Here is a 72,089-nt window from a genome sequence, read left to right on the forward strand (position 1 = left end):
ATCAGCTCTGCACCGTTATGGTGTAAATATACCAATATACTGATTGGATCAAATATAAAAGTCAGCCGAATTAGTATTGATACTGCGAGGACACTTATATTGTGAAGAGAAATGGAAGATTTTGTTTAATTGCTGATATATTTATGATCCACGTCACATATTCAGTTTCGGCGGCAGTTGTTCATGTCTGTCTAGAAGTCTTCTCATCAGGGCTCTATAAATAGCGAACTGCGGCAGATATGTAATATTTAATGCAGCCGAATCGTGTATTACATACCGTTATGTGATGACCTCCAAAGAGAAAATCAAGCAAACTTGGAATAAAGTATCATTTTATTTAAAAAAAATGTTTTCGTATTTCACATAAACAGGAAGTCCGGTTAACTAAAATGTCCGTGCGGAACAATACCCCAACCCATAGATCTGTGGGTGAATAATGTAATCACCACATTACATGCATCCCTTCACATTTAAATTTTAATTTACATTAAAGTATTTCGTGAGGCCTTCTAAAATGTTTTTAAATATAATTAGGGTTGTAGTTGAAGAGTTTGTAAATGATTGCGTTGTCCCTACTCTCCCCATAACTGACGGCAACAAAAGTCCTACATTATTCAATTAAAAATAAAGAAGTAAAAACAATAAGTGTAGCTTGATATTGAGTAAGAAAAAGGTTGATAAACGCTGTTAGAATGGATCTGCGGGTAGCATTCGCTCGCGATCTCAAGTCGTCTACAACATACGTTTAGGGAGCCATATAGAAGCCTATGGACATCCCGGAAATTTTTAAATGTACGCTAAGGGCCGTCCCCTTGCGTTGGAAAAAGCCGACACTTGACATAACGTCAACATAGGCCGACCTGGGAGTGAGGATGTGTTGCCGGAACCCCTTCTCGGATCGATTAGAGCATCCAAATGCTGCACATCCAACCATGATAACTGATCTATTAAAATGCAATATAAACGAAAGTGCCCTAATATTTGTTGTGCAAACATTTTAACATGAATATTGCTATGTCCCCTGTTCAGTCTGCTCCCAACTGTATTCTCCTCCCTTATTCACCACTGTTCCTATTCTTGCTCTGCTTTTTAGGGCCCAGGAAACAGATGAAGAGGATGTCCCTTTCACAAAGGAACCTTTTTTTTTCTTTTTCAAAATGGTTAGGCTCCTGGATGCCCTAGAGTTCTGTATTGCTTTTTTGTAAATAGTGTTGCTTTTTTATAAATAGTTGCTTTTTTGTAAATAGTTGTTTGTAAATATTTGTAAAATGCACCCCCCCCCCGTGCATTTTCTTAGGCAGAGGTCATGGCTTGGAAGGTTTTATATCCTGTAGTGCCACAACAGAACCTGATATGAATTGCTTTTTTCAGTTTCTCTTTTTTTTTATTGTCTCGTCGCTGGATCACCTCCCCCTGGCAAAGTGGCCTCGTCATTTTTATTTGTATTGTTGACAAACCTGTTTTTGTTGCTACCCATGCTAACATGAACACAAGCGTTTCCCTCCAAAAAAGTTAAACGTATCTAAGTAATAGGCTACCAAGCTTTCCGTTGTCACCCTGCCTCTCCAAATGCAAAACTGTCAATAAAAAGTATGCAATAATGCAATTACAGCTGAAAAAGTACTTGGATGTGTGTGTTTTTTTATATATATATTTACCATTCAATAACGCAATCGCTGCTGTCTGTCTGTCCCATAGAAGAACATGACAGCGCATCGCAACTATGCTACGGACGTGACTGCCCTGGCAGTGACATCAACATAGCCTGCTTGTGCTACCACACTTTCCCCTCGAAATATCGTTAAATAACGAAACTTGGAAATAGTGCCAATCCATACAAAGTGTAACCACATCATGTAAATATGAAAGCAATCTTTAAAAAATAACAGCGTTGGTTTAATCTATGACTATTTTGACCATGTTCGTGCTGTTTTTGAGAAGCATTGCCATGGAAGTGCGTTTGGAACTACCATACATAAACCACCTGACCGGCTGGCGGCGACATCAAAGAGTGTCGTAACTCTTATCTCTCTAGAGCTCTGCTGACAGGCAGGTAGGCCATCCAGTTATTTTAGCCGGGCCGGCTAAAATGATTGGTCGTGCTTTTGCCGCAGATGACATTTTTTAATGGATTTTTTGTCAAAGCACTTAAGATATTCATTGCTATCGGGATGTTAAGAGCATTCCATGGAACATAACAAAAAGTGTATCTCGAGCCGGTTTCTCAAACTTACCTACCCCACCTTTAACACTGACAGTGTATTAATGTGAGCCAGTGGCGTAGCCAGGAATTATTGTGTGGGTGGGCCTGGAGAAATATAGGTGGGCCAGGGGGATATTTATTAAGCGTGGGGTATGAGCTGAAACTTCATTAATGACTTTATTTATTTTTTAATGCACTAATTAAACATAAGCATAAGCCTAAACTAACAGTGAAAACAAAAACATAGGCACGGCGGCCTCAGAATGTGTGTAAAACTGACATCCACACGACTGGCTTGGCGGCCACAGGTTGTTTATCCTTCACAGTCGCACAGTGGGCACACACCGAGAGTGTTTTCATATTCAGCAAATGTGCACGCTTCACTGCAGACATCAAGAAGAAATAAGACTTTCATTCACTCACGGCAAAACTTACTTTACTTACTAATTTACTCACGGTAAAAAAATGCACTCCCTATTCCATTGTCATGAAGGTGGAATCTGACTATATCCAGAATACGTTTTATTGGATCCAGGCTAGAAACATGTTTACAGTATTTCTGCTGTAAAGTTGGGCATTTTAACATGGGAGTCTATGGAAATTGCTCCTTTCTGCATCCATCTCCTGTTGGCCACGAGATGAACTGCAGTTTGTGGCACTTCCTTCTGGGCTTGTCAGGAAAGTTAAAATCGCTATGACACGCTTATTGGCTGTGGGTGGGCCAGACGTGCATGTGGGTGGGCCCAAAAAATTCCTCTTTTCATACTCTGTCTGAGGGAAAACCCCAAAAAGCATGATAGGGCGAGCCAGGCCCCTTTAAGTTATTTTATTTATTTTTGTCTGATTCTTAGAAGCTAATGTATAAGTTATACAGTTATTTCTGCAAAGAAAATTACAATAAAATGACTGTTTAATCTTTACATCTTGTCTTCATGTCTATAATTTTGAGCACCAAATTATTGAAAAGTATCGATAAGAGTATCGAAAAATACCGATACCGATAAGCAGTATCCGGTATCGGTATCGATAAAATCCTAACGATACCCATCCCTAGTGACGACTGTTTTAGCCAAGATTCAGATATTCCCAAACAGTCAATATTGCACTCAAGGAGGAGATGTTCTAGCGATTCATGTTTATTGCAAATGCTGCGGAAATGTAAATGTCCACTGAATAGTCCCTTCGGCTTGCACCAAGGATCCCACACTATCTTTGCTTGATTCACTGTTTTAAACATTTTTGTGTAACAGTGTTTTTTAAATACCGGATTCCTAGGCTTTACCTCGGTGCAGTTGTTGACAGTGGAGCAGACAGAGCTACCATTTCGCTAAAAGGAAACTCAAAATCCATCATTATTATGAAGCTGACACAAGTCTTTACAATATTTTATTAAACAATTGTCACCAATTGTCCTTACTGAGTAAAGCCCTTAACCCACCCTAATTCTTACAGGAGTCATTAATTATGAAGCATTGTCTAATGGTATAACATATTCTTATCCTCACTGTGTGAACCTTTGCACTTTCGCCTTACCTCCAACGTTCATAACGATCCACATATTAATTCCAATGAGGGAGTACCTTTTACACAGCTGTCAAAATATGTATCCGAAAAATCACCAGAGACTGAAATGCGAGTTTGTTGCTGAGAGTTTTGTTTTTCATAGCCGGCATCTTATCCATAATTTGGGTTGAATTCTCCATCGCACAGCAGAGCACAAGGTGAATGGAAAACAAAGCAGCATCTTGGGAAACACAGTAAACATTAATGCGATATGCCACACTATGAAAATGTTTTACTTTGCCACAGTTGAATAATGGGGCTTATTTTATGCACTGGGATGTTTGTGTAATTCATTTAATCAGTGCATGCCTGCTCTTTTCTTCAGGCCATTACAGGGAATTATAGATTATCTTTACCAGCTGTAAACTGTGATGTCATTCAGCATTCAATGCATTTAAATCAAGCCATTTTACCATGGCCAGCCGGTTCAAAATATTTTATAATGGAGGAGATATTCTCTATTCATGAAGTTGCTCTTTATTGATTGTAGCAGCCTGCAGTGTTCCAGCAGTAGAGCTGGGGCAGGAGACCAATTCAAGCTGCGAAAGGACCCGAGGAGGCTCTATTAAGTCCCCAAAGTCATGCTCGCTGTTCGGAAGGGGAGAGCTCAGTTTAATTAGGGAAGCTTAATGCTGCTTTTTATGAGGCCTGCAGCGGCTGCTTCCCTCCTTCCACTCCTCGTGCTGCATATTCATGACTCCTGTTTTGTTCGAAGGACCAACAAAATGAACATCCGGATCGCAGCTCTGGGAGTTCGCTCTGACAAACTACTCCCCTGCATTGACACTTTAAATGCTATTTAGCTTCAGCAACTGACCAACACACAAAAAGTACAATTCTAAGACACCAAAACCTATGAAGTGCCTAGAAATCTATTCATTCAGTAATTACTTACCCAGTGTTATGTTACCAAGATACTGTGTTACGGCTGCTGTTTCTGCCTGCTCGTTAACCTGTCTGGGATTGTTTGCAGCTGTGTGTGTTATTATGTAAATGAGCTGTGTGGTTGCCCCAACGTCATTGGCTTTCATCTCCTGGTCCACTTCCGAGGACACTGATTGGAGCACGCCGGGCCCGACGTTCTCCAATCCCTGTGCAAGCGCAGCGCACACCTGCTGGAGAGGACTACAAAGCCTGGGGACAATTATCACTCAGGAGGCTCTGCTGCGATCAGAGCCTTACACCTTTTGCTCTTGTGTCATGGACACTACAGACTGTGTTTGGTGTGACATATGTGTTTAGTGACGAGTGCCAACATATGTGCTTAGTGTCGAGTGACGATGTATGTGCTTAGTGTCGAGCAGTGTTGGGTGTAACGCGTTACAAAAGTAACGGAGTTACAGTAATATATTACTTTTTGCTGTAACGAAGTAATGTAACGCATTACTAATGAAATGTGGGTAATATATTACCCGTTACAATGCTCAGTAACGCAGTTACAACACATTTTAACCCGAAATTAAATGGTGTTTTTTTTTTTAAGAATGTACTAACATAGCGAGACATTCCGACACCGGACAAATTGTGCGGGTAGATTAGTAAACCTGGTGTTTACCCTTCAGGCTTCGCGTCGAGATCTTCGGGGAAGTTGAACGTTATGCAACCATTCAAAAAAGAGAACGTAGCGAAAAATACTAACAACAAATTGTGTCAGGTGCGCGTGACCTGCTCCGCTGCGCGTGCATCATTTCCAAAGTGCTTCCACAGCAGTGACACACATCTGATCTGTGGATAATCATTTATACGAAAATGGTTTAAGCAACCATCACTAAACGCCAGCAACACTGCATCTACTGCAGACAGTAGCAACAGGTCAGATGCGGACATCACGTTACCCTCCGTTGTGGACACTAGCTTACTCCCGCCTGACTCGCCGGCTCCGGAGCAGCAGTCTTCGTCGCCCGAAACTACGCCGCCCCTCTGCGGCCCGCAGGTGCCAGGTATATCTAAACAACTACCCGCCTGTACAGTGGGGTAAGGTGGTCATTTTGCAGCTTGTGGTATAAAAATAGACAATAGAATATTCATGTGAAAATAGTACCATATTCTGACATGCCTGGAGAAATGTTGGGTCAAAAATAATGCATACAATAGCACAGATGCCTTCACCACGAATGGCTACAAACATATCTCATATCCCAAGCTTATTATCAACGAGCTGATGTTGCAGCTGAAATGTTCTCCAGGTCACAAAGTCAACCTCACATGATGATGTGATACCAGTTTCCAAGCACAGTAAATATTCTCTTCCCAGCGTATATGATGGGACCAAGGTGATGATGTAGTAGGCTACATGGTTTTAATAATACTTTTGCCTTTCAATGTTTGCCATTTCAAACCATGAGCATGGTTTAAATAATATTTGCCTTGATTTACAATATGTTAACCTTCATTATAGTCCTTGACAGCGTGTCACATGTTAAGAATTTACAATCAGAATCGAGTATTCAACTAAGCCCTGTAATACAAGTTGTTAGTAGCCTTAAGGGCCTACACAGTTGTTATGCTATACCACATTGCCCTTCACTGGAAGCATAATGAGCTGCACTAAACTACATTTTAGCATTTAAAATACCTAGCTATTCTTTTGCGGTTATTTTGGTGAAAGTAACTAAAAAGTAACTAAAGTAGCGTAACTCATTACATTTCAGAGACAGTAATATTGTAATGTAACTTATTACTTTCAAAAGAGAGTAATAAGTAATATGTAATATATTACATTTTGGAAGTAACTTGCCCAACACTGGTGTCGAGTGACGATATATGTGTTTAGTGTCGAGTGACAACTTATGTGCTTAGTGACGAGTGTTGAGAGATGTGCTTAGTGTTGAGTGTGGATATATGTGTTTAGCGTGGTGTGCTTAGTTTCCCTCCTTCAGTTGTGTTTTCTTACAGCCTTCCTTTGTTAGTTGTACCACTTTTTAAAGTGAGGTTTTGTTCAGTTCTTTATTTAGTGTGAGTATTTTTTCTCCTGTATGCGATTAGACTCCTTTTTTAGAGTCCTCCTTTTGCTGTTCATTAGTTAAGTCGGCGCCCTTTTGGCCCTTTTGTTTTTTCAGGCTGCGTGCCTTCCATTTTGTTACTTGCTATTTTGAAAATAAACCCATGATAATTATACCAATTCCAACTGGTGTGTGTTGCATTTTCTCATCCCTAGTGGGGACGTAACATACATGGGGGCTCGTCCGGGATATGAACTACTTTCCTGGGGTTATAAGTGGTTTGTATAGCTAAAAAAAATTTGGTAAGGTTTGTGAGTAGTTCACCTGAGTATGGCACCTTTCGATGTTGAGTCCTTTTTGGTCTGTCCTTCTCGTAAGCAGCTAGATCAGTGTCGTAAAGACGACTTATTTGAGATAGCACAACATTTCAGTCTCACAGTAGGCCTAAGTAAACAATCGTTGAAGAAAGAGTTGAAGGCCTTGGTGGTGGATGAGATGGTAAAAAGGGGGTTACTGATACTGGCTGCACAAGCTGAGCTCACTGTGCCTAATGTCCTGGCTAAAGGAGAAGGTGGTGACGGCGAGGGCGGCGGGCAGTTTGAAGCACCGTCCACGCCGCCTCATTACAATCCACCGTCTACTGGCAGCTCAGATTCTCTGGAAGGGAGTAAACTGAAGGTCCGTCTCGCCCGTCTTCAGTTGGAGGCTAAAGACAGGGAGCAAGACGGGCAGTTTCAGTTGGAGGTAAAGAAAAACGTGGCAGATAAGGAAGTCCGGATCCGGATATGTCACCTGGCGCTAGACTCCCAACTGCGCGCATCCGGTGTTGTTGGCAATCGTGTAGAAAGCTTTCCACTTCCTTCTCATCCCCAGGCTTTCAATGTAGGGAAAAGTATTGCATTAGTGCCGGTTTTCCGTGAGACTGAAGTGGATGCGTATTTTGGTGCGTTTGAACGTATTGCAGAGGCACTACGGTGGCTGGCTGAGGCCTGGGCTCTGATGGTAACGTGTAAATTACATGGGAGAGCTCAGGAGGCGGTTGCTGCTCTTTCGCTGGAGGACAGTCTAGATTACGACTTGGTGAAGGGGGCCATACTTGGAGTTTATGAGTTAGTCCCTGAAGCTTACCGGCAAAAGTTTAGACACCATAGGAAGGGTCCTAATCAAACTCATGCCGATTTTGCCAGGGAAAAGGGAATGTTTTTTGCTAAATGGGTTAAGTCATGTAAAGTGGAGGATTATTCTGCTCTGAGGGAATTGATTATGTTGGACGAATTCAAGAAATGTTTGCCTGAGCACATTGTTATGTACGTGAATGAGCAAAAAGTAAATTCCCTCTCTGCAGCTGCTGTGTTAGCCGATGAGTATGTGTTAACGCATACATCTGTGTTTTCCCCTGTCTTTACTGACAGATCCCGCCGTCTGTTAGCCGCACCATCTACTGAACCGTTGAATGTGTATAATGTAACCAGAGAGGAGAGAGAGTGCTTTTACTGTCACAAACCTGGACATGTCATCGCCAACTGCGCAGCTCTGAAGCGTAAAGAACAGCGGCAGAATATGTCCCCGCCAAACGGTATTGGCCTGATCATCCATACACGTGCACAGGCGAGTAAAAGTGTTTCTGATGTCCCATTGTCTGATCCTGTGATTGTGCCGGTGCTTCTAGATAAAGCTGTGTCCGAGGAGAAGCCAGAAATTGTGGCTCCGTTCACACCGTCTACAGTTTGATTTCCGTTCACACCGTCTACAGTTTGATTTGTATAGAGGGAGCTCTGTGGCTGAATGGCCAACGATTAGGTGTGGCGCATTTTATTATAGGTGATCAGAGCTAACTGCCTGCCGTCAGATTTCATTTAAAAAACAGATCTGATTTTAAGACTATTTCTGCGCTCATAAAGAATGATAAGAATAAGAATAACGCGTATTGAACTGGTTTCATTCATTAGTGAGTTTATTTAAGACTAGAACTGCCAAAAGGGTCAATTTGTGTGATGTGTGTTGTGTGTGTGCAATGTAACTTTTTTTCAATAAAATATTAAAGTCTCCCAGTCCGTGACTTTTCCTGAAAGTGTGTTATGTAGCACCCTATGTTGTTAAAAATTGCATTCTAATAGCGGGATTTGACAGGTTTAGGTAGGCCTATACAAAAACCTCTGGCGGTTCTAGTGTTAAGGTAATTAGGTACAGTAGAAGCCCTTTTTTATCAGTAACAAATTTAGCAGTTGAACATACAAGTCAACTAACTGAGGGTCACTTGCAATGACAGTGTTGTGTCTAACTGTAAGAATTGTCACTCAGAGTAACCTACAGTTAATGTAGCTGCTGGAGAAGAAAGATCAGGGGGAGAGAGCTGTGGTTGATGGGCCATTAGTTGTTTAAATACACAGCTGAGAGCTGCCGTTTCATTCAGACTGTTTAAAAAACGGTAACAACGGACTATTTTTCTTAGCGGATGCATGTCAATTTAAATCAATACAACTATTTTTTAAATCAATACAACTATTTTTTAAATCAATAAAAACATTTTCTAAATCCATAAAAGCATTTAAATTATTATTGGGAGTCATGTCGTTACTTTGTTGAGAATGTGGCCATGTAATAAGCGGGATAATTTGCAGCGACTTGTTCCTTATGGGGAAAATAACACCCGTCATGTGTGTGTAGAGGTGTGTGTGGTTAAAACACTTTCATGAAGTGAAGGAATTTCCTTCTATAAAACAGCTGTGGGCAGCAGTGAGTGTCACGGACATGAATTCATAGATCAAGGAAGACTGGTGCACACACTCTCTTGTCCTGCCAGGCGACACGCCCGTTCTAAGCCGTGTCCCTCACTCCTCACATCCCAAGCTGCATCCTCACAAGTGTATTATGTTGTTACATCGTTGCAGATGTTATGTTTCAGTTGTGCTCTGTCTATGTTCAGTGATGCAAACTTGTCACCTTTCGAAGCCGTTTTGAATCCAAAATAGGTCGTTTGTGTGATTCATGTAGATCTGCAATAAAAATATTTTTGGGGTATGGGGGGGTCTGGGACCCGGAGTAATCTGCGGCCATGAGCTGTTACAGAGCTCTCAAGTGTCATGCATTTGGCGTGAGACACACGCATTACACTCCATTCACACGCCACACCTTGTATGCGAAGTGCGAGCTGTGTGCTCGAGTCTTCCTGCCTGTCGGCTCTGCTCATGGTGGATGTATAATAAGGCTCTGCTGCTCCGACATGATGGTCTAGCTTCAGCAGCTACATTACCTACGGGTGCGTTCGTTAATATTAATTGTGCGTCCGGAGTCACTGTGGCACAGACTGGACCGCTGGTGAACAGCTGTTAGAACGGGCCGTTAAGGTGTTCAGAGCAGAGCTCCCTGTCGGAGCGGCAGAGCGTGATGTGAACTGAAAAGTTTTTCTGTGGCAATATTATTTAAGGAATCGTTGAGCTAGCTAGCTAGCATACATTGTCACTATCTGCTAACGTTAGCTTTAGGCTTCTATTTCTAATAGTTTTTTTCATAGGCTATAAACAGAGGTGGTATACGTATATATATATATATATATATATATATATTGTACTTGAGTAAAAGTAGAAGTACTCAGATCTTGTACTTGAGTAAAAGTAGAAGTACATAGATCTTGTACTTGAGTAAAAGTAGAAGCACTCAGGTCTTGTACTTGAGTAAAAGTAGAAGCACACAGATCTTGTACTTGAGTAAAAGGAGAAGTACTCAGATCTTGTACTTGAGTAAAAGTAGGAGTACTCAGATCTTGTACTAGAGTAAAAGTAAAAGTACTCAGATCTTGTACTTGAGTAAAAGTAGAAGTACCAGAGTGTAGGAATACTCTGTTACAGTAAAAGTCCTGCATTCAAAATGTTCCTCAAGTAAAAGTAGAAAAGTATTCTCATCAAAATATAGTGAAAGTAGCGACAGTAAAAGTAGTCATTGTGCAGATTGGTCCATTTCAGAATAATATATATGATATGTTTTATAATGATTGATCATTAAAGTGTTCTCAAAGCTGGTAAAGGTGCAGCTAGTTTGAATGACTTTGTATACTGCAGCTTGTGGATTTACTCCAGGTGGAACTAAAGTCTGATTTAACACTTGATTATATTTCACATCATTCATCCACATCTGTAAAGTAACTAAAGGTATTAAATACATGTAGTGGAGTAGAAGTACACCACCTCTGAACTGTAGTGGGGTAGAAGAACAAAGTAGCAAAACATTGAAATACTTAAATAAAGTACAAGTATCTCAAAATTGTGCCCAAGTATAGTACTTGTTGAGTTTATGAACTTAGTTACTTTACACCATGTGGCTATAAAGATAGAAAGACTAAGCCTTGCACAGAGGCATGAAAATACATTTTCAAAATGCTCAACAGTGCTGCCAAAATTATAAACTGACTGCTACACAATTTAAAATAAATGCTTTTATATATTTCTATTAGATGTGACTCTTTGGCGTTTCTGTTATTATTAATACTGCTGCTTTAGTTGTTCTGCTAATATCCTCTGTTATTCCTCATTTTAAAGCCGATATTCTGTGGGGTGGGGGAGCCGGGGGCTCGGATCCTTGTCACCTTTTTCATACCTGATGAGTTTGCATCCCTGTCTGTTAAAAAGCCTCAGTCACCTTAATTCATGTAATAAAAACATCTCAGGTCAGTAACACTCAAAGCTAAATGTGCAATACCATGTTCAGCTATGTTACTATTTATAATGTTATTGTTGTTACATCAGAAGATTTACATATTGGAATGATTTCTTAACTTACAGTAGGCTATTTTTTACAATGTGTGTTGGAAGGATTTATTAAATTACAATTAATATTGTCATTGTTGAAGGCTTTTAGAGAAGGGTGCATTATAAGCCTGAATGATAGAAACATTTTACACCTAAAAACATAAAAGCCACAATAAATAAATCACAATTATTCTAGTTATTTTTACCTCCCGTATTGCTTTCAACCCACCAGCTTTTATGGTGTTGTCACTAACTGTAAACTTGTCACTCAGAGTAACCTACAGTTGATTTAGCTGCTGGAGAAGAAAGATCAGGGGGGGGAGGGGGGGGAGAGAGCTGTGGTTGATGGGCCATTAGTTGTGTAAATACACAGAGAGAGCTGCTGTTTCATTCAGAATGTTTAAAAAACGGTAACAATGGACTATTTTTCTTAGCGGATGCATGTCAATTTAAATCAATACAACTATTTTTTAAATCAATAAAAACATTTTCTAAATCCATAAAAGCATTTCAATTAATATTGGGAGTCATGTCGTTACTTTGTTGAGAATGTGGCTATGTAATAAGCGGGATAATTTGCAGCGACTTGTTCCTTATGGGGAAAATAACACCCTTCCTGCTACGCGTCGGGATCCTGATCTGCCGACGAGGCCCCATTAAAATATAAATATTGTTAGTGAATTGCTGAGTTTAGGCACGTTAATAACATTTTAATGAAGTTGAATACAGTATATTCATATGTGTCAGTGATTTCATGTCAATTTTGCGAACACAAACATAAATGATCGTGGTGAAGATAATGATTAAATTAGGATTAAAAATCGAGAGCCGGGCTGCATTTCCTCCCGTTGTTTTTTTCGACTAAACAACATTATTTTGTTAAATAACAACATGGTGATGTTTTGTAAATGATTACATGTCTCTTATTTAGCACAGAATATGATATCCGTGAGGATCTTAACAAAGTTCCGCTGTACATCCAGCGTACTGTATCTGACTTTATTTCACATGAGCTCCAGTGTGGAACCCCACTGCACCCCCTGGTGTATCAATGATCCATTGCAGCTGGCTTCATTATATTTGCATTTATCTATCACGGGGGGTCTCAAGTCAAGCTGGAGGTTTTACCTTGAGCCAGGGCAGATCACGTACCAATCACGGCCCTCGCGTTTCAAACTGTCTGAAATGAAGCGCTACATCTGTAATTTGTATTTCTGGTGTCTATTTTGTTTATGAATTGTTGTCCTTTTTGTATGTTGCTGTGAATTAAGTCACTTTTCAAACAATAGTTGGGTACAGTTTAAGAAGAAGAAGCTTTATTAATCCCCCTAGGGGGAAATTCAATTTTCTTGTATATTTTTTTGTTTAATACACACACACACTGTATACAGGACAGCGCACACATGCAAATACACACACAGTTATACACACTACACACATGCACATTCATCTGGAGAGGGCCAGAGCGAAAAGGCTGCCAGTCTAGCCGGGGAGCAGTTGGGGGTTCGGTGACTTGCTCAAGGGCAGGGCCCAGGAGGTGAACTGGCACCTCTCTAGCTACCAGTCCACTCCATAGTTTTCTTGGTCGATCGGGACTCGAACCGGTGACCCTTCGGTCCCAGGGGCAAGTCCCTATAGACTGAGCCACTGCCCCCGTAACCACTTTGCTTAAAGGTCCCATGCTTTGACCTATTCTACTGATCAGAATTCCGTTTTTGAGGTCTACTAGAATGCATGCTCACAATACACAACAAGGAACCAACTTTTGTTTTTATTGCATTTTTTTTGTCAAAGCTTCTTTGAGTACCTGTAAAAGCGCTAACAAAATACATCTATTATTATTATTATTATTATTATTAAGCACACATATTGTATAAATAAGCATGTTAACACTGTGGACCTAACATCCTCTCGGGGGGTCCTCACCTCCTCTAAGGGGGTCCGGGGGCATGCTCCCCCGGGAAGATTTGTTTTTAAAAATTGAAGTTAAAAGCATCAATCTGGTGCACTTTGAGAACAAATTTAAGAGATCTATGGATACATCTCTCAACACCCATATGAACTGTAAACAGATTTTTCTTTATTTACTTCTTTATTTATTTATTCATACTATGAATAAATAAATAAAGAAGTAAAAATAAAAAGTAAAATTATTATTATCATTCTTTTCTTTTTTTAATTCATTTTTTTTTTTGGTGGTCTAACGGATAGTGAGGTGGGCTGATGATCGGAAGGTTGCGAGTTCAAATCCTGCCTGGAACACCACTACTAGCGTGCCCTTGAGCAAGGTACTTAGCCCTCGGTTACTCCAGGGAGAATGTCCCTGTAATTGGTAATTGTAAGTCGCTTTGGAATAAGGCGTCTGCTCAATGCCTAAATTGTAAATTATATTTCTGGGAGAATAAACCCCACAGATCCTCAACTCCGTTGTGTTTCACTCATTAACTAGACCCTCCAGAAAAACGCGGGCAAAAATCCTTGATTATGCGGGCTAAAATCCTTAATTATGCGGGCTAAAATCCTTGATTATGCGATTAAACATGCTGGGTTTCTATGTGATTTTATGCGGTGAAATTGCGGGAAGTTGCAAAATATGCGGAAAGTTGCGAAAAAGAATAGATTTTTTTTAAAATATTGGGCTGTCTTATTTATTCACACACACACACACACACACACACACACACACACACACACACACACACACACACACACACACACACACACACACACACACACACACACACACACACACACACACACACACACACACACACACACACACACACACACACACACACACACACTTCTCCGCCTCATTCTGTTTTCATTTACTCGTTCGTTATCTGACCAGCTTCAATCTTGTAGGCTACTCACTTCGTTTCTTGTAGCCCTCGAAAGGGTTTTGGAGGTTGATGCCTCGGTTAACGTGAGTTGTTTGGCTTTCTTGTCCGCAGCAGCAGAAAGCATTTTCGAATGTTTGAATGAATCAAAGTGGGTCGTCACCATCGATTTTCTCTAAGACGTATGCTCCAACACACAGTTGCACGGGGTGCAGAATAGTTTCCCCCCACTTTTGTAAAAGACATCGGGGTACTGCTTTGCCCGGTCTTTAGCAGAAATGTTCGTCGTGTGAGTTCCACACGTTCTCTCTACGGTGTTGTTTACCTTCTGTGATGCGCGAGCTGATGATGTCACGTCATCATCATCATCACTACTTCACGTCAAGACGAGTTAATTTTTTTTTTCTCAACTTTGTGTGGAAAAATGCGGGGATTATGCGGCCTTTTGATAAATATGCGGCCTTTTAAAAATCTGAGCCATTTTGCTGATTATGCGGTAAATTCTGCGATCGCAGGATCACGTTTTTCTGGAAGGTCTAATTAACAACGCAACACAGAGCAACAAGAACGTTGGGGGGGGGGAATCTAATTCTGTGGGAAACACTGCATAGGTATTCTAGTAGAAGCTGAGTCCCTTCTCAGTGGGCTTAAAATGAAAGGAAAGGACAACAAACTTGTTCCTTTACATGCCACACAGAAGAAAAACACCCATATGTGGTTTCATTGCTTGTTGGAGAAGTGTTATTGGCATCTACGAAGACCTGGTAGAGCAGCCAGCTGCCCCCTGTCGATACCTTCTGATCATAGACTATATATATAAATGGACGTAGTGTCTGTGACGTCACCCATAGGATTCTGCAGAGTTGCCGAGATGCCCTTAGTAGGCGGAGTCGGCCACTAACGCTTGACAGCGACGTCAGAGTCTAATCTCGCCTGCTCCAAATAAGGGCAAAAAGGCGGAGCCGAGGCGGGACATGCTGCCTCCGAACTGGAAGTAAACAGAGCTAGCTCAGGCTAAGAAGCTAAGCTAACATGAAATACATGCATACCAAGTTACTGCTAACAGTGTAGTTCCCCTATATAAACGTTACATTCATAATCAAATGAGACAATCTGCAAGAGAATTAGCTATATGTTGTTATTCTTAATGCTTGTCATTCACAGGTTTAGAAAATAAGTACCGATACATAGGAGAACAATTGTGGCGATGTTCAGCTTAATAAGCCTTGTTCAACATAATTTATTTAGCTAATACTACAGCAGGCGAACCAAGTCTGCGTTTCGCTGCATTCCTTGATCTCCAGTTGTAACGACGGACTCCATCGCCCGGACCTAACGGAGCCGCAGTGGGCTAGCTCCGGGACGCCGGCTGGAGCTAGCCCCCTGCGGCTCCGTTAGCTCCGACGGCCACCACTGGAATAATTGGGTCCCCTATTAACATTTGCTCCCATTTAGCATTATGGGCGTCATAGCCATAGACTATAAAAGTCTTACCCAAGGCTGAATCATAAACTAAAATGTATATGTATGTATAAAGGGTTACGTCCTTAGCTGGCTAATAAGTAACAAGCTAAGCTACCAAGCACACTAACACCTGTGAACGGGATTAACATGTATAATATTATAATTTTAGACTTCTTGGAAGTTCTGTTAGTACATTCAAGCGTACAGCACGACATTTTAATTGTCTGGTATTTGTAACAATATTCCCTAAAAGGCACAATCACCATGAACACGGCTAAAGCTAAAGGGTCAAGTACAGTACTATGACTAACTAACGTTGTAGTCTCTATGGTTGTAGCCTAGCAGAGTGGACAAGTTGCTGTTAGCTGACAGTGAGGCATGTACATGTCCATCAAAGTGACCACGCCCTAATTTATGCAAAAATCTTTAAGACCTAATATAAATAAAAGGGTCGTGTTAGAAAACAATTCACTCACAGATTCATATTCATGAAGGTGGAATCTAACTATATTGATCATAATATTTATTGCATCCATGGGTAGAAACATGTTTTTTTCTGCTGTAAAGTTGGGCATTTTAACATGGGGTCTATGGAAATTGCTCCTTTCTGCAGTCAGTCCCTAGCGGCCGTTGTATGAACTGCAGTGTGTAGCACTTCCGTATTGGCGTCCCGGCTGTTCCCCAGAGTTTGCCGCTTGGTCGAGCCTTCCATATAGTATTTCATAACTGTTTTTCATGTATTCTCTCTGGCTGTCCATCTCATAATGCTCACTCATAATGAAACTAGCTGTCAATAGGAATATCACTCAGAAGAATTATAATTTCATGCAAAAATCTGTCAAAAAAAGAGGTTGCACATTTAAATTCAGGTGTTGTTATGGCAACGTCAGTGGCCAAACAGCCACATTTACTGCTGCAAATACGTTCAAACATGCTGTCGACACATAAAGCAGTGGCAACTATGCCACCATTTCAGCTGACTTTTTCTCAGAAATACTGTCACATAACATCCATATATTTCAGTGCTAGGTTGACGCTTAGCTAAGCTAACTATGAAACACCTTAACTGACAGGACTCAGGATTAACTGTGTACTGTAAGGTAGCTTCTAGCTTCATGTCGAACAGTAAGTCAACATTTCCCAGAGAGCTTTCTTTGAAATCACCAGGTAACGCTAAAAAACATAACATTTAGATTGTATGACGAAGTGTTTATTTAATATATCTGGCGAGCTATTGCTACTTGCTAACGGTTTAGCTTACCCCCGCGATTCAAAGTAACGTCAACGTAGCAGTAATTTATGCTTTGCTTACATGTTCGCATAACTTGGAAGTTTACTGACATTTACATACCTTGTTTACCCAACCCAGTCTCACAAAAAAACGTGTAATAACTACGTTGGTCCACAACGTAGGACGTAGTATTTCTACAAAAACGCCTCTGAAATTGTAAGATCCCTACGTTTTTTTTCACCATTCATTCCAATGGCTGGCGTCTATGTCACGTGATTTTCACATTTCTCCCTGCAGAAAAAAAAAAATTGGCCAAACTTTGTTTTATTCTTGGTGTAAAATGCCTATTTTAAAGTTAGTTTGGCCATTAAAATGCGTTTTGATGTCATTTGATGCGAGAAATATGAGTTATTATTTCAGATTATGTGTGCAGTGGATGTACATGATCTTTAGTTTGCTAGTTATTATGAAGATTACTTCAGGAAATTGTGTCTATACAACGTTTTCATTGTTACCAAGGTGGTTGCTAGGGACGCTGCTATCGATATTATTTCTGTTATGTTGTGTAAAATGGTGTTATCTTTATTGCTACCCCCTTCACCGTCAATGCATAGTGTTGGTCCACAGCGCAAACGTATTAGTTTAACAAAATCCGCATCTAAAATTGTGGCATAGTGTGGTGCCGAGAGATGGGAGTCGGAGGCGGGGTATCAAAGGTACAAGCTAGACTTTTATTTAGCATCTCAAAACACAAGCGAAGACCGGCGGAGACAGGAAGTCCGGCTCACTAAAATGTCCGTGCAGAACAATACCCTAACCCATAGATCCGTGGAATAATGTCAATCACCACAATAGATACGTTATTTTCCCCTGTGCAATTCTTCATTTACTCAACAATAACACATAATTATCCTTGTGTTTATTTATTTGTTTGATTAATAAACACAAGTTGGAGTCCGTCAGGACCGAGGGTCGGAGCAGCTCATTTGCTTTACAGAATATTACACCCGGAAGTAAGTATTCTCTCCGCTTCGCTTGACAAACCCCTTGATAGTCCGCAAGCTCTGTGATGGGAGAGTGTGCTCCGAGGGTTACGCCGAGCGTCGAACAGCAATTGAAATGGGATGGAACCACGGCAGACTGTCCAAAACTGGATTTGAACGGGTCCACCCCGTCCCCAGAACTACACATGCTGGCTATTGTGTTTCGCAACATGTTCTCTATCTATGGCACGTCTCTACTGGGAGTTGTAGTTTTAAAAGACGTTTTTGTATTTCCCATAATAAGAGGTTGCCAGTATTAAACTGTGTACATCCCTGGAGGTTTAGGGGATAGGAAACACTCAAATTTAAAACATATAATGAATTAATGGGTGAAAATTGCTTGTGCCCATAATGGGCAGCATGAATATATACCCACATGACAGCTAAGGTCAGAAGAGCTTTATTTAACAGCTGGTCTTATGTTTGTGACCCCTCCAGTTGGTAATTAATAAGCCTGAAACATGCACTTGTCAAGGTTCAGAGGCACATTTTGCAAATATGGCAGTAGCCGTCGATCATCTTAAGATAAGATATACTTTATTGATCCCAAGTTGGAAACATTTGCATTACATCAGCATGTGTAACAGTTGTAAATATGCAGTGGTGTTTATTTGTAAATCATTTAGTATAATCACACACATTCTGTGTTTTATATTTAATAATTCTGTATTCTTTATTTATTGATTGTTCAACACCTGACAAGGCCGGAGATGAAAAACTTGGGTCGCAGGTTCCTCAACAGTGCATCACAAGACATCTATCAATATTTGTGTATACCTCCACCAAGTCATATTCTGCACATTTCTTATACTATCTACATACATCTTATATAAGAGTATAATACATATATATAATATCAGTTAAAATAAGTGCTTCAACATAGTTAACATTGCTGGAGGTATACACAAAGTTTTTCATTCATTGCATAACTACACCGTTTGTGTATGTCAATAAACCTTAGGAAATCTTGAAAGGGATGTCCAAAATAGTCATTATATACAGTCTTTAATTAACTATTATAAGAGAATAACGAGTAATGAATATACTTTATAGGGATCCTATTCATATTTAATAATAAAAATATTGAAATTCAATAACATGCTTTAACCACTAGGTGTCCCTTTATATCAGGAGTGCACGTTTATGGTGTAAATACAGCCTATCTACCAATTGGATCAAATATAAAAGTCAGCCGAATTAGTGTTTATACTGCAAGGAGATGTATTGTGTGAAAATAAATGGAAGATGTTATTTAATTGCTGATATATTTATGATCCACGTCACATTTTCAGTGTTGGCGGCAGTTCCTCATGTTTGTCTAGAAGTCTTCTCATCAAGGCTCTATAAATAGAGAATTCCAGCAGATATGTAACATTAAATGCAGCCGAACCCTGTATTACAATGCCGTTATGTGATGACCTCCAAAGAGAAAAGCAAGCACACTCGGAATAAAGTGTTTTCGGTCTGTTTCCGGTATTTGTTTATGACGATGTGATGTGAGATGTGACATGTGAGACTGGAATTGCACAGGGGAAAATAACGTATCCATGGCACCATTTTAAATGCGGATTTTGTTAAACTAATACGTTTGCGCTGTGGACCAACACCATACATTGATGGGGAAGGGGGTAGCAATAAAGATAACACCATTAAACAGTTACACAACATAACAGAAATAATATCGATAGCACTCACTTCTAATCGACCATGCCAACTCCTCTGATTCTGTCTTCTCTTCAGTCCATCAATTCTTGAATCCATTCCTGTAACTGTTTTAGGCAGCCTTTGGCCCAGTCACATCTGCAGCCCACATCATGCCATTGTTCTTGCACTGCTTTGCATTTCATCTCCTCCTTTACAGTCTCTCTGCTGCTTTATGGAGGGCGGATTCTGCTCTCATGTCCCACACTCTGCTCTTGTGCCAAATCTCGTGACTCAGCTTCGAACTTCATGTCCTGTCTGAGGGAGTGATGAGAGTATCTCTGTATGTCAGCAAGCTGTTCGGTTCTGGATACCTCAGGTGGAGGCGGTTCAGCTCTGGTTCTCTGTCTGTTTGATGGAGAAGGAGGAGTCTCCTGTTGGGTTAGGCCTTTTGTCTGCTTGGAGGGTCATGGTCGTAGCCTTTCTAACTCAGAGGGGGAGTCCAGGTCCCGGGACGCATTACCTATGAGAAGTCTAGCACACTTAGGTAAAATAAAGTCTTTTCTAATCATATTCTCCGTCTTAGTTGTTAAATGCGATCTAAACAACACCATTAATGTCTACTAATGATATTACAAAAACTCCCTCTAAAAATTGTTTCATCCATTGTTACATATCTACCCAACCTGACTCTTTCAGGAAACCATTTTCTTCTATAAATTGAAATACCCACATGTTTCAAGCATCACATATTTCCAACACTACGAAAGAACATCTCCATACTTTCTCCAATATTTTCAATCCCACTGTTACTTAGAACAATAGCAAACCTGCAGAGCACACTAATCAGATCACAGTAATGTAAATTGACTCAAAGTGCCTATGTCTACTTTCCATTATACTTATGACTTTTGATGAAAAGCATGAAAAACAAAACAACTTAATACTCTCAATGTTCATGTACACCATCACTGTGTATTTAATCAGTAGTTACCGGTTGTATCCTTACTCAAACTATTTCACCATCTAGTAATGCCAACTGGCTAGCTAACTAGCTTAGCAGTACATCACTAACCTCATGTGACTGGGGGAAGGGGAGGGGAACACCCAACATGTGCAGATAAAAACCACACTGCTTGGAGACTGCGTTCAATAAAAATTAACATTCTCCTGAATAGTAGTTAACTTTATATAACATTTACTCTCTCTCTACTTCTCAAAACGTCTAATTTCTCCTGTCTTTCTGTCATTATTCTCTGTCTCTTTCTTTCCTCACTGCGCCCTGCAGCAGCCTGCTCACCAGCTTCTCATAAATCACACTTAGTCTCTTTGTGTTGTCCAACAGTATGGGATGGCATGAGCAAAACCTCGTGCAGGACCCTTGTCCTGTTTAAACATTAACAGATTCCCCTCTGAAAAACTTACAAAAACCTTCGGTTTACTTTCTACTCTTTCTTCATAAACAAAATTAAAAATGTTATTCTTTTAATTAAATTAAAAGAATAATGTTTGAAAAATACGTTTTTAGATGTAAGAAAGACACCATTGTGGTGAATTGTTGATGTTTTCAGTTTCCTATCTACTTTAAACAAGCACCAACTGAGAGTAACTTTATATGAGAACAACTCCTAAATAACATTACTATATCTATTTCTTCCAGTGAGTTTGTTATTTAATGTTTAACAAATTCTCCTCTTTCTATGTCTTTATACTAGGTGGAAAAATCCACCTATTATATTTAATTTGAATAAAGCCTTAACTTTAATGTAATTCATATACTCGGTAAACCACTTTTCACTTTCCCCTTACGTTCCTGTATTTAATATAATTTTTCGCTTGGAATATAATTAAGTAAAAGTCTTAGTTAATGACTACCATGAAATTCACAATGCAATGCAACGGTAGCAATCAGTTCTGAAAGACTATGTTTAAATAGCAACAAATCATTGTTTCTTATTTATTTCAATATATCCACCACTTCAAATCACACATTGATCTGTCAATTTTCAATGTATTTCCTTTCAACTTCAGGCATTAGAGAAAAAAGAAAGCAGACACACTCCGGGCTGCTGCTCTCGAGAGGAAAAAAGGGGGGGGGGGACTCTCACAGACAAAGACCAACACACTCTCACTCCATAATTGTCCAAGAGCGACGTTTGGTCAGGGTCCCGTGGCGTGCAGTTGTGACGCTCCTAGGCTCCTTCAGCTTCAGAAATGGACGCAAATAGCTTTCAACTGATTGCAATGTATTCCCATCTGCTGCGGGATTTGACGCTCATGGAAGCACGGCATTTGTTTGTGTCGGCTGCCCTTAAAAGCAATGTGAGCGTCCATTCCCATTGGATAACGGATAATTGTACACCCGGAAGTAAGTATTCCCCTTACTGTCGATTGATTTTACAGTGATATCTGCACTACTCATCGACTAAAAAACACCAGATTATCCTTGTTAATTACACAACATTGATTGGTTTAAATTGTGTGCAATGCTTTTGTATTTTTCCCCTTCGATTCGGAGAAACACATTTTTTTTCGGAGTAAAGGATGGTAGAAGACACTACACTACCCTGAATCCCCAGCTATAGTTTAGGACTACACCAACTGCATTCCATTCATTCCAATGGCTGGCGTCTATGTCACGTGATCTTCAAATTTCTCCCTGCAGAAAAAAAAACATGGCCGAACTTCTAGCCTGGGGTAATGCACAGTGACAGTGAACTGAGACCTGTAGAAATGCAATGCACCCTATTGGAGTCTGATTTGGACCTTGTCTCGATTAGAAACCAAATTAATCGATGAAGACTTTCATCTAAGGCGAGACACGGCAGGCAAAAACATCGTTTTTCAAGCACTGGTCAATTTTGAGATGTTGTGCTATTTTGATTCTATAACATGGTTTCTTTGAGGCTTTTGGAAGGAAAACGTACAAAATACACATTTAAGTGTTTATTTTTACTATAGTTTGTCTATTTGCGTCTGCAGATTTCTCCTAAATTCACCAAAAGTTAGCATTCTAACGTAACATAAAGTACCTCGACCGCTGTGTGCACCATGTCAACAGAGATATCGTTGGAAAGCTGTGTCTCTCCTGCACAATCTCAATTTCCTTTGTATTAGCAACCAATCGTGAAAGTACAAAGTGGTGTTAAACCAAGAAACGAAATCTCACTGGCTGGTGTCAATTTCTGACAACGTGATTCGTTCAGATGCGTCACGTGGTGACCTAAAACACTTCCTGGTTAGCTTTCCGCTAGAAATTGAAATGGCAAAAGAATGGCGAAAAAAATGTTCACAGAGAAGACAACAACAATTGTCACATGCACGAAGCAAGGTTATACAAAAAACAAATGACCCCGAACATGAAATACCTTCACGGAGTGCGTCGATGCGCAAGCTGTCATCCAAAGAACTGGAGGGTTTAGCTAGCGCCTCACTGGAATCTTTAAAGGTAGTTTTCTCAAAATGAGTTTTTTCTCCTACTCTGAGTTCGTAATTTCAACTTTAGTAGCATGTAGATACACCAAACCTTCCAGTTATATTCAATATTATGATGGCTTTTACAGAAGGGTTTGTTCATATATCATTCATAGCCTGAATTATACAACATTGTATACCTGAAAACATGGCGAAATGTTGATATTTTAGAGCTGTTGACAGTATTTTGACAGTGATAAAAAGAGATATCCAATATCCCTTCTGTAAAAGCCTTAGATACTAATATGACTACAAAATGAAACAAGAATTTTGAACCTGGCTTTATCCAAAGTTCAGATTTTGCTTCCTGAAATGTGTTAAAATATGCACATATTTAATGAGATAATGGCTAATTTGCATATTTAAACAGGCTATTTCAGAAAACTTGTAATACAAAAAACAATTGCCTTATTGTAAGTAATTAACTGGAGAGATTTCTAGTTGATACCTTTAAGTTAAAAAAATTACCCTATTCACCTGGGGTGTCTCGCTAATCATATCAATATTATTCCAATCGGTCGAAGATGTGCTTTTACATTTTCGCACAGTATCTATGATTTCTTTTTTTCGACTGGTGTGAGGAAGAAAGAGCTATTGTTTTCATTCCAGAGGTCCGTATCTTCCCCTTAAGTTGTTTCTACGGTTTTAAGTTTTTCTGCCAGATCTGGCCCCACATTGGCAAAGAATCTTCTGTATTATTAATAACATTATTTTTGTCTGCAAAAAACTCAGGCTAACCAGAGCTTTTTGCTTCATTTCTAATGACACTATTTAATACTTTCCATAAACCTTTCATATTATTCTTATTATTCTCTAATATTTTATTATAGTATTCTTTTTTACATATCCTCAGAATATGGGTTAATTTATTCTTATATCTTTTATATTTATTTTCTGCTTCTGAAGTTCTATATTTTATGAATTGTCTATAGACAATGTATAGAGTAAATTAAAACAGAACGGTAAAGGAAAATACAGTTTCAGTCTCTCGATTTGAAGCTTATGCATTGTACCATGAACCTGTATAGACCTGTAACAGTCAACTGCATAAGGAGTTGGAAAGGTAGTAATAATATCTTTAAAAACAAAAACAAAAAAATCCCTTTCTATCAGCTTTGCACCATTAAGGTGTAAATATAACCTATAAACCAATTGGATCAAATATAAAAGTCAGCCGAATTAGTGTTGATACCGTTAGGAGACGTATTGTGTGAAAAGAAATGTAAGATCTTGTTTAATTGCTAATATATTTATGATCCACGTCACGTATTCAGTTTTGGCAGCATTTCTTACAGTTTGTCAAAAGGTTTTCTGATCAGGGCTCTATAAATAAATATCTACGGCAGATATGTAATATTTAATGCAGCCGAACCGTGTATTATAATGCCGTTATGTGATGACTTCCAAAGAGAAAAGCAAGAACACTCGGAATAAAGTATTATTTTATTTTTAAAAAATGTTTTTTTAGATTTCATATCGGATAAACATCATATCCCGACATGTTTTAGCCTATCAAAACCTCTGAAAAAAGAAATGTGTCTCTCAGAATCGAAAGAGAAAAACACAAAAGCATTGTACACAATTTAAACCAACAAATGTTGTGTAATTAAGAAGGATAAACTGATGTTGTTTAGTTGATGAGTACTGCAGATATCACTGTTAAATCATTTGATCATTGGTTTTATTATGAAAACGTATACGCCGCATACTTCAAATCATCTTCGTAATATCTATCAAACTATAGATCCTACATATCGACTGGACGTGGATTCTAAAAGTATAATATACACTTCTCGCTAGAAATCTAATCAAAAAGCATTTTAATTGCCAAATTATCCTACAATTTAGGATTTTACAGAGAGGGTTATTTATGAATAAACGACCATCTGTAACGTTTGCGGGCGAAAACTTTAAAACGTAATTATAAGACGTATTAAGCGCTTGAACAAACAACATATTTGGTCGCAATAATTGGGCCTGAACAATCGGCCTATTTGGTCATATGAGTTGGAGGACTTGTTGTGCTGCTCACATTGACTGATCTTGTTTCTCTTTTTTTGACAAGAAAAACTTAAATCCGTTGACATATATAGCTAAAGACATGCAAGATCTGTGTGGTGAAAATGTGCCTTAAAATTGGATCCATGACAGCTTCTGACCTATTACCCAGCATTGACGCAAACAGAAAGGCGATGCGTCATCTTTCTGAACGAACAGACCATTACCTTAGATTAAAATGACTGATACCTCTAGGTTTTAAAGTGTTTGAAACATTTGAGAACATGAAAGACCACATATCAACACAAACTAATTACATAAGCTCTGTCGTTTTGAGATATTTTACTGAGAGCAGAAATATTAGATATTATACTTTGTTGACGTCTAACAGGAACACAATTTCATCTGTCCTAATAGATCTTCCCCTGTTAAAACATTGCATTGAAATGTGTCAAATACAAACAAAAATAGGCAAATCCGTCAGGGCAGCTACCTCCAGCAATAACTCATAAAAGACACCTAAACAACCACTGTCGTTTTCCAAACAGATAATGCCAGACTATCAGGCTGATGGTGGAGCCGCATGAGGAGCTGCTGTCACAACCTTATCCCCAAATAGACAGTTTCATTCTGTGTAACAGAAACCGGTCGATCGGTAGCTGAAGCCAGAGGGGGTTTCCACATGTCGGGCAGATGACAGCCTGGACGTGATTCTAATTGTTTTCAATGATTCTGTTGGATTGTAATCATCACAGTTGTGCACAGAGGGGGAGGCAACACAATGTTAGTTTCCTTACCGAAGTAGCCACTTTCAGAAAGTCAGGCTGCTGCTGTGGGACTCGGACTCTGGGAGATATTTGCACACCCAACTGGTTATCTAAGTGCACCGGAGACGAGGTTACATATCTTAAATTGAGTAAACTTTAACACACTGCTCTTGCGTGAGCTTTACTAGAGCGGAACTGTATTTTCTTTTTTTTTTGTGTTCCCTAAAGAGTGTAGGCCTGCAGTACGGAGACATTACTTTGAGAATAAAATGGTGTGAAGGATTTTGTTTTTGGACATCGCCATATACAATCGATACCCACGGTTGGCTTTGAATAATGTAGGTTTACTTTATACTCTATCTTGGCATCCACAAAATATTGATAATTTACACCTTGATTTACATCTAGAAATGCCCAAAGCAATTATTTCCATGATAGAAAACATCAAACTTTACCTGCTATATATTTGCAGACACATAATTAACACTAGTGCTGCGAGCTGCGTTCGAAACCTCTTTGAAACTTTAGGTACTTACAGCATGTATTTTAGCGTGTGCCTCTTTCACATAATCTGCTATGAGAGGAAACCTTTTCCCCAGTCTTAAGGAGTGGCTGTCAAAGAGAGTTGTTATCAAAGAGACTTTTTTTTTATCCCTCATCATATCACCAAGAGAGAGGGCTTCACCCTGCAAGTTACTGTCCTTTTCATCTTGGTGTGAAGGTTTTCTACGCACTCTGCCATCTGCGCATTTAACAAGAGGACAGCTGGCACTACACTCTGTCACCGCTCTTTATTGTTTCACACGAAGTGGCAAAGTCCTTCACCAAACAGAATTGGGATTGGAGAGAAGGCCTCCAGGTCCCCGAGGAGGTCATTACGACAGGGATGAGCGGCTCGGAAGCAATGTAAGACGGACAGCAGAGTGACAGCAGGGGAGGACAGGACGCAATGTTATGGGGGAGGGTGTTGAATTGGAATGTGCTGAGTTGAAGCGGATCAGCTTTCTTGTCCAAACTTTTGACAGTTTGGGGTTTTCCCCATATCAGCAATCCTCAAATTGAAAAAAAAACGAATAGAATATCTCTCTGGAACATTTGTACAAAGATGTAAATTACCATAAGCCAAATAATTTCCATTTCCAGTACAAACGTGTACGTTCTTGTATGATCACATGATTTATTAGCTTTAACAAACCTATGACTTGAGAGGTTTTACATTAGCTGAAAAGATCTCGAGTGGGATGGAAAATCCAGGAAAGCATGCCATTTGTGGTTCATATAAAAGCTGACCTGTGTAGTTTCTATGACAGTAGCAGTTATAGAAACCATGGTAAATAAATCCCATGGAACATAGTTTGATTGACAGATGATCTCGGGAAACTGCACTGCTGAAACCACCATTATTCTTCAACCCAGTCTCACGGCATTTCGTGTTGTCACAACATTTAATCTATTGATTCATGTTCACCAACACGATTTCCCCCTTTTTTCCCGTGTCACACAGAACAATTTTAAAAGCAATGTATTTCTGTATATTTCGTGCCTGCAACACGTCTTTTTGTACGGTCGGGTCTTGGAAGACCGGAAGCTGTGGGGTTGATAAAAACATCTCCTTACTCAATATCATAAGCCACGATTATTGTTTTTATTTTAAATCGTATAATGTCTGACTTTTTTTGTCATCTGTGAGGAAAAGAAATGGGGCTCAGAGTATTATTAAGAGTATTAAGTAAATATTCATTTCATTTCATTTCAAACCTTTATTTAGACAGATTGGTCCCTTGAGATCATCGATCTCATTTACAAGGGAGACCTGCATCATTTAGTTCCACATGAAACATAAAAACAACAAACAAACAAACAACAAAGGATATCATATTTACATATTCAACATTTACAAATACCCAGAGTGTCAGAAAGCATTTCATTTAGACGTGCCTTAAATACATTCAGAGAAATAAAAATGCTCAATTTCAATTTTGCCTGTAGACTGTTCCAAGCAAGTGGAGCTGCGCACAGAAAAGCTGACTTCCCTAAGACAGTCCTTACCCTTGGCACATCTAACAAGACTATATACTGCGATCGCAGACAATAGCTGCTTGCAACTTTCTGCTTTATCAATGAACAGATATAATACGGGAGTTTGCCCAACATAGCTTTTGTTGGAGATTTGGAGGATGTTTAAAACCAACCTCGTCTCCGCGTGTCGTTTGATAAGCTGGGTAAATTCGTAAAAAGGAAGGGATTAAGAAACACCAGAATGCAAGTGAAACAATAATCTTGTTTTAATGATACAAGGTAACAATACAAATACAAAGGAATCACGAAGCACTCTGCAGAGTACTCCGGGCTCAGGTTCTACCACGTGTGAGACAGGTCTCAGGAACGACCGGTCAAAAACAAGAGCGCGAACCAAAGGAAAACACAGGCTTTCATACTAAAACACAGGAGGAGGTGTGTGCGTGCTTTCCCCCAGAGGTCATCTTATTGGGAGAGACCAACACATGGCCTGTCGCACCCAATCAGTGCGACACAGCAGAAGAAACCCGGAAACAAAAAGTCTCTTTCAGTTTGACGAAGACCAGACACCTTTTGGTGTCTGGTACGAACCTGCTCTAAACAACAAGTTTCCTTATCTTATTTCACATCTTGCAGCCAGCACACACACATCCCCTTTATGGCCCTTTGTCCCTGAGTCCATCTTCCCCCCTCAGGTTACCACACACAAGTTAAAAGTATGTTTTAAGATATAGTTGTTATAGTTGGCTAAATATACGTAATACATGTAAATCACTTTCATATCAATAATAACGAGGAACACATTACCTATGCTCTTAAGCAGTATTAGAGATGTTTTTCAAATAGTCAAACTTCACACAGGCCTAATATAGAGAACACACTCATTTGTCCTACAGCCCCTCTCGCCATTTGAGCTATTGTTCACATCTTTACTTCAAATAAAAGGTTTCACATTGTATATTTCCAGCTTCCTTTACACATACTGTTATTATTAATACAAAGTAATTAACCACACACATCTATTGAAAACAAGTAGATTTCCCTGATAATTGACATGCTGAAAATCTTAGGAAGAATGTCCCCTCCCCCAGCTCTCTCGTCCCTGTCATAAAAGCTGCTTCCATTTCATATAGAGTAATAAAACATGTTTAAGCTAATTTCTCCACAATGTTTGTAGCCATTTAGTACCCACACATGAAAGAATAAAAACAGAGGTATAGTTGAACAGTAATCATGCAGCACATATATTTACTGCAATGAAAACACACACATTTGCCCTAAGCATGTGTAACGCACCCTCTTCTTTTATGAGGGAAACATTCCAGAGTTTTGGAGCTATCCCCAAATTAGGATCTCCCCTGCTTGCATCCTGGTCTAAACACAAAGACTTCATCTCAATATATTGGGGAGGGAAAATATACTTTGTCCCTTCAAATTTAACACACATGAATATATATAAGGTGACATTAAAATGAAGATACCAGATTTAACTTTCCTGCCATAACACGTTACTTTAATACTTCAAATAATTCAAATAATCCTTCACTTTATAGATAAAAGTGTACCAGTGACTGAGCCTCCGTACAGTGAGTGATGGTAAACCTGCCTTGGTATAAAGTGTACAGTGATGAGTAAGTGCTTTACAATTTGTGACAAATCTCAGAGCACTATGATACGCATCATCTAGTTTGCTCAGGTAGTTGGCAGGTGCATTCATATACATCAGATCACCATAGTCCAGCACAGGTAAAAAAGTCACAGTGACTAGCCTTTTCCTGGCCTCAAGCGAGAAACAGGACTTATTCCTGAAAAAGAAACCTAGCCTAACCCTCAGTTTTTTAAGCAGGTTATTGACATGAAGTTTAAAAGAGAGACAGTCATTTAGCAAGATACCAAGGTATTTGTAACAGGCAACAACTTCAAGTTTTGTTCCTTGCGTTGATACAATATCTAAAACAGGCTCTGGTGTCTTTTTAGCTTTTGAAAAGAGCATTATCTTGGTTTTATCTACATTTAAAAGAAGCTTTAGTTCAGAGAGCTGAGTCTGAATAATGTTAAAAACAGCATGTAATTTAACAACCACCTCCTGAATGGAGGGACCTGCAAAGTACATCACCGTATCGTCCGCATAGAAATGTAAAGTAGCTTCATCCACATTTTCACCTAAACTGTTGATATATATGGAGAATAAAAGTGGACCTAAAACAGAACCTTGAGGAACACCATTAGCAATGTTTAACCACTCAGAAGACAGCCCATCAAAGTGAACACATTGGGACCTTTCAGAGAGGTAGTTCACAAACCACCCCACTGCATGGCTGGATATGCCAATACTGAGTAGCCTCTGTTTTAAAACGCGATGATCAACGGTGTCAAACGCTTTGGAAAGGTCAATAAACAGAGCTGCACAACTCTGTTTATTATCTAGCATACTAGTAATATCATTTACCACTTTCATTGTTGCAGTGATGGTGCTATGTTTCTTCCTGAAGCCTGACTGATGTTTAGACAGGATATCATTTATACATAAAAACTCCTTTAATTGTTCACTCACAAGTCGTTCGAGCACCTTAGCCAGAACTGACAATTTAGAAATTGGCCTATAGTTATTTAAAATAGTTGCCTCCCCTCCTTTCAGTAGAGGCAGGACATAAGCAGACTTCCATACTTTAGGAATTGTATTTGTGCTGAGGGAGAGGTTAAAAAGAGAAGTAAGAGGTGGAGCAATAAAATCTGCAGCTATCTTTAAAAAGAAAGGTTCTACGTTGTCCGGGCCAGCCGGTTTCCTAGGATCTAACTTGGATAAAGCTTCATGGACAATACCAACAGTTAAAGGACTAAAACTGAAAGGGTTTTCCAGACCACATTGTTCAGAGTCAAGGACTGGAGCGTCAAGGACTGGAGAATCAAACAGAGAGCCACAAGAGACAAAATGCTTATTAAAGCAATTTAGCATAGTAGCCCTGTCTGATATAATGCCAGATGCTGTGGTGAGGCACGGAGGTAGCTCATTTGGGATATCACTAGTGTAAAACGATTTTATGGCTTTCCAAAATTTCCTAGGATTATTCAGGTTTTCTGTGGTAACTGACAAATAGTACTTTGACTTAGCACTTTTGACATGTGAAGTAAAGCTATTCCTTAGCTGCCTAAAGCGTAGCCATTCTACCTCTGAGCCGGATTTCCTAGCCTTTGCCCAGGCATTGTTTCTCTCATGAAGGAGACTGGACAGTTCAGCAGAAAACCAGGGATTGTTTCGTCCCTTCACTCTAAATTTACGCAGAGGTGCATGTTTATCTATAATTTTCATAAAACCAAGATAAAAATAAGACCATGCAGTTTCTACATCAGCACACAGATCAATTTTTCCCCAATCAAAATCAAACAGATCATGTAAAAAACCCTGCTCCACTAAGTGTTTTTTATCTCTCTTTGTGATGATGCGTGGTTTAACTTTTTGGACCTTAGTGTCCCTAATTGTGGCTACAACACAGTGGTCACTCACATGATTAGCAAATACTCCCACAGATGAGTATTTATATGGAACAATGGTTAAAATTAGATCAATTAAGGAGGATTTATTTGGGGACTTAATATTTGGGCGAGTAGGACTGTCTATAATCTGAGTAATGTTCAAAGAGGTACACAGGTTTTTAAAATCCTCTGACACAGAAGTTAACCAGTCCCAATTAAAATCACCAAGCAGTACTATTTCCTTGTAGGAAAGTTGAGATAACAGTTTTGCCAATGAAGATAAGGAGTCCTTGACAGCCGAGGGGGCCCTGTAGCAACCCACCACCATGACCTGTTGACCCTTTGTTACTTCGACATTCACAGCTAAAAATTCTAGTTGTTTACTAACAGATTTGGAAACCATATTTGGCTGTACATTTCCTGATAGTAACAACAATAAAAATACCAAGCACCTTTTCCTCTTAATCAACACACAAAGTGAGATTAGAGTTCAAAAAACAATTCTGAAGGACCATTGTGGCAGGCATGTGAGAAAGAAAGACATTTGACGAAATGAATGTCCGCGACAGTGCAACTAGCAATTGTTTGTGCAACCCATCCGAACCTGTACAGGGGATGTCCACTGCGGGCGGCAGAACAGACCCGAATCCAGCAGAATTTTCAGGATGACTATGGGACCTCTCCTTGTCCAGCACAGTAAAAAAAAAGGCACAGCAGAAACACGACATTTGCCATTTTCCCAGTCCAGCTCAACAGCATCCACGATGTTCCCGAAGCAAAACCACGTCAGGACAGCAGCAAGGAAATAGGCAAGCAGCAATGTGGCAACACTCCGGTTTCTCTGCGATATCTCCAGACCAGGCCTCCCCCGCACAGTAGCACCCAACAGGTGGGAGTAGGCCTCTAAAAGCAGGTGGATAGCGGCCTTCAGCCGTGGGAACCACCAACAGCAGAAAAAGTATTATTATTAGTATATTAAAAGTAAATACTTTCATAGGGGGAAAGTAGAAGGCGTTCAATTCCAGTTTTGGATAGTCTGGCAAACAGCTGTTTGACGCTCGGCGCAGCTGTTTAACCTTGGCGCACTGCCACTCCAACATCAAATCCCAGAGCTTGAAGATTAATCACGGGGACAGTAGTCCTAAACGATAGCTGGGGATTATGGGTAGTGTGGTGTCTTCGGCCATCCGAAACTCCAAAATGTTTTTCGGATTTCATATCGCATAAAGACCATATCCCTATGTGCATTGCGGCTAAACAATCCAATCTGCGAGCTTAAACCATAGCTGAGGATCTTGGCTAATCAGTTGGCTGTGTATCGCAATGATGCTCGAAATGTCCGTTATAGGCCTACAGTACGTCTGTTTCCGGTTATTTTTATTTTGAAATTCAGTTCCTGACTGACGCCAAAAAAGCCAGAGTTTATGGAATCAAACAAATAAATAAAAACAAGGTTAATTGTGTGTTATTGTTGAGTAAATAACAGTGTGTTATTTAGAAAAGAATAACAAATTAGAAGGGAAAAAAAGATTTAAAAAAATACAGATTTCAGTATTCTGAGACTCTGAGCCCCATTTATTTTCCTTACAGACGACAAAAAAAAGTCAGACATTATACGATTTAAAATAAAAACAATAATCGTGGCTTATGATATTGAGTAAGGAGATGTTTTTATCAACCGCACAGCTTCCAGTCTTCCAAGACCCGACCGGACAAAAAGACGTGTTGCAGGCACGAAATATACTACCAATAGAAATACATTGCTTTTAAAATCGTTCTGTGTGACACGAAAAAAAGGGGAAAATCGTGTTGGTGAACACGAATCAATAGATTAAATGTCGTGACTATAACACGAAATGCCGTGAAACTGGGTAGAACGTGATGCATTTGGGCCGAAAAATACTTTTTACTATTGACATTGAGGAAGAGATGTCCACAAACCAGCATATAAACTACCCAGTACGAACACAATTATAGCCTTTATTTAAATCATTAGGGTCTAAAAGTTGTAAAATGCGCTAAGGCAGTGCTTGGGGAACAACTCAAGTGCGCATGCTCTTTGGGTCGATTTATGGGACCTTTCTGAATCCTGTTCTCTATATTGTTATAGCAATTATGGAATTAAAGCTTAATTAAGCATATTAAACTTGCTGTTAACCTTTTCCCTAACTGTATGGTATCGTGGAAGTGTCATTTATAAATATGTGTTATAACAGATGCTCTGCATATCTAAGGAAGGTTTTATGACACTACAGGAAAGAGAGGGGAAAGGAAGCAATTTGCTTAGGTTATTGGCAACACCCAATTGTTCTTTGTAGGGACTGAGTTTTGCTTATTGTGTTTTAGAGGGCGACAAATGTTGTCATGTGACAATTGATTCTTGATGTTTTCTTATAAGAGAGTCTGACTCACAGGCACTCAGGACGCACTCAGACGGAGTTGTGCATGCATTAAAAAAAGATCTTAAAGGACTTTATATATAATGTTTCTTTGCATAATTGTCCACCTCGTCATTTTCTCTAGACAGCAGCTGAATTTAAGTTGCGACGTCAACATTGATGATTGGTACGCTTAAATCAAAGCAAAAAAACATATTTCATGCTATTGTGTTGTCCATTGTTTTATTCACACTTTGCCGAAATATATATAAAATATATATATTTTAAAACATTTAATCTTATTATTCAATTAGATCTTCTCTTATATTTAAAAGAGCGTTCTGTGAGTTTGAATTATATTTGGCTGCACATCATTAGTCCATGCTGACTAATCCACTGTGCTTTAAGCGGTGTTAAAAGGACTTCAATTGCAGAAAAATAGACAGTATACTAACGAACACTTTTCAATTTTTTTGTATAGCCCACAATAGCATCCCCGCATTAAAACATTTCGATAATGAGCTAAGTGGGACATACGAGCTCTATGTTGTCAACAGGCACAAAAAAATGCTGTTGATTCTGCCAAACTCAACATTTTCTAATTAATTAGTCTAACATTATCCACACAAGGCAACTGGAGTTTCATGAAGTATTGATTTGAATCATTAAAAGCAACATTATGAATGGAGTGCAATTAGAGTTTTTTGCAATTACAGATCCTTGTAGGTTTTTTATCAGCATTAAATAAATATTGTACTCGCCAGAAAAAACAACAGCCTTGGTTGACAAGTAAAATCTTCTGCTTGTACAGCTGAGAATATAATGATATCTCACCATATACCAAGTAGTGTGAGATCAAGATGTCTTTCTACCCCAAGAGACCAAAATAGCCTCAAAAGTCACACAAATGGACAGGATAGATAGTATAAGCCTTTATTAATCTCTTTAGGGAAATTAAGGTGTCACAACACCAAGAGCAATAAGAATGAAACTCAGTATAGAGAAACAATGTTGAAAGGAATAAAATAAGAATATAAATGTAGATAACATTATCAGGTCAGTGACAAACCCCTATTATTGATCCAGTTCTTTTCACAATAACCGCATAACTTATATTACACTTACTTTCCAGAAAAAAACATGAACTTCAACAGCAAACATACAATAGAGAATCTGAGAAAAAGGGACTGATTATCACATATTGAATACCTTGTCTGTTTATCAGGTAAAGTGCTTGATAAATGACATGAGTCAATACATCCTTTATTTATAAAGCACCTGATTATATTATTTGCATGTGTTCGAAGTATTTTAAGGCATTGTGGAACTCGCTGTAGCCATCTTAGTCTTATTTTAGAGTATGAGAATAAACTTGGCAATGAAATTTGGTGCCCATTATCATTGACTGTTATGTCGAGGGGGCTGATTTTACAAATAAATTGTAATTTTTAATGTTGAAGGATTCTACATATACGATGATAATTTACCGGTCATTTTCATTCTGAGCTTTAATCTTGGTCGGACCTCAAAAAATTGCACCTAATCCTCTTCCGTACATTTCCAATCTATGTTATTGTTCAGTTATTAGAACTGGAATTAACAACATTCATGTCTTCTTGATGTGTTGCTTTTGGGGTTAGATTTATTTCCTATGCCCGTGAATTTAAATTACATTGAGGTAGAAGGGCACAATTAAAAGAGAAAATTGTGCTGAAGGATCGAAAACAAGATTAAACAGAGAAATCATTTAGAATTTTCATTGGAATAATTCACTTACACCAATGACATTGCCTAAAATGACAGGTCTGACACATATTTGAAGTTTAAAAGCATTGGCTATTGACTCTTGAATCCAAACTTGCCCTATCTAATTAGCGCTTTGTGTAGCTTTCTCAGCGGAAGCCTCTGATGGAGACGGGCACACATTAATGCTTGAAATATTAGGGATTTCACAACAAAAAAAGAAATCCCTCGAGTGTTGTTACATCGTACCAGCCACAGATTGAAGGTACAGATGTGCGCTAGTATAAAAAATAAGCAGTTTTCCTAGGGGCGTTACATTTTTAATACACTCATTTATTAGTTGGGTTGTAATTATTGCAAATTCCCAGTTGACTAGAGGTTTTATGAAAATATGCCGTATTTGATACCTGCTTAGTTTCTGTATGTATATGTGTTTTTGCACTGTACAATTAGCTATTTATCTATTCTGTGAGAGCAGGGATTGGGGTGGAAAATGTATACAACACAACCTAAATCAATTATTGAAATTAGATAATAATATATATAGCATATAACAAGAATCTTGCATATTTTTTTGAACAATGACAATTTATATTGACCTTAAAACTCAGATCAGTTTCTTATTCCTTCCATTCCAAAGTTATAAGCAGCTTGCGGAAATATATATTATTTCTTAACAAGTTGAAATTTCAAATCAACTTATGTCAGTGCTCTCGCTCAAACAGAAAAAGGCCTTTGTTGACCTTCAAATACATCTTAGCTCATTATTCTCCTGTTGACATATTTTATTTATTAATGTCTTTCTGTATGTTTTTTATTTATATCTACATAAACCTATTAGTAGCCAGAGATTTCATTATTATATCAACTCTGATCATGCTCTATTTTTTGTCTGTATTCTATGCAATTAATGTATCTACGCCACAATATTCAGAGTGTTCAGATTTACTTCTACACCCTTAATTACGCCCCCCACCCCCTTTGCTTGTGAAGGATCTTTGAAGACTGTGACAGTGTATTATTATTAAATTATGAAGAGCCATCCCCCTGCACTGAATATATATTTTGAATTCTGAGGTCTTCGCCAATCCGATAATTTTTTATTATTTTCTTATCTTAAAGGAACTCCATTATCCATCAGGTAAACAATTACTCATTGGAGATCAACAATCAGCGTACATTTTTGATCAAATTTGAACAGGGTAACTTGATTTTTTTTGGCTTGCCAGTCTTTTATAACAGCAACTAGCATCTACATACATTACTACAGTAACTGTTTCCCTTTACAATGGACGTTAATCGTAGAGTACTAGCATCATAAACCACCTGGCACCCATTCAAAGTTATCTGGAAACGCAGTAGGGTCGTCATGACGCCAGGCAGTGCCGAACGCTGCTCTCATCTATAACTCGCAGAACTTTGACAACAACGGTACCAACCATAGACATATAAAGAGTAGACGCCGCATTGGCTGCTGGGGCGCAAGAAATACTGCCGCCATCTTGGACCGGTCATCCTACCCATATTGTACAGACATTCTACCCATAGACATCAGAGGTTTCAAGATGCCAGAGCACTGTGCGCCGTATTGCTGTGCCAATCGGCGGACGATTGCGAACAGGGGTCAGGGGATTACTTTTCACAAGTAAGATTCAACATTATTATTGGTTGTATTTTGTAAATAGAATATTATTGTACTGTATTGATGTCCGCCAGCGAAATCGTAGCCAGCAAACATTATGTTTATGGCCAACTGAGACTTTATAAATCATATGTTGCTGTAACAAGTGAATTTCCCCGTTGTGGGATGAATAAAGTAAAATCTAATCTAATCTATCTAGGAAGAAGAAGGAAGAAAATAAGCTTGACCTCCTTCTTAAATTGTTTTTGTGTTGACTCTCAAATCTCCCGTTTTTATTTTGAAGGTTTCCCAAAGACAAAGATATGAGGAAGAAGTGGGAAGTTGCTTTGAGGAGGGAAGGGTCCACTGCAAGCGAGTCATCCGTGATTTGCAGTGAGCATTTTAAGCAGGACGAGTTTGACAGGACAGGACAGATTGTCCGACTCAGAGATGGTGTTATTCCCTCCATCTTCAGCTTCCCGGTTCACCTCCAAAGAGTAGGTGTATCCAGTGCTTGAATTGGAATAAAAAAGGTGCCAGTACTCTAAATCAGCAACAAGTATTTGGCACAAAGTCATAGTATATCCTATAATGCTGGTGGGTTTGTCTCTTTATTGTATATTTTAGAAAGGCTCACTGTACTTAAACAAAATGACTCAGGGTGCATCTGAGATTAGAGGGGGTGCAGTGGTAAAGTGCTCTTTTTATAAGTGGGGAGTGGACCTGACACCCTCTAGTCTATGGGGGTCCGGGAGCATGCTCCCCCGGGAACATTTTTTTTTAAATATTGAAGTTAGATGCATCAATCTGGTGCACTTTGAGAGCAAAATGAAGAGATATATGGATACCTCTCAACATCCATAATGAAACAACTGTAAACAGATTTACTTTTTCTTTATGGATATAAAAGAAAGTAAAGCTTGACTCCTACTGGCTGGTTAAATGACTCCTCGTCCCTGAGGCCACTACCAGTTTTTTGTGCCATTTTGCTGGATTTATTTGTCAATAGCGTTGCTGCACAAAGTGATAGCCCTCTAGTTTAAATCTACTACCCAAAAAGAAACATATGGAGATGGGTTACTATTTTTAAAAAATTTGCAAATCTATTTGGGAACAGTGGGGCCGGGCCTCAAATCCTATAGGGGGGTCCGGGGGCATGCTCCCCCGGTAAGATTTTTTTTTAAATGTTGGACTTAAATGCATCAATCTGGTGCATTTTGAGGGGGAAATAAAGAGACTACACCCATATGAAACAAAAATGTATACATTTAAATAATCATAAAATCTTAAGTACATGGCCATAACCAATAACATACAATATCCAATATGAAAAAACATTGAAACTTGTTTATTTATTTGTTTTTGGTTCATTTATAGTTGTGAGTGTGTCTGGGCTCCTGAATCGGCCTCTCCTGTCTCCCTCCTCTCCCCCCTGCTCCTCTTTGAGGCAACAGCAAAGACTAGTTTTAGCTCTCAACAAGTTTATCTTACCTTTTTTCACCTAGTTAACATTTTGTTTGTATTATTCATGCATATTTTACTAATCACTACCCCCTCAAATGGAAATATGTGTTTACATATGGTGACCGAACCGTTTGAGACCCACTGAGATAACTTAAACTAAGTGAACTATCTAAAGACTCAGAGAGTAATTTACCTCACCAGAGCTGTAGTTATCAGCCTCTCAGTCTGACAGCAAAGGACTCTCCCTCCACCTTGTTGTTGAAAAAGCTCCTTATATCCGTTAGCGCAGCTAGCTAGCACCAGATGCTAACAACAATACACGTAACCGGTGCGCGCGCTTTCTCGCTCGCTCGCGCCACACATACACCAACACACACCCTCCCGAGCTTGAATGACACACAGAGACCAATCGAGGGCATTAGTATGATCTCTATGAAAGTGGCAATGTCGGCAGGCCACGTCATGTAGACAGCCAGTCACCCTCTGTGAGGCAGAGTCAGACCCACATTTGCGCTGCGTTGCGTTTACAATATATACGTATATTGCCGGCGGCTGAGTACCGGCATTTTACTGAGTACCGGCACCTTGCCGGTACTCAGGAAGAAGTGCCGGTACCACATGGGTAAAAATCAGAAGTGCCGGTACTGCGTACCGGTGAGTACCGGCCCAATTCAAGCACTGGGTGTATCATCATAAGGCTATTAGCATTCATAAATGTAAATATTCTATTATCAATAACAGGGCAGGGTGAAATACCTATCCCTGTGTGTGCGTGTGTGTATATATATGTATTAGGGCTGTCAAGTTAATGCGTTAATAACGCGTTAACGTAAAAACAATGTAATGCCACTAATTATTTTAACGCGATTAACGCATTTGTATTTTTTGTCCTCGGCCGCCCCGTAGTTTCAGAGCGCATCGAGTTTAAAATACCAAGCTGATGCTGACAGCCCCGCTCCTGCCGTCCGCTTGCGGCAGACCGCACGATGGCTCACCGGCAGGAACCGACTGGCCATCGGGAGGACCGGGAGGGTGTGTGTATGTGTGGCGCGAGAGAGAGACCTTACGTGTATTGTTGTTGTTGTTAGCATCTGGTGCTAGCTAGCTGCGCTAACGGATATAAGGAGCTGTTTAAATGAAAACAGAGGAGCGACATTACGCCTACAAATTTGTAATGTTCAGAGGTTGTTGTGTTTAATATTCATGAGGATATTTGTCATTGTTCAAATGATAATAAACATTTGCATAAAGCATATTTGTCCACTCATATGTTGATAAGAGTATTAAAAACTTGAAAAATATTCCTTTAAGGTACATTTAGAACAGATAAAAAATGTGCGATTAACTTGCGATTAATCGCGATTAACTATGGACAATCATGCGATTAATCGCGATTAAATATTTTAATCGACTGACAGCCCTAATATATATATATATATATATATATATATATATATATATATATATATATATACATTCTTTTCAAGTATTATGCTTCTTCATTTTAACCGGAAAAGGGCAGGACTACGTCTGCTTCCAGAAATTCTGAAGAGGGCCTGTCTGTGGCCCAGCAAGACGACCCAGAAGCTTCAACCTCACACTCACAACCTCAGCCTAATGATGTGAGTATTTCTATTTTCAACATCATATCATAATGGTCCTAGACAAAGTAAAATCTCTCTTGTTTGCTGCCACTCATATTAAACACACTCACAAATAAACCCATACACACACAATTGAAGACATGTTGAACATGCATTCCTGGCACACTCACACACACACGCATGATGCTGGCAGTGGCTTTGACAGGTGATGACTATAAGAAAGAATGTGGGCCATACTCTAGTTGTGTCAAAGTGATGTGTGTGAAGTGACACATCACTCAAACCATGTTCATCCCTCTTTCTACTGGGATCATAGCTATGTCTTGCCTGCTTCTCCTACTGCTCTTAAGGCCAGACTCAATGAAGCTTTAGCAAGAGTGGAGAGTCTCGTGCGAGAGAGGAAGAATGCCATGGCTAGAGAAAAGAGGGCAAAGACCACAGTGAGGAGTCTTTTGGGGGATTTGAGGGAAAATAACCTCATTAATGAAGAACTCAAAGATAGGCTTGATTTCTACTCAGGTAAAATGAAATTAGCACTTTGAAATTCATGTACATCTTACTCTTACACTCTTTATTAAACTCCTTTGTTATTATATGGAGGGGACTTATCATTTTTTTCTCATACAATTTAAGATCTTCAAATATACTTCAAGGCAAAGCAGGGCCATGAGTACTCAAAGGACCACAGACAGTTTGCCCTCACACTCCATAGATGGTCCAAAGGCATACAAATAACAATGACTAACAATGTTTCCCTCCCTCATCCACATACATTACAAAGGTAGTCTTAATGTTGTTCAATTTCATTTTTGGAAATTACGGTTGCAAATACATTAAATAGCTACTTCTCAATTTTTTTACAGGTCGCTGTGTTCGGTGGATGGCAAGCCTGGCCTGAACAAGATGATGCTGGATATGCTGGAGAGAAGATGCCAGGAAGACCAGGCTAAATATGGATATGTTGCACTCATGTTGGATGCCATGGCCATCAGAAAACATGTGCAATATAATCCACATAACCAGTCAATGTCTGGTTTTGTAGACATGGGTGATGGAAAAAATGAGACCGATGTTGCTACTGAGGCTCTTGTGTTCATGGTGGTTGGCCTACAAGGACATTGGAAGGCTCCCATTGCATATTACCTGACGAAGTTTCTGTCACCTGAAACACAAAGGGTCCTTCTCAGTCATGCTTTGAAGGAGCTGCATGCACGGGGCATTCGGGTGGTATCTTTCACGATGGATGGGTATGCCTCCAACGTCAGCATGTGCAACCAACTTGGGTGTGAGCTGAAGGGAAACCCACAGGAGCCACTTAAAACCAGTTTCCCGCATCCCTCGACTGGTGACAAAGTATTTGTAATGATGGATGCATGCCACATGCTGAAGTTGGAACGTAATATGTTGCAGGTAAATGATGATTGTTTTAGACCTATTTTTACAAGTTATGTCTCTGCTGCTAAAAGTTGTATCTAAATATTGTTGTCTGTTCATTTGCACAGTTATGGCTGGACGTGATGATCAACATTTTGCTGTTTGTACTTGTTTGAGCAGTGACTGAATCTTTCTCTGCAGGCATACAGTCCAATTGCAATGACCACCGGACAGATCAAATGGAGGTTCATCAATCATCTCAATGATGTGCAAAAAAAAGACGGACTGCATGCTGCCAATAAAATCACAGACAAACATGTCTACTTTGAGAACCACAAGATGAGGGTGTCCCTGGCTGCACAAACACTGAGTCGCTCCGTGTCAGTTGCTCTCCGCACAATGAGGGATCTTAGGTACTCTCAGTTTAAAGACTGTGAGGCAACGGCAGAATTCATTGAGGTAAACAGTTAGTGATTATAGAACCAAGTACGTGTTTTAAAAAAATATAATTGATCAAAATGTGATTTGAGCATAAGGAACAATTTGTTGATAATTCTCTAAGTTCAACATGCACATATTTTCATGAACCGTGATATTGCATATTCATAAATACAAAAGTTTGTATATAACCTTACACATACCTTCACAAATTTTAGAGTGGTAAAGCTCTGTGTGAAATTTGCTGTAGCACAAAGCAGGCCTATGGAGAGAAGGAAGTCAAGCAAATACTAAGTTTGCATGTTGCACGTTGAACATGCAGTTTAGAAATAAGTACTCTGTTCTCTTTATATCTTGAATAGATGAGTATTGATTACAACTATCTGATACCTAATGAAACACTGTAATGATAGTGATTTAGATGCCGATATTTCTTTATAGATTATTGACAGGCTGTTTGGCACAATGAATGGACGCAATCCTCGTGCCAAAGGATTCAAATCTCCCTTGGGTGCTTTGAATTGGATAGAGAGGAAAGCATTTTTGTCAAGAGCCAGGGAGTACTTGCTCACTTTGGTGACAAAAGATGGAACACCACTTCACCGATCTAAGAGGTCTATTAAAATAGTGCTTTTTATTCATGCATGAAAAGTTCACGACATGAGTTCAACGATAATCTGTTCCGTTATGCATCGAGTTCATAAGATGCTCTGTTCTCTACATCAGGTTCATATGATGCTACTGTTACAATGTTTTTTCCTTTAGTTTTGTCTGCTAACATGATGCTCTTTTATTTCAATGTTTTTCTGTGTTCAGTTTTGTTTGTTGGAATTATCTTGTATTCATTGTTTTTGAGGTCCCAGATGCTTCTAAATAGTATGTATTACACAACATAAAGTTTTGCAGGTGTCAGAAGGAGGGTATGTATGTTGAAATGATGTTCTCTTGTTTCAATGTTTTTCAATCTGCAGTTTTGTTTCTATTTGAATGATCTTGTATTCAGTGTTTTTGAGGTCCCAGATGCTTCTAATGGTACGTACTACACAACATCAAGCACATGTAGGTGTCAAAATGGTATGTATTGCATTTGTTCTTGCATGTGTTCTTGTTCTCAAGTTATCCCAGTTTTGCAATTACATTGTTCCTAGTTAGCTAAGTGTCCTACAAGTATACTGTATATGTTTTGCCATGATCAGAGTAATAAAATGTTTTTCTTTTGCAGGTACTTGTCAGTCATCGGATTCGTCATTAACATCGACACGTTAATGCTGATGATTCCTGAACTGCTCCAAGTTCAGCGGTATGTCCTCACCTACAGGTTCAGCCAGGATCACTTGGAGCTCCTATTTAATTCCATCAGAGCGTCAGGTAGGGTTGATGTTCTTTTAATTGCAATAAATTCTGAAAATGACTTATGAGTAATGTATGTATTGTGTGCCTGTTTTCCATACAAGGTGGCTGGAATAAAAATCCATCTGCACGCCAGTTCCAGGCCATCTTCCGCCGTCTGATGGTTCGGTGTGGTGTTTCACCTAGTGAGACAGGCAATGTGGCAGCCCAAGATCACACTGTGTCCCTGTCTGCGGTAGAGATGTCCTCAGTAGTATTAATGATCCCGCTTCCATCACATTAGTATGCATGACAAGTGACAGGTGGTGTGACAGGTCACACCTCTCTTATGCTAATGAGCTAAGTCCCGCCTCCCTTTGTTCGAGGTGGATGTCACACCTAGGTGTGAGATCCTTTGATGTGAGGGGTGAGGTGTCATCACACTTAGGTGTGAAATGCCCCCCTGTGTAGCGCCTTCGTTGTCTAATCCTTTGATGTGAGGGTTGAGGTGTTATAACAGGCAGGTGTGATTTCACACCGGTGTGTTATAAGCCTCTGATGTTAATCTAGGTGTTGATCTAGGTGCTGATTAAGGCAGTCTCTTTGAAGTTGTGCGTGAGACTGTCTGGCCCCTGTCCCCTCACAGCCCTTTGTGGTCTAATCTAATTAGCCTTTGATGTATGTCCTTCGATGTGAGGGTTGAGGTGTTATAACAGGTAGGTGTGATTTCACACCGGTGTGTTATAAGCCTCTGATGTTAATCTAGGTGTTGATTAAGGCAGTCTCTTTGAAGTTGTGCGTGAGCCTGTCTAGCCCCCGTCCCCTCACAGCCCCGGCCTCTCCCCCTTTCTCCACCCCTTCCTGTCAAACGATATGAGGCCAGAAGATAGTGGGGGTGGAGTTAGGTGAAAACAAAGAAATCCATGCAGACTAAATAAAAAGACAGTCATTTCCACTCACTAAGACACCTAAACATTTTTATTGTCCTCTCTAAATTTGATTTAGGGTTTTTTAAATGATTTGTGCTTGCTAAGGATGTTTCTTTTTAAGTTTTTGTGAGACTATTAACTAATGTAGTAGTAGTTTAACTACAAGGAAGTCTCTTTTTATGAAGAGGGTATTCATATTAATTTAAAAAGATCTTATATAGGTTTTAAAATGAATGGTGATAACTAAGGATGTTCTCTTTAGTTGTAGGGTTTGTGAACTAGTGTGTAATTACTTTATTAACTATAAGAAAGTCTCTTTGAAGAGGGTAATACTAATTTAAAATAGCCTATTGTCCCCATGATCTTGTTTTTTTTATTGTTTAATTACTTCACACAACTATATGGAAGCCCAATATGAAGTTATGTGAGGTTGTATTGGAGTAATATTAGAATTTGCTGTATGCAAAAAAGAGAAGTTTTTGGTGTTATAACAGGCAGGTGTGATTTCACACCGATGTGTTATTAGCCTCTGATGTTAATCTAGGTGTTGATTAAAGCAGTCTCTTTGAAGTTGTGCGTGAGACTGTCTCGCCCCCGCCCCCTTACAGCCCTTTGTTGTCTAATCTAATTAGCCTTTGTTGTCTAATCCTTTGATGTTAGGGTTGAGGTGTTATAACAGGTAGGTGTGACTTCACACCGGTGTGTTATAAGCCTCTGATGTTAATCTAGGTGTTGCAAGGGCAGAGTTTCACTCTGTGGAGGGACAAAAGAAGCATCGTTAATCACCTGGAAAAAGGACTCTTTAAAGCAGAGATACCATATGCAGACACATACCTGAGTATCAGCAGGAGAGGACTCTTTAAAGTTAATACATTATAAGGTTAAAATAAAAAATAAATATATATATATATATATACGGAGCCCTGGAGGGTTCATAGAGAGAAAAATAAATAAAACGTGGCCACGTTTTACTAAAGCGTGCGCACGTTTTACTAAAGCGTGCGCACGAGTTACTAAAGCGTGCGCACGAGTTACTAAAGCGTGCGCACGAGTTAATAAAGCGTGGCCTCGTTTTGTGTGTGTGCGCGCGCACGTGTGTGTGTGTTTGTGTGGGGTGGGGGGCGGCATTTGTTTATGATAGTATCGTTCGTTCCGGTGTACTCCGGCAGGACTATCACATCGAGATTAAGATTAAACGAATTTCTTTCACTTGGGAATACACATATAACTATGGAGAACCAGATTTGTGTAAATTACTGTTCGTGGTCATTTGAAAACAAATGCCGGTGGTGTCGGACACACACAAACACACCGAGCACGCACACAGAGCGGAGCTGAGCGTGCACACACACACACACACACACACACACACACACACACACACACACACACACACACACACACCATGCGCCCCGGTGACAGGACATCTCCTTCATAAAACAAGGCGGAATACTCTGGTAGTTTGATGTGTGTAGAGGTGTGTGTGGTTAAACGTAGCAGCCTCGATCTCTATTCAGCGGTTCTAATGAAGGGAAACACAATGAAGTAAACAGTAAAAGGCACAGCTCTTTGCAGCTGGTGCTGCTCTTCTCAGATTCTGCTGAGTTACACGTTACTGCCTCCAGAGCCCTGTACTACGGAGCCAGTTCAACAGACCCTGGATATGTTCGATTTACCCGGCTTAACTAACCCTAACAAACGCAATGTCGATAAGCGGTCCTGCGAAGCTGGTTATCAACTCAGTAAATCAACCAGGGTTTCTCTGACCGGCTGAGAGCGCGTTCACGTGAAAGGGACGGGGTTAGCAACATTTGACCAATCACAAACATGGAGACGCGTGCTGACAGCGCAGTGTCATACTTCATGAATGAATAGTGTAAATAGCGAATCCTGCTTCGTAGCACAGGCCACTGGTGCCGCAGAGATTTCATAAAGTGAAGGAGGTTTTCCTTCTATAAAACAGCTGTGGGCAGCAGATACTGTGAGTCACGGACAGGAATCCCTCAATTTAAATAAAACAAGGCCAAGCTTTATTAACTCGTGCGCACGCTTTATTAAATCGTGCGCACGCTTTATTAACTCGTGCGAACGAGAAAGCAAAACGTGGCCACGTTTTATTTATTTTTCTCTCAATGAACCCTCCAGGGCTCCGTATGTATATATATGTGGTGGAATTAGTTTAAAACAGTCACCTTACACTTTTAGTTGTCCTCTCTAAATTAGATTTAAGGTTTTTAAAATGATTAGTGTTCATTAAGGGCTATTTTGGTTTATAAGGGGATAGGAGTTCAACTTTAAAAATGCACAGGATCATTCTAAGAAGAGTGAGAGGGCTAATGGGCCAGCACCATAATTCCTCTATGCGTTTTCTTGACCTGTATCTGATCTTGAAAAACTCTGGTAAGTACTTTTTATTTTATTTTATAATATCATGTAATTATTTAATGCTGCTTGGTGTGTGTTAAACAACCTATGTGCATCTGTTGTTTTTATTTTGTAACAGCACTATGGCTCGTAATGATTTAGAAGCTTTGGGAAAAGTACCCCTCTATGTACAAATAATGTGGTGTAGATTTTTTAATCAAATCTTTTTTTTTTTTTTGTGTGTGTCTCAGTTCAGGAAAGTCTGAACCAAATACGAATTGGAATATTAGAGAGGATTAACTCTTTTGGTGGAAATATGGTGGAAATATGTACCGTAATTTTTGGACTATAAGCCGCGCCTTTTTTCCCATTTTTCGACGCTGCGGCTTATATAACGTTGCGGCTAATCTATGGATTTGTACAGCTAACGGCCACTAGGGGACTTCCTAAATATATGGATTTTACAGGTTACAGTCCACCACCTTTAACTCTATGGGCTTTATGGCCGGTCCGCGGACCCCCACCTTTAAGCGGCGGGTTCAAGCAGGAAAAGCTGGAGGCCGGAAAAGAGTGAGACAGGTAAAGCGCAAAAGTAAAAGTGGAACCGAGAGTGGTACGAGAGACAGAACGAGAGCAAGACAGACAGACATTACGAGAGCGAGACAGTTTGTCCCCGTACCACTGGTTGAAAACCGCTGCTGTAGATCACTGCCGGTACGTGCGCTGGGAGCGCACCGTTTAAGTTTGAAAGTTGAAAAGTTTGTGTGTCTGAAACGCTATGTGATACAGTACAGTTTACACAGCACAGTACATGTTCTGTAGCTACTATTGCACTAAATGGTAACACTTGAATACGTTATGCAAATATGCAACTTGTTTGTTGAAATGTTAATAAATGGGAGCTTCCTCAAACAGCCATCTCTTTCCCGACAATCCCCTCTGTGCACGAACCCTTACATATGGTAATTAAACATTAAAACACCTGCGGCTTATAGTCCAGTGCGGCTTATATATGTACTGTACACATCATTCAATTTAGCTGCTGCGGCTTATATTCAGGTGCGCCTTATAGTCCGAAAATTACGGTATTTAAAACTGTATGTGTTTGTATCTAGCTTTTACAGAGAGACAGACTTTGATGTATGCAACACTTAACAACTGGTAGAACATGAAGTAATTTGTAAGGAATTCGGTTTCTTTTTAATGGCCTTGGCAGATTATGGCTTTTTTTCTCTTGCCAAGATACTTTTAGACACACTTTGAGGTATGCAAAACCTTAAAACTAGAAAATTAAGTACAATTGTCTGATTAGATTTGTTCTTAAAGACTGTTTCTCTAAAAGGTAAGTTTGTGATTTTAGCACCTTTTTTTTTTATTGACACTTGGCAGATTTGTGTGTAATTATCTCACAAAGGAACTGTAAGATACACTTTTTATGTATGCAAAACCTTAAACATGAATACATTTTCTTTAAAGGTACTTTTGATTTTAACGCTATTTCAATGGAACATTCCAGTTTTTGTTGACATCAATGCTTTTTTTCTCTTTTCTTGTGTTACTAAGATACTTTTAGACAGACTTTAAGATATGCAAAACCATAAACTATAAAATGAAGTACATTGTCTGATTAGATTTTTTCTTAAAAACTGTTTCTCTAAAAGGCAAGTTTGTGATTTTAACAGTTTTTACTGACACTGGACAGATTTTTGTGTAATTCTCTCACAAATGAACTTTAAGATACACTTTTTATGTATGCAAAACCTTAAACATTTTTGAAAATAAAATAATTTTGTCTGAATACATTTTCTTTAAAGGCACTTTTGGATTTTAACGCTATTTCAGTGGATCAATCCAGTTTTGTTAATATATATGCTTTTTTCTCTTTTTCTTGTGTTACTAAGATACTTTTAGACACACTTTGATGTATGCAACACTTAACAACTGGTAGAATATGAAGTACTTTGTAAGGAATTCGTTTTTTTTTTAATGGCCGGTTGTTGTTTTTTTAAACACTTGTTCAGTTAAACCAGGGGTCGGCAACCCGTGGCCCACGGGCCGCATGCGGCCCTTTAAGCCCTCTGCTCTGGCTCCCTTGAGCTTAGACAAAAATAAGAAGGAAATAAAATTAAAGTATTTGTAGGACTATTTCTATTTTGTTACATGGTTGAAAATGCTTCGTATCTTGTATTTTGAGGTGATACTGTGACACATAAATAAAAAACTAAACGGTTTTAATTAGGTCAACTAAAATATGCGTCACATCCTGCTACGGCCCCGCGCGAGCGCCTTTTCTTGGAGGTAAATAACCTGACCCCGGGCTCGATGAGCGAACTATGGATAAATCAAAGAAAAGTACCGGAGGAACACAGGATTTAATTCTGTGTGGACAGAGTTATATGCTTTCACAGCAAACGATGCTAGTTTACCGGTATGTTTGATATGTGGAGAGAAGTTGTCAAAGGTGCTGCAGCCTTTACGTATCGAGGAACAACACGGGAGAGGAAGACAGCTGACAATCTTCAGTCATAATTCAATGGGGTATGTCATTTATTTTAGAAAACACTTTTTGTTATATTCCATGGAATGCTCTTAACGTCCCGATAGCAATGAATATATTAAATGCTTTGACAATAAATACATACAAAAATTAATCTCTGGAAGCCGTAGCGCTGTAAAAAGCACGACCAATCATTTTAGCCGACCGGCTAAAATAACTGGGTGGCCTACCTGCCTGTCAGCCTTCCATCTGTGCACAAACTTATCTCGTGGCCTCATTGATGATGCGCGTTCGTGAGTGTTGGAGGAGGGGCTCTGTAAGAAAGTCTGAAGGAAGAGGCATATTTTTTCCGGTTGTGTATTTTCAAATTCTAGCGCACTCGAGCTGGTTTCTCCATTCTTGCCTACCCTAAACTCTTTTTAGGGTGCAGCCATATGTTTTATTTATTTCAAAGTGGGCCCATTTTAATTATAAATGTTTTCCTTCAAATGTGCAGAGGACTCCCCAAGTGCTGTGTTTAATTTATTTTAAAGTAGGCCTGTGTATTATTTGTAATTCTCCTTATAGGAGTTTTTTGTTTCTTATTAGAGGTTAACAGTTTTATATAATGTAATAAATAGCCTAATAAATGCAAACAAACTGTAGTTTTTGTCTGATATAACAATAAATACAACATAAGCTATCAAGCTATGAAATATGTTTTGCGGCTCCAGAGAAAAAAATATGGGGAAAAAGGAGCAAAATGGCTCTTTTGGTCAAAAAGGTTGCAGACCCCTGAGTTAAACAATGGTTTTTTTTTCTGATAAACTTACATATTTTAGTTATTTTCTGCTATCAAGATACTTTTAGTTACACTTTGATGTACGCAACACTTGACAAAGGGTATAATATGAAGTACCTTGTAAGGAATGGGGTTTTCTTTAATGGGTTCAAAAACTTTAGAACTGGGTAAAATATTCATTAAATTTGTAATGAATTGAGTTTCTTTTTAGATCTTCAACATACTATTGTACACAATGACTTTTCCATATTATTATTTTTTCTGACAAACTATACTTTTGACTTATTCCGTAAAATCATGACAAACTATTACTTATTCTAAATGTTGACCTCTTGCCTCAGGTTGGAAATGATAGATGAAAAAGTTACAAAGCTTAAAGAACTTTTTTAAAAACTCTCAATTCTACAGATGACTCCCCCCATTCAACGCAATAAGTCCCACCCTCCACTCACCAAATCATCTAAAACTAAGGACCCCCACTAAGACGACAGTTGAAAACTAGCCATGGATCTGAGAAAAACCAAGTCTCCCCCCGCGAGTTGCAGCCAGGAACAAACTCCTGGACTACCATCATCACCACCATTTTGGACACCCGAATCTTGCAGTACTACTGCTGCCGATTTTGCTCCTTTGGCCAAGACGTCTCTGTTTATGGACACAGTGAAATCGGTGTTGGTTGATATTGTGGAGAGGGTGATACATCGGTACAGAGAAAAAATCTGCAACGGATGCCGAGGCAGTCACCTCGGCCAGAGGCAACATGATTGTCTGAATGACATGCCCGATTTTTTCTTCAGAAACAATTACAACGCGTTAATGAAAAGACTCTGGCTCACCGACTTCATTACTTAGATCGACCAGACTCTTATTGATAAAGACATTTTCACGGATGATTGGAGGATCCAAGGCGCTTCGGAGGCTTTTCTGTACAATCTCAAAAATTGCAGATGCCTCAAGGAGAGACTTGAAAAGATCCATGCCGAGTTGGATGGAGAAGAAGAAGTCTAATAACCAGCTGTTGATTGAACCCAGGGATTTTTACTTTTTCGATACATTGACTTTTTCTTTAAAATAAAATAAAAATGGGGAACTACTATGCAAAACGCTCTGAATATATTGATCAGAATGTAGTCAATACCCTTTTAATAAGTGTGGTGATGAGGATGATTGAAAACAGAATGAGAAGTGATCCCCGTGTAAACAGAATGGCTGAAGTTTGTAAACTAGAAGACATTTTGGATATCGTTCGTTCTGGCAGTACTATTCTTGGTCATTGGGAAACGATTGTAAACGAAACATTTAAAGTGGTCCTGGAATTTTCATTTTCCGAAACATTCTGTAACATCACAGAAGAAATTAAACAAACATCAAAAGTGTATCATGTGCTCCCATTGTATGCTCTGTTTGTAGATGTAATGCATCTTTGTGTCAAAAACAGCATACACATGAATATTTTGACTGAAGTGAAAAAACTCCATCATGATATTTCCAGTAATCTGGGGAATTCTAAGCTGGATACAGTCCTGGGGATGTTACAATCAGTATAACTATTGATTTGTGTGTGAAAAAATAAAAATGTAAATAGGAATTCTTTAAAAAAAAAGTGTTTTTTACATTTTAAAAACTGTTGTCTTCATTATAGCAAGGGGAGCGTGTCTGATACATGTGTATTACAGTCCTTCACATGCACTGTTGTCTTCATTATAACAAGGGGAGGGTAACAGGGAAGATGTATGATAAAAGTGTATTGAAACGTGCATATTTTACCCTCACGGAAACACAGAAACACAAAAACACAGAAAAACACAGATCCACACAATTCCACCACATATACAGATGTAGCGATTCATTTCAGACAGTTTGAAACGCGAGGGCCGTGATTGGTACGTGATCTGCCCTCGCTCAAGGGAAAACCTCCAGCTTGACTTGAGACCGCCCCCGTGATAGATAAATGTAATTATAATGAAGCCAGCTGCAATGGATCATTGATCCACCAGGGGGTGCAGTGGGGTTCCACAATGGAGCTCATGTGAAATAAAGTGAGATACAATATGCTGGATGTACAGCGGAACTTTGTTAAGATCCATATGTCACGGATATCATACTACTGTGCTAAATAACAGACATGTAATCATTTACAAAACATCACCATGTTGTTATTTAACAAAATAATTTTGTTATTCGGAAAAAACGAACGGGAGGAAATGCAGCCCGGCTCTCGATTTTTAATCCTAATTTAATCATCATCTTCACCACGATCATTTATGTTTATGTTCGCCGAATTGACATGAAATCACTGACACATATGAATATACTGTATTCAACTTCATTAAAACGTTATTAACGTGCCTAAACTCAGTAATTCACCAAAAATATGTATATTTTAATGGAGCTTCGTCGGTCGATCAGGATCCCAAAGTGTAGCGGAGGGATCCTCATCTGGATGAAGGGTGTTATTTTCCCCATAAGGAACAAGTCGCTGCAAATTATCCCGCTTATAACATGGCCACATTCTCAACAAAGTAACGACATGACTCCCAATATTAATTGAAATGCTTTTATGGATTTAGAAAATGTTTTTATTGATTTAAAAAATAGTTGTATGTATTGATTTAAATTGACATGCATCCGCTAAGAAAAATAGTCCGTTGTTACCGTTTTTTTAACAGTCTGAATGAAACGGCAGCTCTCAGCTGTGTATTTACACAACTAATGGCCCATCAACCACAGCTCTCTCCCCCCCTCCCCCCCTGATCTTTCTTCTCCAGCAGCTAAATTAACAGTAGGTTACTCTGAGTGACCATAGACTGTATGTGACAAGCTTACAGTTAGTTACGTAACAACACCATAAAAGCTGGTGGGTTGAAAGCAATACGGGAGGTAAAAATAACTAGAATAATTGTGATTTATTTATTGTGGCTTTTACGTTTTTAGGTATAAAATGTTATGTAATTCAGGCTTATAGTTCACCCTTCTCTAAAAGCCTTCAACAATGACAATATTCATTGTCATTTAATAAATCCTTCCAACACACATTGTAAAAAATAGCCTACTGTAAGTTAAGAAATCATTTCAATATGTAAATCTTCTGATGTAACAACAATAACATTATAAATAGTAACATAGCTGAACATGGTATTGCCTGTTTTTATTACATGAATTAAGGTGACTGAGGCTTTTTAACATACAGGGATGCAAACTCATCAGGTATGAAAAAGGTGACAAGGATCCGAGCCCCCGGCTCCCCCACCCCACGGAATGACAGAGGATTTCAGCAGTCAGAACAACTAAAGCAGCAGTGTTAATAATAACAGAAACGCCAAAGAGTCACATCTAATAGAAATATATAAAAGCATTTATTTTAAATTGTGGAGCAGTCAGTTTATAATTTTGGCAGCACTGTTGAGTATTTTGAAAATGTATTTTCATGCCTCTTTGCAAGGCTTAGTCTTTTTATCTTTATAGCCACATGGTGTAAAGTAACTAAGTTCATAAACTCAACAAGTACTATACTTGGGCACAATTTTGAGATACTTGTACTTTATTTAAGTATTTCAATGTTTTGCTACTTTGTTCTTCTACTCCACTACAGTTCAGAGGTACATGGTGTACTTCTACTCCACTCCATGTATGTAATACCTTTAGTTACTTTACAGATGTGGATGAATGATGTGAAATATAATCAAGTGTTAATTCCGACTTTAGTTCCACCTGGAGGAAATCCACAAGCTACCCTGCAGTATACAAAGTCATTCAAACTAGCTGCACCTTTACCAGCTTTGAGAACACTTTCATGATCAATCATTATAAAACATATCATATATATTATTCTGAAATGGACCAATCTGCACAATGACTACTTTTACTGTCGCTACTTTCACTATATTTTGATGATAATACTTTTCTACTTTTACTTGAGGAACATTTTGAATGCAGGACTTTTACTGTAACAGAGTATTCCTACACTCTGGGACTATTACTTTTACTCAAGTACAAGATCTGAGTACTTCTACTTTTACTCAAGTACAAGACCTGAGTACTTCTACTTTTACTCTAGTACAAGATCTGTGTGCTTTTACTTTTACTCAAGTACAAGACCTGAGTGCTTCTACTTTTACTCAAGTACAAGATTTGAGTACTTCTACTTTTACTCTAGTACAAGATCTGTGTGCTTCTACTTTTACTCAAGTACAAGATTTGAGTACTTCTACTTTTACTCTAGTACAAGATCTGTGTGCTTCTACTTTTACTAAAGTAAAAGATCTGAGTACTTCTACTTTTACTCTAGTACAAGATCTGTGTACTTCTACTTTTACTCAAGTAAAAGATCTGTGTGCTTCTACTTTTACTCAAGTACAATATATATATACTTATACCACCTCTGTTTATAGCCTATGAAAAAAACTATTAGAAATAGAAGGCTAAAGCTAACGTTAGCAGATAGTGATAATGTATGCTAGCTAACTAGCTCAACGATTCCTTAAAGTCCATGAAATGTCCAAAATAAACGTTATTCTGTGTTAATAAATCGCTTCATCACTTTCCACTGTTTAATTTGACATATCAACATCAATGATTCTTTCCATAAATACCCCCCAAATAACATGAAATGCGTGCCACTTTCCCGTGTTATTCCGCTCCGGTAGCAAAAAGCTTGCCAGCCATTAACCCAGCTGTGTGACGTCACACGTGGCAAACACCAGCCTCGTCTGGATTGTTTGTTTTGTATCCTTCCGCTATTTTCGCTCAACATATGTGTAACCGGACCTCGCTAAACTTTTTTTATCTAACAATTCATGATGGTGAAGCGATGTGTAGTTCAGTTTTGTGGTAATTCAAGCCTGTCAGGTTACAGTGTACACAAATTTCCGAAAAATAATATTGTAAATGACGTACTTTGTAAATTATTTACATCATGTGAAACCATTTTAACCAGTTCAGCTGCATGATTTATGTCAAATTACAGATTTGGCCATTGAAATCCCTGATAGCGGCCTCCCGGTTCAGGGTAAGTCTTCCGTATCTCGGTTACAGCACATGCAGGCAGCGGGACTCTGATTTTTGGGCTGAGTACACCCCAGCACCAACGTACAAACTGTCGATAAGCTGTATATCGATACTTCCTAATGAAAAAAGAGTATACAGATTATAAATATATTTGGAGAAAAATAAAATGTTATGTAGTACTATTATGTAGCAATGTTTACAAATTGGCTTATAACATGATATTTTTATTTTACTTGTAAAAAATAAATATGAGATTGTACATGACTGCTTGACAGAATCATAGACCTCTTATATATTTCCTCACATGTGTAGTTGTTTCTTTTCCCAAGCATACATTGAACTTGCATACACAGAAAACATAAAAGCCAAGCTGTTTTTGACTGCTTGAAAGAGTTTAATGGTATCTTTAAAAGTGTACCATCATATCTGTAGCAACTAAAAGTATTATATGAAAGCAAATCTGCAATAGGCAGTTGGGTCAATCAATATTTACTTACTGGTGTAGTGGGCCATCAACTGCTCTGTGTTGTTGTTTGTATTGAAGATACGCTATTTTCAGTGTCCAAACACTGAGACAGCCTTCTCTAAAGCCTGGGTGGCTAATAATGCACCTTGATTTCTCGTCGGTGTCTTCTATCTGGTCAGTAGGTTGCAAACTGTCTATTTGTTCCATCACCTGCCAGATCTCTCTGCAGCATACACATTCATCTGCAGTGGGCATGCTTTCACAGCATTGACATGTACACCTGAATATTGTACATAACATTAAAAAAAAACAATATCTGCCGGACGTGTGAGGAACAGATGACAAATTAAGATCGACATTTAGTGCAGGTCAAATAAAATAAAACAGAATTTACCATTCAGTATTGCCGACTCGAGTCTCGCTGTCTGAAGTTCTCGCGTTGCTTGCCATTTTGACTGATTTGATCAAATGGCAATATTTGCCACGTGTGACGTCACCGGTCGTTCGGGAGTGATCGGGGGCGTACTCGGCAAACTTCGGAACCAACATCGTTTTTTAACGTATATGTCATTTAATTATGACCAAACTTTAAAAAAATAAATAATAATTTATACTGGTGATATCTAAACTACATGTTAAAAAACACCTGTGTTAGATGCATTACATGGCCTTTAAATAATATTGCCACAGAAAAACCTTTCAGTTCACATCACGCTCTGCCGCTCCGACAGGGAGCTCTGGTCTGAACACCTGAACGGCCCGTTCTAACAGCTGTTCACCAGCGGTCCAGTCTGTGCCACAGTGACTCCGGACGCACAGTTAATATTAACGAACGCACCCGTAGGCAGTGTTGGGCAAGTTACTTCCAAAATGTAATATATTACATATTACTTATTACTCTCTTTTGAAAGTAATAAGTTACATTACAATATTACTGTCTCTGAAATGTAATGAGTTACACTACTTTAGTTACTTTTTTGTTACTTTCACCAAAATAACCGCAAAAGAATAGCTAGGTATTTTAAATGCTAAAATGTAGTTTAGTGCAGCTCATTATGCATCCAGTGAAGGGCAATGTGGTATAACATAACAACTGTGTAGGCCCTTAAGGCTACTAACAACTTGTATTACAGGGCTTAGTTGAATACTCGATTCTGATTGTAAATTCTTAACATGTGACACGCTGTCAAGGACTATAATGAAGGTTAACATATTGTAAATCAAGGCAAATATTATTTAAACCATGCTCATGGTTTGAAATGGCAAACATTGAATTATTATTAAAACCATGTAACCTACTACATCATCACCTTGGTCTCATCATATACGCTGGGAAGAGAATATTTACTGTGCTTGGAAACTGGTATCACATCATCATGTGAGGTTGACTTTGTGACCTGGAGAACATTTCAGCTGCAACATCAGCTCGTTGATAATAAGCTTGGGATATGAGATATGTTTGTAGCCATTCCTGGTGAAGGCATCTGTGCTATTGTATGCATTATGTTTGACCCAACATTTCTCCAGGCATGTCAGAATATGGTACTATTTTCACATGAATATTCTAGCCATTGTCTATTTTTATACCACAAGCTGCAAAATGACCGCCTTACCCCACTGTACAGGCGGGTAGTTGTTTAGATATACCTGGCACCTGCGGGCCGCAGAGGGGCGGCGTAGTTTCGGGCGACGAAGACTGCTGCTCCGGGGCTGGCGAGTCAGGCGGGAGTAAGCTAGTGTCCACAACGGAGGGTAACGTGATGTCCGCATCTGACCTGTTGCTACTGTCTGCAGTAGATGCAGTGTTGCTGGCGTTTAGTGATGGTTGCTTAAACCATTTTCGTATAAATGATTATCCACAGATCAGATGTGTGTCACTGCTGTGGAAGCACTTTGGAAATGATGCACGCGCAGCGGAGCAGGTCACGCGCACCTGACACAATTTGTTGTTAGTATTTTTCGCTACGTTCTCTTTTTTGAATGATTGCATAACGTTCAACTTCCCCGAAGATCTAATGTTAAAATGTGTTGTAACTGCGTTACTGAGCATTGTAACGGGTAATATATTACCCAAATTTCATTAGTAATGCGTTACATTACTTCGTTACAGCAAAAAGTAATATATTACTGTAACTCCGTTACTTTTGTAACCCGATTTGATTGGTCGGAAGGGAAGGGCCGGCGGGCTTTCTTTCCGACCAATCAAATCGTTGGAAGGGAAGGCCGGCGGGCTTTAGGGTGACATGTCCCTGACACAGCGGACTGCGGGTGTAGTATAGAGTGAGTGTAGCGTGCAATACTGTGTTTCACCACACATTAATTTAGAGGGGCGCTGTTTCAGTCTTTGTAAAATACTCACTGACAACAGCGGAGAGATGTTTTTAAATACAAATAAAAAATATAAAGAAATACCCAGCCTCCAGGAGAAAACGCCACTGGAGGCTATGCAGAATCTCCCCTGTGCTTCTCTAGAAGTTGTCTTTATGGGTGAAGTTAATTAACTTAAAATTACCATACTGCTTATAATTTATATAAGGTGTGTATTAATGGGTTTAACTAGAAGATGATAGATGATGGCATTTAATTTAATCTGGCATAATATGATTAGTCAACATCAGGATGAATTTGTCTTTTTCTTATAATTACAGGAAGCAGGAATGAGCTGCAGGAATCTGTTAAAGTCCTAGCAAAAAGAAAATTAAAAGAAAAATCTACAGTGTCCAAAGCACAAACCATCTCCTGGAAGTAACAAGTGAATTTGGATTTGTCCTTGATAGGATTTTAAAATACAACACAGACTTCAAAGAGTTTATAGATGTTGATAGAAGTGAGAATCAGTAACTTTGACAGATTCCAAGTGCACTTTTCTGAAGCACCGGATCTTCAGCCTGTCCTAAGAGAAGTCTGTCAAACTCAGCTATACATGTACCATGCTTGTTAAATTGTGTTTCAAAAAATCACATAGGCCAGAACTTTACTTTGTGCTGTGCTTGCTCTTATTGTTTTGTTCAGCCAAGAACCAGTTCTTCTGAATGGCCTAACTGATCTACTTAAGAAGAAAATTCCAGAAGTATTTGATGAACTGCAAAATGGCATTCTTACCGAGAAGACCAGCCTCAAACTTGTCAGAGTTTGCTTCTCTGACTTGGTAGAGAGGCATGGGTTGTAAGTATATGAATTTGAAATGTGTTTATAATGTATATAGGGGTTGGGACACTTTTTCCCTTAATTCCATTGCCAAACCTTTTCTGTTTCAGGCCTGAAATTGTTCTTGTAATTTTTTTACATTTAACTTATTCGTATTCATATTCTGTGAACAATGTATTTTATTTTGTTAATAAAGTCCCTATCTTTCAAATTGAAACGGCTCTGCTTGCTAACTTTTATTTGTTGATACCATACTTACTATAGGGATGAATACATCATTATTTAAGCTAATTAACTATAGATTCACTATAAGATCACCATAGCCAACTCTATAGTATTACTATAGTAATTTTCTGTAGTGTGTTCCAAAAAACCATAGAAATAATATAGAAAGCACTATAGTGATACTACATAAAACTCAATTGTATAGCTATAGTAATTTCCTATAGTGGCCGAAAAACCATAGAAATACTACAGGAAACACTATAGTATAACTGTAACTTCACTATAAGATCACCATAGCCAACTCTATAGTATTACTAAAGTAATTCTCTATAGTGTGTCCCAAAACACCATAGAAATACTAAAGCAGTTTTTTGTGGTATTTCTATAGTAATTCTGAATAGTAATACTATAGTATTTTTTCGTAAGGGAAACGGCAGCTCTCAGCTGTGTATTGACACAACTAATGGCCCATCAACCACAGCTCTCTCCCCCCCTCCCCCCTTGATCTTTCTTCTCCAGCAGCTAAATTAACGGTAGGTTACTCTGAGTGACAAGCTTACAGTTAGACACAACACTGTCATTGCAAGTGATCCTCAGTTAGTTGACTTTTATGTTCAACTGCTAAATTTGTTACTGATAAACAAGGGCTTCTACTGTAACTAATTACCTTAACACTAGAACCGCCAGAGGTTTTTGTATAGGCCTACCTAAACCCGTCAAATCCCGCTATTAGAATGCAATTTTTAACAACATAGGGTGCTACATAACACACTTTCAGGAAAAGTCACGGACTGGGAGACTTTAATATTTTATTGACAAAAAGTTACATTGCACACACACAACACACATCACACAAATTGACCCGATTGGCGGTTCTAGTGTTAAATAAACTCACTAATTAATGAAACCAGTTCAATATGCATTATTCTTATTCTTATCATTCTTTATGAGCGCAGAAATAGTCTTAAAATCAGATCTGTTTTTTAAATGAAATCTGACGGCAGGCAGTTAGCTCTGATCACCTATGATAAATGCGCCGCACCTAATCGCTGGCCATTCAGCCACAGACACTGTTCGAAATGGGGGGGAGCTAGGGGGAGCTTGGCTCCCCCGAAGAGGGAGGGAGCTCCCCTGAAGGCTGACTTTGAGATAAATAGGGGGAGCCCAAAACAATCGTGCATATTTGTGTCACACAGATTAGAAATGTTGAGTTTCTGTAAATAACAGTTCTTGAAATAAATAATAGTTATTGTTCATTACAGTTTCTGAATATTTGTTTTATATTTGTGAATATGTCTGGGTGTTGCCATCTGTACGCGGCGCTGCATTCTTACTTACGTTGCTATGGTTATGGCGGTGATGCCGGCGCGGTATTTGAAATGTTCATATTGATATTTTTTTAACTCTGGATTTGTAAGGAAAAAATATGGCAAAACGAAAACAGCCAAGCGTCACAGCTTTTGGATTCACAAGCAAAGAAGCGAAGGAGTCTAAAAATGACAACGTGAACGGAAAACAACTTTTAGTTGGCCGGCTGTAAGCGGCGTTAGGGTCGAGCTTGACAGCTCCACACCGAGGGAGAGGCCTGCCGATGAGGAGCCTGAAGAGGCTTCAACAACGGCCACATCTGCCGGCATAGTGACACCGTCTGTATTAGTAGAAGAGTGTTTTTATAGCAATTGATCGCATCCGCGCTGCTGCGCCAGTCAACAGAGCGTGCGTGTGACATATTTAGTAGCAGGATGTGCTCTGAAAAATAGGGCTCCCCGAAAGCAAATGGGTAATTCGAAAACTGACAGAGCTCCCTCTATACAAATTAAACTGTAGACGGTGTGAAAGCACCTATTGTTTTAAATAATGGTCGGAATGTGACCTGTGAGCCTTCTGAATTACCGTGGGACAGCACATTCTAAACTAAAATGTTCAATCAATAAAGTAAAATCTTATCTTATCTTAATAATATCTTCATATTAATAATAATAATAAATCATACAGTATGAAAGGGAGCAGGAGGAAGCAAACACAAAAATATACTGCATATTAAAGCAAACGATTGTAAAGGTTAAAGTATGAGCATAACAAATAAAGAAGTGTAATGTAAACATTTACATTATAATTATGATTATTTAATATATAAAGACTATATATTATTGAATTACAAGATTAGATATACTTTAGTTGATCTAAAATATTGATGTGTTCAAATGCTCTTCAAAACACAACTGAAAGTCCATGAAACTTGTCTTTCTGTATTTGTGAATGAAGCGCCATCTCCTGGTTAAAACCTGAAATTGAAAATCTGGCAACGCCCTCTTGGAAAATAGTGGGAGGGCTTAACATTCCTCTATACTGGTCTTTGGCAGGTGGTAGGCAGGAAGCTGTAAACTGGAGTCTGAAATTCAGTGCTACATCTGTATATATATATATATATCTTATTTTAACCTTATAATGTATTCACTCTAAAGAGTCCTCTCCTGCTGATATTCAGGTATGTGTCTGCATATGGTATCTCTGCTTTAAAGAGTCCTTTGTCCAGGTGATTAACGATGCTTCTTTTGTCCCTCCACAGAGTGAAACTCTGCCCTTGCAACACCTAGATTAACATCAGAGGCTTATAACACACCGGTGTGAAGTCACACCTGTTATAACACCTCAACCCTCACATCAAAGGATTAGACAACAAAGGCTAATTAGATTAGACAACAAAGGGCTGTGAGGGGGCGGGGGCGAGACAGTCTCATGCACAACTTCAAAGAGACTGCTTTAATCAACCCCTAGATTAACATCAGAGGCTAATAACACATCGGTGTGAAATCACACCTGCCTGTTATAATACCAAAAACTTCTCTTTTTTGCATACAGCAAATTCTAATATTACTCCAATACAACCTCACATAACTTCATATTGGGCTTCCATATAGTTGTGTAATTGTGTAAAGTAATTAAACAATAAAAAAAACAAGATCATGGGGACAATAGGCTATTTTAAATTAGTATTACCCTCTTCAAAGAGACTTTCTTATAGTTAATAAAGTAATTACACACTAGTTCACAAACCCTACAACTAAAGAGAACATCCTTAGTTATCACCATTCATATTAAAACCTATATAAGATCTTTTTTAATTAATATGAATACCCTCTTCATAAAAAGAGACTTCCTTGTAGTTAAACTACTGCTACATTAGTTAACAGTCTCACAAAAACTTAAAAAGAAACATCCTTAGCAAGCACAAATCATTTAAAAAACCCTAAATCAAATTTAGAGAGGACAATAAAAATGTGTAGGTGTCTTAGTGAGTGGAAATGACTGTCTTTTTATTTAGTCTGCATGGATTTCTTTTTTTTCACCTAACTCCACCCCCACTATCTTCTGGCCTCATATCGTTTGACAGGAAGGGGTGGAAAAAGGGGGAGAGGCCGGGGCTGTGAGGGGACGGGGGCTAGACAGGCTCACGCACAACTTCAAAGAGACTGCCTTAATCAACACCTAGATTAACATCAGAGGCTTATAACACACCGGTGTGAAATCACACCTACCTGTTATAACACCTCACCCCTCACATCAAAGGACATACATCAAAGGCTAATTAGATTAGACAACAAAGGGCTGTTAGGGGACAGGGGCCAGACAGTCTCACCCACAACTTCAAAGAGACTGCTTTAATCAGCACCTAGATCAACACCTAGATTAACATCAGAGGTTTATAACACACCGGTGTGAAATCACACCTGCCTGTTATAACACCTCAACCCTCACATCAAAGGATTAGACAACAAAAGCGCTACACAGGGGTCATTTCACACGTACGTGTGATGACACCTCACCCCTCACATCAAAGGATCTCACACCTAGGTGTGATATCACACCTAGGTGTGACATCCACCTCGAACAAAGGGAGGCGGGACTTAGCTCATTAGCATCAGTAGGGAGACGTGTGACCTGTCACACCACCTGTCACTTTTCATGCATACTAATGCGATGGAAGCGGGATCATTAATACTACTGTCCTCTGCTGAAACTGCTGAAGAGCACCCATCTCCATTCGCCAACATTTCGGCTGTTGTGAGTGACCACAGCTATCTTCCCACTCAGTTTGGTGGTCTGGTGGAAAATGCGCTGGTCTGCATCGCAGGATTTATAGTCCGGCAGATTCTGCGAAAGCTGTCCTGTGATGTGTGCCGTGCAAGCTTGGTCAGAGATGCTGTACCTTCATCATTTGATGAGAGCTACCACCTTCTAGCCCTGAAAAACAACGGTGGCCTATTGATTCCATCACAAGGCACAGTGAAGGTGCTGAGAGCTGCAGAGAGGGTGATTCGCCAAGCTTCAACAAGGCAAGCTCCAAAGGTGTCGACAGTCACCTACATCGTCCGGGAGGAGATTGGAACGGAGGATGTTTTTCAGTTTGGGGAACACATTGAGGAGACGCAGTTTGGCATCGACAACCATTATTCCAACTTGTTGTCATTGGTTGTGTCTGTGTTTCTGAAAATAAGACTACACCACATTGCCAAACTCACCTCTCTTGACCTGCAGAAAGGGAGCACGAGAAAGAAGCTCTGCAAAACAGTCCTCTTTCAGGGCTTTTAGCTCATTTAAACTTTCATGAGCAACTTTGTGTAAATATGGTTTGGGGCGGGGTGGTGTCATGTTCTTGTGTTTAACTTGAACATTTACATTTTTTATATAGATATAGATGTAGATTTTCATTTTTTCTGACATAGATATAGATATTCATTTTTACTGATATACTGTATAACTTCTGTCTATGTATAATGTATTATTGTTTCTTCATTTTTCAACTTATTAAAATAGCTGAGTAGTAGTAGTCTGCTTCTGCTTCTCTATCATATAGACCATTAGTGTTTTTTTATGTGTGTGTGTGTGTGTGTGTGTGTGTGTGTGTGTGTGTGTGTGTGTGTGTGTGTGTGTGTGTGTGTGTGTGTGTGTGTGTGTGTGTGTGTGTGTGTGTGTGTGTGTGTATATTAGCCTATATTATATATTGTGTGTCTTTTGTAAAATACCTATCATAGGCTATCAAATACCAGCATATTCTATTGCTGTTAAGCATACTATGAATATTAAAATATGCCGAATCATGTGTCCGGTATCATTCCTACATATATGACGTTTGCAGAAAACCCCACCCGTGAAAATCAGTTTTGTATTCAGCGAGTTATGATTGATTAAATGCGCTGACACTTCATTGCGCCTGCCAGACAGATTACACTGAGTGGAGCGGGTGACCGGTCCAAGATGGCGGCCCCACGGCTCGTCAGCGCCAATAGGCAGTAGAGGTTGATGCGGTTTCTACTCTTTATATGTCTATGGTACCAACCCTGTCTCCTAGAAATTACGTTCCCACAGAACTAAACTGCATTCTCAATTACATTTAGCGAGAAACGTATTTTCCCCCACGTTACGTTTGTTACGAACGTATCTCAAATACGTTTGTTTTCTACGTATCTTCTAGAAACATATTTTCTCCCACGTTACGTTTCTTATGAACGTATCTTAAATACGTTTATTTTTCTACATATCTTTGCCATTTATTGCCTTGCTTATAATAATGATAGTAGTCATTTATAAATATCATTTTAGAGCACACATTTGAAATCGAGAATCGAGCCCGATATATGGTTAAATTAAAATCAGTAGGCGAGGCTGTCATTTCGCCAGCTGTTACTCTCATGAGCGAGGCAGAAAATAATAGGTTAACATGCCAAAAAGCTGCTGTGTCATTTATTGCACCTCAAACATTAAAACAAATCCAGAGTTACGTGTTTCTGTACTTCCTCTAAGAACAAAGGACAGTAACATAAGAGGCTTGTTTGAGACGCGTTGCGGCTCGCCTCGAAAGTAGACGAGAATAGCCGATCGCAGCCGGGGGAGGTCTAAGATCTCTGTGCCTTCAGGCTTGATCGCCATTGAAATGACAGCGTTGGTTTGCCCAAAAGTGGGCGGGGCTGTAAAGTGAAGTAGATTTTACTCTCATCTATTATTCAAAAACATTCTATGTATTCTAACGTAAATTACATGCCAGTGTTTTATCTTTTTATTTAGCAATTTGTTTTTGCATGTTTAAGTGGGAATGTTTTCATGTTCGCTGAATGGATGTTTTAGCCGCAATGCTTGGGATGTGGTGGGATGTGGAGTTTAGGATGGCCGAAGACACTACACTACCCATAATCCCCAGCTATCCTTTGGGACTACAGTCCCGTTGACAAACCCCTTGATTAATCTTCAAGCTCTGTTATTGGATGTTGGAGTGGCAGTGTGTCCAGGTTACGCCGAGCGTCAAGCTCTTTGAAATGGAATGAAACCAAGGCAGACTATTCAAAACTGGACTCGAACGCCCCCCCAGAACTACACATGCTGGTTATTGTGTTTCGCAACATGTTCTCTATGGCACGTCTCTACTGGGAATCGTAGCTTTAAAAGACATTTTCGTTTTTCCCAAAATTAGAAGTTGACAGTATTAAACTGTGTACAGCCCTGGAGGTTTAGGCGATAGGAAACAAATTGGTGTGTACACATTTAAAACATGTACTAAATGGGTGAAAATCGCTTGCAGCCTATCCATAATGGGCAGCATTAATATATACCCACATAACAGCTCATTGTTACTTTGTAATTCTACTCCACTACAATTCAGAGGTTAACCTGGTATTCTTCCTCCACTACATTTCTTTTAGTTTAGGGCTGTCAAACGATTACAATTTTTAATCAGATTAATCACAGCTTAAAAATTAATAATCATGATTAATCACCACTCGAACTATGTCCAAAATATGCCATTTCTTTATGTATATTGTTGTGGGAATGGAAAGATAAATGAAAGAAGGCGGATATATCCGGGGGGGAGTACTTCGTGACCACAGAGCGTGAACGTTGTGATCAGCTGTTTTAGCGCAGTTCTCCAGTGAAGGGGGGAGTCTCCCTCCGCAGCCGGTTGGCGAAGTTTTGGCACAATTCAGACCGGCGTTAACAGCAGCCCTGTCTGTGCACACGGAGACCGACTCTGTCGTCCGGTGATCTAACCGCCTTCTGGAAAAGCTTGACAAGTACGTCGGTATGCAAATGCACTTTGCGACACAAGTGACGGTACGCATTTCAGATTGTTGCCGCGCATGCGTACCAGTTATGTGCACCCCTGTACTACAGCAAAAGTATTCTCCGTAGGGACTTCCTGCAACAACACCATGCCGTTATCTTGATTCTGATTGGCCAGAAGACATTATCAAAGATGTTCTATTGAGAAGACGATCACTACGTGACAAAAGTTTTCAAAACCGTTTCTGGTCTTCGGTATTTCCAGACAAGTGGCTACTGAAATCAATCTTACTAACTGCTGTCTGTGCAATTCTCGGCGCGAGTTGGCGGACTTTATTTTGCTTACTTTAACATAATTTGTCATGGTGGGGCTAAGCCATTTCTTGGTATGGGTGTAGCCTACCCCAGCCATATCCTGGCGCTGCCACTGGTAGGATGTATGGGACGGGCCATTCTGCACATGCGTTAAATGCGTTAAATATTTTAACGCAATTAATTCAAAGAATTAATTACCGCCGTTAACGCGATAATTTTTACAGCATTATTTTAGTTACTTTGCAGATTCTGATTAATGATGTGAAATATAAACAACCCTTAAAGCAGACTTTAGTAAAATGCAGGGAAAGGTGATTGTGCAAAGTGCCAATACGGGAGAGATATTTGATAGTTGGTTCTTGAGAAGACTAAACATTTATCTGCAGATCTCTATAAAGTATATTAATTACTCGTTATTCTCTACTAATAGTTAATTAAAAACTGTATATAATTGCTATTTTGCACATCCCTTTCAAGATTTTCTAAGGTTTATTGACATATCATACACAACTACGGTGTAGTTATGCAATGAATGAAAAACTTGGGTCACAGTTTCCTCAACAGTGCATAACAAGACATCTATCAATATGTGTATACCTCCAGCATAAAACTGTCAAATTCTGCACATTTCTTATTCTATCTACATACATAAAAGTATAATTAATGTGTATAATATCAGTTAAAATAAGTGCTTCAACATAGTTAACATTGCAGGAAAGCAATATATTAGACGTTAATTACTTTGTCAGGCTTAATATTTATCTGTAGATAGATACCCCCAAAGCTTTTTTCTTATTTGAAAGAAGACCTTAACCTAAAGTATTCTTTAATGTGTTAATAAAGGTTAATTAGTTTGTCTGTTTTGCACATCCTCATATTAATATATTTGTTCATCCAGCACTAAACTGTTTTATTGTAGAGATCATAGTATCTTCTTGATTTTTTATATTCTATATTTCTATCATTGACCTTCTACTTTCCCCCGATCAAAGTATGTACTCTTTAATATTTTTTTCATCAAATAACATTATTCAACAAAAATAATTCAATAACGTGCTTTCACCACTAGTAACTTTGTATTATTAGTGTACAACACTTATGTATGTATAAGATCTGAAGATGTGTAGTTTTATTCATGCTTTTAAATCATTTTACAGGATATTGCTATACTATTTCTCATGTTTTACTTCTACACATTAATATCTGATTTGTAAAACATCACAGACAGAAAGGTATATCCGTCATTTAATGGTATGCTATTGACATTGTGATTCCATAGATGTTTCTCCCATCACCCAAATCCCCTGATTATTATCTCAACTCAGTATTTACATTCTTATATTCAAAGAAAATCAGTAATATCTTTAAAAACTACAAGTCCTTTTCTATCAGCTGTGCACCGTTATAGTGTAAATATAACCTATCTGCCAATTGGATCAAATATAAAAGTCAGCCGAGTTACTATTGATACTGCAAGGAGACGTATTTTGTGAAAAGAAATGTAAGATGTTGTTTAATTGTTGATATATTTATGATCCACGTCACATATTCAGTTATGGCGGCAGTTATTCCAGTTTGTTCAGAAGTCTTCTCATCAGGGCTCTATAAATAAAGAACTACGACAGATTTGTAATATTTAATGCAGCCGAACCGTGTATTACAATGCGGTTATGTGATGACTTCCAAAGAGAAAACTCGGCATAAAGTTTTTTTTTATTTTTTTTAAATGTTTTCGGATATCATATTGCATTAACACCATTTCCCAACGTCCATTGCGGCTAAAACATCCAATCAACGAGCTTCAAGCTGAGGATCTTGGGTAATCAGTTCAGTGGGTTTGTGGTGTGTATCGCTCGAAATGTCCCTTATAGGCCTACGTCTGTTTCCGGTGACTTTATTTACGGCACAGAGATCTTCTGTTACTGTCCTTTCTTCTTAGAGGTATACAGAAACACGTAACTCTGGATTTGTTTTAATGTTTGAGGTGCAATAAACAACGCTTTTTGGCATGTTAAACCTATTATTTTCTGCCTCGCTCATGAGAGTAACAGCTGGCGAAATTACAGCCTCGCCTACTGATTTCAAATGTGAGCTCTAAAATTATATTTATAAATGACTATTATCATTATTATAAGCAAGACAATAGATGGCAAAGATATGTAGAAAATAAACATATTTAAGATACGTTCATAACAAACGTAACGTGGGAGAAAATACGTTTCTCGCTAAACTTTATTGAGAATGCAGTTTAGTTCTGTGGGATCATCATTTTTAGGAGACAGAGTTGAAAGTACACACGGGAGCGACATGGCTGCAGTTGGAAAAGGAGGGCAATTTAAATTATTTAGGCTGCTAACAGAAGAACAAACTTATTTAATATATATATTAGGGCCGGGACCCGATTAAAAAAATTAATTACAGGCTTTGTAATTAATTAATCGCAATTAATCGCATTTTTAATCACATATAAATATTTGACCTGAGAACAGTGAGAAGCAATTTTTTTCACATGGATTTTAGTATACCATTGAATAATGACTGAATACATAAGCTTAAGCAACAAAACATTGTTTATTTTTTTCAAGGTGGCACTTAACCAAGATCAACAGAAAAGTGCAATTTTTGCCATAAAGTGTAGCAATAGCATATTTAGGAATATAGTACATTTCAGAGATTCAGGTAGCCTATAGGTGGTTAGACCTTCTGTAAACTATAACACTTTCTTTTTTAAGTATAACACAATACTTTCAAGTACATTCAGAACATTGGAAACCCTGACTATTAGAAAACATCTCTCTGTTGCTTCAGAGGCCATAACAGACTTTGTTGATTTACCAACAGTTGATTTAAAAAATCTAATCAATTTCAGTCCAACTCTCTCAATAACCTTGGCCAAAACAATAAACAGTTCAACATAAAGTGCCAGTTGCACCAACAACATAATAAATAGTTCAACATAAAGTGTACTGTACCATTTAAAATAAAATAAAAAAGTGCCAGTGATTGACCTCAATCCCTCCTATTCTTCCAATATCCATATGAAAAATAAAATCTCTCTGTTGCATAGGCCACTGTTTGATCAACGCGAATTGGGTGTGGGTCCTTGTACTCCGAGTCGGGCTAACGTCCACGCTAGCTTCCACGCTAGCTGCTATAGGTTTTGCATTGAGGTGATACTTGAGGCTTGATGTGCTGCGGTGATATGCAAATTCCTTTTTGCATAATTTGCAAACAACCGTGCTCTTATCGATGCTTCCATCCGTCCGTTTTTTAAAACAAAATGTCCCATCCACGGGGCCAACCAAAGCGGTCTCATCAGCTTGTTCGTTCATGTTTGACTATTGTTCACTGTGGTTTGTTGTTGTTTGAAGTGATGAACGTTAGTTGGTGCTCCAGTATAATCGGTACCCCTGAAACTCATCCAGTGAGAAACGTTCCGCGGTGCAAAAATAAGTGCGATTAAAATGCGTTAATTTTTTTAACGCGTTAACTTTTGTGTAATTAATTAATCTTAATTAACGCGTTAAGTCCCGGCCCTAATATATATATATAGATATTCAAACCAAGCAATGTTAAACAGGAATAACTGTTGAATATTTGCTTTCAATACCCATGGAAACAGTTAAATTGAAAATAATTTCTTCCAGAAAAGGGCTGAAACTGTAATATTGTGGGCACGTTAATGTAGTTATTGTTCATTCATGCTATGTATACAAACTTTTCACTTATATTTTGTTACTGTTTTAAAATTTTTGACAGAAATACGTTATATTTTATAACACACTATCAATCTACATGTAGAAGATGTTCTTTTCTTCATCGATTTGAGAGAGTATCCTCATGCTTGCCGCCCTGCTAACCTTTCATGGCTATCACATTACATCCTGGGTTCCTGTGGCCTGCAGTTGAAGTCTATGGAATTGAATTGTGCTGCAGGGATTTGGTGAGGGCAGATTGCTCTGTGAGTCGGCAGCACAGTCAGGCTGCCGGATACTGTTACGCCTTTATTTTACGGGTTCCAAACTGCTCAGGGATGTTGACTGTTTTTCTGTGTATGAGCAGTAGATTCTGTTGATAGGTTCGATAAGACACATAAGAAGACAGATGCATATATGCAGCATTGTCTTCCACAGGAAATGGCAGGTTATAGGTGTTAAAGCCTTCATATGGAGATAGACAAAAGCAATGATTGAATATTAGAGGTGTGTTTGTGGGTTCAGATTTGCGTTAAGTGCGTTTTTACCTATAGGTACCTGTCAGAGAGTGATGACGTTTTGCATTGTGAACATTTATTTTGATCTAGAATCATTACTTTGTTGTTGTTCTTTTTTGCAGAGATTATTTCATCGAGCAATTGTTGTAATACCCATAAAGGGCGAAGCAGTTATGTCACATAAAAGATTCAAGATTCAAAGGTTTAATGTCATATGCACATAAGCTACTGTGTAGAAATGGCAATGAAAATCGTATGTCCCGAGCAGAGGTTGCGCTAGATTTTTTTCGCTGCCCGTCATTTTGACGGACAGCATTGTAACATTTCCGTCAAAATCCGTTATTTCCCGTCGGTCTGTACAACTCTGACAGGGGGGGTTGTGAACTGTCAACGGAGGGAGGGGGGGGGGGGGGGCGCACGCTCGTGAACGCGCCACACCGCCACAGCGTAAAGCAAAAACTCACAGACATGTCAATGATTTGTACGGCAAAGTACGGTTTGGAAACAATATCATTTCCTTTTTGGTGGGCATGCATAACACCGGAGCCTCGTTGCGGGGAAACTTTGGCGCTGTTCTGAGTTTGTACTAATCTGTCAAAATGACGGACTGCTTTCAGTTTTTTCCGTCATTGTTAAAAACGGAAAATATTCGGTTAACCCAACCACTGGTCCCGAGCTCCTTCAACAATAAAACATAGTTATATAAGAAATATACAATAAAACACATTTAAAAAGAATAGTGCAACAAAAAGTCTACACGTAAATAGAATAGGATATACAAGATGGAGTCTGATTTGGACCTTGTCTCGATTAAAAAACCAAATTAATCGATGAAGACTTTCATCTAAGGCGAGACACGGCAGGCAAAAACATCGTTTTTCAAGCACTGGTCAATTTTGAGATTTTGTGCTATTTTGATTCTATAACATGTTTTCTTTCAGGCTTTTGGAAGGAAAACGTACAAAATACACACTTAAGTGTTTATTTGACTATAGTTTGTCTATTTGCGTCTGTAGATTTCTCCTAAATTCACCAAAAGTTAGCATTCTAACGTAACATAAAGTACCTCGACCGCTGTGTGCACAAACGTTTACAGAGAAGACGACAACAATTGTCACTTGCACGAAGCAAGGTTATACAAAAAACAAATGACCCCGAACATGAAATACCTTCACGGAGTGCGTCGATGCGCAAGCTGTCATCCAAAGAACAGGAGGGTTTAGCTAGCGCCTCACAGCAATCTTTAAAGGTTGTTTTCTCAAAATGAGTTTTTTCTCCTACTCTGAGTTCGAAATGTCAACTTCAGTAGCATGTAGATGCACCAAACCTTCCAGTTATATTCCTATCAATATTATGATGGCTTTTACAGAAGGGTTTGTTCATATATCATTCATAGCCTGAATTATACAACATTGTATACCTAAAAACATGAAACAAATTGATATTTTAGTGCTGTTGACAGTATTTTCAGATTTATGGAGTGATAAAGAGAGATATCCAATATCCCTTCTGTAAAAGCCTTAGATACTAATATGATTACAAAATGAAACAAGAATTTTGAACCTGGCTTTATCCAAAGTTCAGATTTCGATTCCTGAAATGTATTAAAATATGCACATATTTAATGAGATAATGGCTAATTTGCATATTTAAACAAAACTTGTAATACAAAAAACAATTGCCTTATTGTAAGTAATTAACAGGAGAGATTTATAGCTGATACCTTTAAGTTAA

The 72,089-nt window shown here is 38.9% G+C and overlaps 2 protein-coding genes across 3 annotated transcripts in view; both read left to right on the top strand.

Annotated features, from left to right (window-relative positions):
* LOC307030124 (uncharacterized protein) overlaps positions 1-1,480 on the top strand; it is a 7,564-nt gene extending 6,084 nt beyond the window's left edge. For both annotated transcript variants that reach the window (XR_013805549.1, XM_079666361.1), the window contains one exon: positions 1,094-1,480. Coding sequence is in view for 1 of the 2 variants with exons in the window: in XM_079666361.1 (XP_079522487.1) it covers positions 1,094-1,111 (18 nt within the window). In the remaining variant the exon portion in view is untranslated. The remainder of the gene's footprint in view (positions 1-1,093) is intronic.
* A 5,558-nt stretch (positions 1,481-7,038) lies between these two features.
* On the top strand, positions 7,039-44,881 carry LOC307029675 (uncharacterized protein; the record flags this gene model as incomplete). Its single annotated transcript, XM_079665754.1, has 10 exons — positions 7,039-7,817; positions 8,121-8,284; positions 8,378-8,433; positions 37,451-37,539; positions 40,128-40,232; positions 41,078-41,624; positions 41,790-42,047; positions 42,468-42,640; positions 43,249-43,394; positions 43,481-44,881. The coding sequence occupies 10 exons, from the start codon at positions 7,039-7,041 to the stop codon at positions 43,657-43,659; spliced, it is 2,496 nt and encodes an 831-aa protein (XP_079521880.1). The 3' UTR covers positions 43,660-44,881.
* Between the last annotated feature and the right edge of the window lie 27,208 nt (positions 44,882-72,089).

Source organism: Notothenia rossii (genome assembly GCF_949606895.1).
Source record: "Notothenia rossii genome assembly, chromosome: 2".
Classification (NCBI taxonomy): Eukaryota; Metazoa; Chordata; class Actinopteri; order Perciformes; family Nototheniidae; genus Notothenia; species Notothenia rossii.